Genomic DNA, 72,089 nt, shown 5'->3' with positions numbered 1-72,089 from the left:
TTCAAAAAAGTGGGCAAAGAACTTAACAGTTTTCAAATAAAGAAAAGCATGTGGTTGGTGAACATATACAAATATTTTAACTTTACGTGAATAAAAGAAAGAAGAATTTTTTAAAATGATGTACTAGTTTGTTTATTAAGAATACTAAGACTTTATAATCAGAGAAAGACAATTATATGATCTCACTGATATGTGGAATTTGAGAAACAAGGCAGAGGATCATAGGGGAAGGGAGGGAAAAATGAAACAAGACAAAACCAGAGAGGAAGACAAACCATAAGAGACTCTTAATCTCAGGAAACAAACTGAGGGTTCCTGGAGTGGAGGGGTGTGGGAGGGATGGGGTGGCTGGGTGATGGACATTGGGGAGGGTATGTGCTATGGTGAGCGCTGTGATTTGTGTAAGACTGATGAATCACAGACCTGTACCCCTGAAACAAATAATACATTATATGTTAATTTAAAAAAATAAAAGAATACTAAGACTTTAAAGATGATATAGGTGGGGTAGGATGAAATGGCTACCCTCATAACACATTATCTGGAAAACAATTGCCTTAAAATTGTGGCCCTTGACCAAGGATTTCAGTTTCTGGGATTCTGTCCTAAAGAAATTATCAGGAATATGGTTAGAGTCTCATACCTGAAGAGGTCCTCCACAGTGTTTATTTATGAAAGTGAAATGCTGGAGACAACCTATATGTCCAATAGTAAGGGAGTGGTTATATCAATTATGGTGGGCTAGGAGTGGGGGGGAAGCAGCATAGTCTAGCAGCTAAAAGCATGGATTCTGGAGTCTCACCACCTGGGTCCAAATCCCGACTCTGCTTCGTATTAGCATGTAACTTTGGAAACTTCTCCGTGCCTTACCTTTCTCATCTACACAAGAGTACCTACCACATAGGCTTGTTTTGTGGCTTAAATGAATCAATATCATTTACAATTCCAAAATCCTCAAGGCCCTAAAAACCTTTGGGGCTAAAGGTTTTTTATAACTTTATTACCAACAAAACATAATTGCACTGACATAAACTAACATAACCTAATCCCACTTACTGTACCCATATTCTGTGACTATCATCTATCTTAACCTTTTTCTATAGTTTTACTTTCCATACAGGATCTTTGAAGTTCTTTATAAATTAATAATCTTCATGCACTTGTGAAAAGATTAACTTTGAGGTCAAAGCTAACTGGAATCAGGTGTATCTACTTTGAGCCAATCTCTTGACCAAGAAATTTTTGATTCCTCCAGTCCAGGACTTTCAAACTTTAAGGTTGGGGATACTCTTAACATGTAGATTGCTGAGCTCCACCCCCAGAAATTCTGATTAAGTAGTTCTGGGGTAGAGACAAATGTCTGTAATTCTTACCAGTTCCCAGGGTGATGCTGGGGATGCTGATCCATGGACCACACTCTAGGTAGCCCTGCTCGGATCCATCCCCTCTTTAACTTTTATCACCCCTTACATTGTACCTTTCTTATTTGAACATTTACATTTCTGGAAATCTTCAACTTGTTTTTTATGTTATCATTCTCCTATCCTCTCCTTCTTATGCTGTGCTTTTATCTCCAGAAGTAGTCATATAATAAATTTTTCTATCACTTTCTAAGCACTTATGATGCTCCAGTAACTGTGTTAGTGTTCTATTCATATTATTTTTTTTCATCCTTTCAACAATCCTCATTTTAGAGGTGAGAAAACTAAGGTCATAGGACTCCTAGTAAGTGGGGGGAACAAGTCCTCTTGGCCCCAAAGCCCAAACTCTTTCCATTTTACTGTCCTGTCCATGGTGGTACATGTCAGTAGGTCTCCAGTCAACATGCCTTCTCAGTCCTGCCTCAGCTGCCTAGCTCCTGCCAAGTCCCCAATCTAGAAACCCCTCTCTCCTCATCATCTATCCAGAACCCACCCAGGCCTGCTATGCCAGGAAGCTTTCCCAACTTACACCTGCTCACAGCCAACACCCCACCACATCTTAGGTTCTTACCTGGCCATTTATCATATATGTTTGCATTTTCATATTAAGGTATTTTGTCTTCCTAACTGAATTTGAAACTCCTTGAAGGCAGGGCCCATCTCCTGCATCTCTGGGTTCCCCTTCAAGTAGCCATTGTGGGGACTGATTGCTCCCCTTACCCACACCCCCCTTCCTACTCTTCTCCTTACCTAGCCCCCATCTCTACCTTGTCCCTTCCTAATTTGGTGAACTCAAGCCACATCAACAAGAAGTCAACAGATAAGACAACCTTAACCCTCCTTCCCCCTTCCCTGCATTGCAGCTGTGGGTGACTTGCTAGTGTTTGCCCTGTTGTTCCACAGTATCAGGAGAAGGAATTTTTCTGAGACCCTGTGTTTGGCAGAATAACACTAGCAATGTCCTGTAACCCTTGGTTCTTTTTGAGGGCTTCCAGACACCCCTCCTCTCCTTCCATACTTATTCAAATTCCATTTCCATTATTTTACTTCCCAGTTTCACTCTGCATCCTTCACTGAATGTCTTCATTCAAGTATGTCAGGAGTTCTCAACTGCCCACTCCCAGTTTGTACACCTGTGGAGCTACTTGCCCCCTAATGAAATCTATTAGGGCCTGTATGGTGGCACCCATTCATTTGGTCTGCACACTTTGGTTATTTTCTCCCCTCCCTTCTCCCCTCATTCCCTGCCTCTTTCCATTCCTGCCTTCCTCCTTCTTTTTGAGGTCAATATTCCTGTTACTGCTTGAGTGGTGTTATCAACCCACTATGACAGCTTACACATCTCGGGGCTTAAAATCTTCCTTTTGTAATATTCCCAAGACTTGTCATTATCTCCTTGTAAGGGGTCTGCAGAGCAGCTGGGCCTCATAGCAAAGGGGTGAGATTTCCCATAGCGCTTTCATTTCCTCCCTGTCCATCAGGAGGAAAGTGCTCGTTGTGTTTGTGTTGCAGCCTCATGCAGCTATGCTGCTAAAATGACACCACTAGGACATAATTTTAGAGCCAATTAGTTTTCTAATTGAAGAAGGCTTTTTTCTGGCCCACATTAATGAGCCAGTTTCGTAGTGGCCCTGATGCTTTCCTTTAGTATTCCCTGTAATCTGAATTCCTTCTCCGTGGTGCCACATTCCATGTGCTATTCTTGGTAGCCTTCGATATGAAACCATAAGAAAAAAAATTCTAAGAAATACCATTTACTGTTTCTTTAGTGTTTGCAATGTATTAGACATTGCGCTAAGCATTTTCATACCTTGCTTTGTTTAATCCTATCAAAAACTTTAGTTAGGTATTATCCCGATACAATGAAAAAACTGAGGTTTAATGAGGTTAAGTGATTTGCCTGAGGTCTCATGGCCAGTAGGTGGAACAGCCTAGATTCAAACCTATGTCACATAATTCCAAAGCCCATGGTCAAAATTTAGTTTCTCGGAGCTTTGTTCCATTCTTCAAAAAATATGATGATTTTGCCAAAAGCTCTCTCATGTACTTCCATGACAGTGTAAAAGGAAACACCCTTATTGGGAGGCAGTTTGGCAACACATATCACAAGCTTTTAAAATGTTCTTATCCTTTAATCTAACAATTCCCAGGCCTGAATTTATACTAAGGAAAGATTTAACCCTAAGGAAGGTTAGTGAGGCAATATCCATAATATGAAAAATTTGAAATAGGTTCCATGTCCAACAAAAGGGAATTAAGTATGATACACAGAGGTAATGAAATACCAAGTGGCCATTATAAATTATTTGGAAAAAGAATATTCAGTGGTATAGAAAAGTGTTCATGATATAGTAATACTATAGGATTTCAGATTACATCCATTTTTGTAAAAACAGATATGACAAAATAAATTCAAACAGAAATGATGCAGAGCTAGAGACACAGATATGTAGTACATATAAAAAATGCGAAGAGTTGTGAGATTAATGGGATAGAATTAAGACTAATTTTTATTTTCTTCTCTTATCGTTTTGTGTACTTTTTAAATTGACATTGAGGGGTTTTTTTAAACTTATTTTTCTTCTTTAATTGGAAAAATGCCTGTGTGTTGTTTGAAGACATAGAGTCTTTGGAACTGCATCTTGGTCATTCCCTCTGTTAGTGCTTTTATGCTAAAGACTTCTTGGATTGTTCTGAGCTGGGGAGCTGATCATATGTGCTGGAAATATTTGCAGGAAACTAAGCTCTTGTTGGTGTTTTGTACCTTGTGGTTCAGGGAGCAAATTTATAGCTTGTTTGGTCCAAATCCTTTTCCTGGTCTAAACTAACTAAACCCCCTCTCCTCTTCCCTCTGCTACCTGGTTCTATGCCTGGCAGCCCTTATTTTTCCTTTAGAGCAGGAGACAGCCACCTTTCCTTACCTTCACTCACACTGTGAAGAAAATGTCACACTTCTTTCTATGACAAGATCTTTGACTGCTGTTCATATTTACCAGTGCTCTTTTTATATTTATAATTTCCTCCACAAACAACCTTTTCTACAGATACTCGAGTTCCATCTTCTCAGCTTCTTTAATAACTTTTTTTCCTTCATGCAAGTTTTCATTTGTTCTTTTTCTTTGACTCAGCGCACTTTGGTTTCTTAACCGGGTCACCTCCTAACTGCCTCGTGCTGCTGACTCATGTACATCTCCTATCCTCATCACATTGCCTCCCCTTCTTTCAGGTCTCTGGGTGTCTTTGGAAAGCACCTCCCATTCTTGCTTGCTTTCTGCGCTCATCGCTTTGATCATCTCTCTGCTGACTTCTTTCATTGACCGCTCAGCAGTCCCCATTTCTTCTTCTAGAGAATCCACCTATCTGTCTCTCATCTATTTATATCCTCCATTCAGCTGGTAATCCTTAGTCTAATCATTTCACCCTTTGATTTGGACCTTCTCTGAAGTGTTTTTTCAGATATTTTTAAAACAAGTTCCACCACTCAGGCTCCTGAAGGGTATGTGGAACTTTCTGACTCATGCCTTTTTCTTCAGAGCATAATCAATTGTAGAAGGAATAGTTTAACCTTAGAAAATAAAATACTAAAACAAAACATCAGTTGGCACTCCCTGTATTTTAAAAAATGTATATATTGCTTTAAAAAAAAAAAGCAAGTCATCTTTGAAAAGAGCAAATTATCCTTGACCAAAAAAAAAGCTCATGACACAGTATTTCCACCTCTAAGAATTAATCCTAAGGAGATAATCAGACAAGTGTTAAAGAAGTATTTGAAGACAGGTTAATTGAAATATTGTTTGTAATAGGAAAAAAAGAAGAAATATCTTAAATGCCCAGCGGTAGATGATTGGTTACATAAATTTTAACTCATTTATACCATTAATCACTGTGAAGCTGTTAAATATGATTGTTATGTATTTATGGAAACAAATACATTTGGTGAATGAAAAAAACTGGGTTGCAGTCCAGAATGTATAACATGATCCCTTTCTGTAAAATTATACATGTATGTGTATATATAGTCACCAGAAGGAGGTCTCTTGGTGATGCTCTTTTGGGATGATTTTTAATTTTCTATTTCTTTTGATGTCTTATTTATGCTTTTGTACATTGCTTATATATTTTACAGTTAGTACATATTGTTTTTAAATTAAAAAAATTAGTTTCTTTTCTTAGTAGATTACATAACTAACTTCAATTTTTGATTCTTCCTTTTATATTTTCCTAACATTTTACAATGAAAATATCAAACATTGCTTGACTTATTATGAAATATGTCATTCATACTAGAGATATGTAATACACATGTATGGTTTAAAGAGTAATAATAAAATAATAAAATAATCAGCTTAAGAAAACTAATTCTTTGGAACCCTTCTGTGCTTCTAATCAAGCCCATCGTGTTCCTTCCTCCAAAGAGGTAGCTACTCCCAAATTTGTACTTCACATTCCCTTACCTTATAGTTTTATGAAATATATATATGTTCAGTTGATTATGCTACAACTTGTGTTACGTTAATGCACACTAGTTCATATGTAATGAGTAAATAAGGGAATTATGTCAATATACACAAAAGTCGCATTGTTTATATATTTTTCTCCCCACATAAATGTCCTGTACTACTAAGGAGCAGTAGCTAACTGCAAAGTACATACAAGGCTGAACGCAGCAAGCTGTGGATTTCTGTACACAAAACTTATCCACCCCAAGTTCTTCTCTTGGCTCATTTTAGCCTCACTCTGTCTGGGAAGTGCTTGTGCCTATCTAGGAAGTGTTTATTACACAGGCTTAGAATCTTTGTCCCAAGGCAGCTTCCTTAACCTTCCTTCAGTCTTCTTCTAAGAAGCTATCTTCCTCTTTTATATAAGATCAATTTTTATTATCTACAGACATCTTTATTTATTAAGAATGTAATACGCCTTATAACTATACTAATGTTTTTATTAGGATTTTTATTAGTTTTATTAATATTCTCTTTACAAAGTTATCTAGAATTTTTTTCTATTTTTTCCATAGGAAAATAGTCCATAATCTCTGCTACTGTTAATGCATGGTTTTACAGAATGAGGGTTTTTTAATACATATATTACATTATATCAGAGACACCTGTATCCCTTAACAATATTGTTTAATTTGCATTGTTTTGAATTTTATACAAATGGAATCATGCTATTTGCATACTTCAGTGCGCATTTCTAAAAATAATATATCTGTGAGAGTAATCCATGTTAATGACTATAGCTGTGGTTCATCCATTTTCACTGCTGTATAGAATTTCACTCTATGAGTGTGCCAAAGTTTATCTATTCTCCTGTTGATCAGCAGTCGGTATTTGCAGTTCTCTGGTGTTATTTAAAAAATGTTATTATAAACAGTTTCGTACATGACTCCTTGACACATATGCAAGAGTCTCTAGGGCATTCTACCTAGGGGTAAAAGTGCTAGGTTTAGAGTATGCACATCTTCATGTTTCCTAGACAATGTGAAATAGATTTCCAAAGGGATTTTACCAATTTAAACTTCCACGATTAGTGTATGAGAGTTCTCATTTATCTACATCCTTGCCAACAGTTGAGTTGTTGCCAAATTGTTGTGGTTTTAATTTGATTACCGATGTGTATGTGCTTCTTTCCTTGTCTATTCATATGTTTTTCCCTCTGAAACGCCTGTTCATGTCTTTTGGCCATTGCTTTTCCATTAGGAGGCTTCTATTTTTCTTTCAGTAGGAATGCTGTACATTTGAATACTACTCCTTTTTCAGTTACATTGCTGCAACTATCCCCTTCCTGTTTGCAGTCAGTATTTATGGAAACAAATACATTTGGTGAATGAAAAAAATTGGGTTGCAGTCCAGAATGTATAACATGATCCCTTTCTGTAAAATTATACATGTATGTGTATATATAGTCACCAGAAGAAGGTCTCTTGGTGATGCAAATTCCCTTATGAATTCTAGTTATATGTATGTAGATTCTAAGATTGTTATATTGTCTATAATTGATAATTTTACTTTTCTTTTCTAAATCTTACACTTTTGATACCTTCCTATTGTATTACTAAATTGTCTAAAACCTCTGAGAAAATGTTCAAGAGAAATGATGATGGGACACCCTTGTTTTGTTTCTAATTTTGAAAGGAGGGCTTTTAACATTTCATCATTACATATAGTGTTTGGTACCCATAGCATGGAGAGGCCTTATATATTGGGAGCACAATTTTTTCATACTTGATTAGGAAGAGCTCAACTCAAGTTTAGCCCTGGAGCAAGAGGCAAAATCATATGCCTTAGATCTAGGTTACTTAGGCTAATGTAGTACAGAAAAAGGATTTTCTCTGTGGCCCACTAGAATTTGACATTGGGGTTTGGCACCAAAGCCTCATATTCTCTGTATAGATGTTTTCCTCTGAAACCTTGGGGCAGGATTTGAGTAGTTCTGAGTCCCAGCCAAAACCACATCCTAATGCAGTGGGGTATCAGAATCAAACATTGGTGGGCCCCAACCCAGAGTTTATGATTCAGCAGGCCTGGGGTGGGGCCTGAGAATATGCATTTCTAAGAAGTTCCCAGGTGATGCTGATGCTTCAGGTCCTAGAGCCACACTTAGAAAAACACTGTCCTAGAGGAGCCTTGGTGGCTCAGTTGGTTAAGCATCCAACTCTCAATCTCACCTCATATCTTGGTCTTGGTCTCAGCACATGTCGTGATCTCAGGGTCTGTGAATTCAAGCCTACACTGGGCGTGGAGCCTACTTAAAAACAAAAACAAAACACTGTCCTAATACCACCTCCTTAAAACATCCCAACAGTGACAATCAAGAGACAAGGAAACAAAATTATTAAAGTGCGAAGGAAGGAGGGAGACTGCAACCATGAGTACCAGCCCTGGACTCCATGACTGGAGGATGACAGATGGCCCCTCCAAACATGGGAGAAATGAAAGAAGAGGGAAACACAGGAGGAAATGGGAGATTTGGGACAGAACAATGAAAGGAACTCATAGGAAAGTATGAAGAAGACCACAAATAAGCAAATAAATCAGGTGGGGCTGATTAATCAGTCCCCATTCAACAAAGGACATGGAGGGGAAGGATGGCAGTGAGACCTGCATAGCTTTTGGGAGGGACAGTGACAGGATGGCCATTTAAGTGACAATTCCTTGCTAAGATCTGTTCCACAAAGAGATGGGCCCCTGCCAACTAAGATAGTAAGTGCTGGATAAATCAGAAACCCAAGCCCCAGGAAGTAACAGATTTAATGCAAGTTTCTTATTAAGCAGATAAATTGGGTTTATTCTTAAAGTAGATAAGAAAAGGTAAGGTACTGCAAGCAGACAAGCCTTAAATTCATGTTCATCACTTCAGGAGCTGCAGTCCCTGCCAGAGATGCTTTTACTTGGGCTCAGGGCCAGTGAAGTGGCAGGGTTGGGACAGGGAGAATCACATAAGGAAGAAGTTGGATTCATTGCCCTATTGGAGGGAAAGCAATACCAGAAGTGCCAGGGAGAGCCAAAGACTAACTCTGTACATAAGACTGGAATCATACAATGCTTTTGATACTGGGCTTTTACTCACCTACAGTGTAAATAAGCAACTGATAAAAAATAAGGAGGGTGTAAGTTCTTCATTCCCCTTCCATACCTGCTGCCAGCCAACTTCCTGTCAAGGGCTAGCTGGCTCTCTGGGACATCATGTTTTAAAGCTGTCTCTGGCTTTGATAGTGTACAACATCTCATAGCTAGAAGGAAGGAACCACAAAGGTGGTCCTCACCTGCTGAACCCATACAGCAGGAGTGATTAACCAAAAGTCAACCTGAGTAAATGCATTCATTTACTTTATTTTACATATTTGTTGTCAGGACTGTTTGATTCAATTTATTTACATATTAAAACATATAAATCAGTATCTCCATATTTACCCTATAAAATCTGAAAAGCTTTCCTTGGATATATGTAGCATGTTGCCTCTAGGTAAACTACTTGAGTTTCATGTGTAGAAGTGTATAGAAACCATTAGAAAGAATTATATCCCTTTGAAGGATTTTGATCCCAAATTAGCTCAAACAATTTTTAAGCAAGTTGCTTCATTATTCTGTGATTCACTGCTCTTGTGAGGCTAGAAGTAAAAGCACTTTAATTTCCAAGGAAGAAAGGTGCAGTATAAATTCAAGATAGTTCTTAGCATTGTAGATTCTTCTAGTGGTGTTACAGAACCTGGACTGGATCTCCCGATGGAAGAACCAAGCGACACTCGGAGATCTTGGAGGAAAGGAGGTTTACTTAATGCCGGCAGGCTCAGAGGAGAGTGATCTCCAAAGGTCTGAGCCCTGAGCACAAAGGGGGTAATTTATACACTTCTACTTCCACATACTGGGCACTCTTGGCACGTGCGTGAAGCAGGGCAGGGAGAGGAACCCGGATTGGCGCGAGCGGGAAGCAGAGCAGAGAGAAGAATCCTGAAGAGCCCCGGGGCAGGGGCTGGGACTCCCTTGCTGGCTCAGTTCGCCATCTTAAGACACAGATTTCCCTTATCAGTGGGACATGCAGATCACCTGTCCACACTCACCCACAGCCAGATGTCCCCTCTGTTTCCCTCACATCTACTCCTCCAGCCTCTTCCTGAACAATTTTACACCCTCACTTTGGGAGGCATATATTTCCATTGTTGCATCGTCCTAACTGTTAATAGGAAACTTTTCTCATGCCTTTGGAAACCTACTAGGTTTGTACCTTGTACAGTTTTGATAGTTAGAAAATTCTTTCTTACATCAGACCAAAATCTGTCTCCCTGGAATTTCTGCCTGTCTGTCCAGTTCTGTTCTTGGTACCCACCGAGAAAAAACCTAAGACCTCTTCAGCATCCTGAGGATTCCAATCATGTTCCAACTAAGAGTTCTTTTCTCCCAAAAACTATCAGGGTTAGTTCCCATAATTGTTTCCTCCTTATGGCTTCATTTTCTTTCTTTTTTTTTTTTTTAAGATTTTGTTTATTTATTTGATAGAGAGAGAGCATGATTTGGGGGGCAGGGGTAGCAGAGGGAGAGGGACAAGTGGACTCCCCACTGAGCTCAGAGCCTGGCAATGCAGGGCTCCATCTCATGACCCTGAGATCAGAACCTGAGCAGAAACCAGGAGTGGGACGCTTAACCGACTAAGTCACCCAGGAGCCCCATGGCTTCATTTTCAAGCTTTCATTGTCCTGTTTGCCTTCTCTGGACATAAGCCAGCCTGTCTGGATCCCCTTCTCTAAGATTGAAATATACATATCTGGACACCGTGTAACAGGAAGTATAGGCCAAGGCTAGGTACGATGGGGTTCTTGGTCCTCCTGGTCCTTGTTAACAACCCACTGCTTTAGTAGTCACCTGACCCTGTGACTCATATATTGCCTATAGGCACTATAGACCCCTTCTATCTTTTTTCTTACTATTTGAGTATAGTTGCTAAGCCAGTTTCAAAAACACCTATCTAAATTACTCAAATCAACACTCATTTTTTTTTAAAGATTTTATTTATTTACTTGACAGAGAGGGACACAGCAAGAGAGGGAACACAAGCAGGGGGAGTGGGAGAGAGAGAAGCAGGCTTCCCGCAGGGCAAGGAGCCCGACGCGGGGCTCGATCCCAGGACCCTGGGACCATGACCTGAGCCAAAGGCAGACGCTTAACGACTGAGCCACCCAGGCGCCCATCGACACTCATTTTTTATCTGTCAATTTGACAACCATAGCAAAGAGAGGTCAAACCTAATTTAAGATGACTTGCACAAGCTGGTTCCTGACTATTTCAGCTGTGGTTTCTAAGAGGTGCAAGCCCTCCACTTGAAGATGTCTTTCTCATTTCTTCCATGTGCTTGTTCCTCTTGGCCAAATTCTGCCAACTGCCCTGGACCTATATCGGTGCAGTGTCTGCCCACATTAACTCCTCAACACTTGACCCTGTGTTATCCCCTCTTCTTGAAAACTCCAAGGTGACTTTTGGAAGTACTTGCATTCTTGTTGTTGTCATATACTATTTCTTTATCCCTTTGTCCCTCTGATCTTTCATTTACCAGATTCTTTTATTTGCTCTTTTAGGTTTGTTGATTCTACTTTATGACTCTGCTCTCTTTTTTTCTGCCTACAGTATCCACTTGAAGATCCTTTTAAGAGTCTTTAATGGAGAATATCCATTTTGCTCATTAAAGTCTTTGATTTGTGCTGGCTTCTAAAAAAAAAGCTTTCTTCAGAACTTCTCTAAAAATATGCTACAGTAGCCTTATAGGATCTTAAAAGGGGGTACAGACAAGCAGTTTCAGAGCTGGAAGAGAATCAAGTTCTCCAATCTCTCATTGTATGACTAAGAGAAGAGGATGCAACCTTACTGTTCTCTCTTAGTTCAGAATGTTCAAAAACCCCAGGGAGATAGTGGACGAGGCAGGAGGGGTGAGAATGGACTGGGAACATTAAGATCATTGAATGACACATGCTGAACACATCTGAGCCCCAACTCTGGCCCAACAGAGAAAGATGTACTACTATTCAGGTAATCTCAGTTGTCATTCACTCTGTACTTGGATTGTACAGGCACGCTTTACAGTCTAGACTCTAATGGTGAGAATTTAGCCAAATAAAATCTCTCTTGGCTGCTAAGGAGTCATTGGAATGAAAGTAACAAAGAAAAGACCAATGTCCCCTAACTGGACACTTGGCAACAGAGCAGTAAGGCCAATTCCTTATTTGAAAGCACCCATAGCACAGTATTTTTTCAATGACTGGCCTAGGGGTCACACAAAGTCCATGATAAATGACTTGCTTTTTTTCCCAAGTCATTTATTAACCTCAGGAGTGTGGAATGCATCACCAAGAGACTAATCTTTGCCACTGGAAGGACATAAACCAGAGTTTTCTGGACCACTAAGGGGGAGGGTGGAAAGAAAGGAGGAAGTAGGTTTATTCTACTTGCAAATATGGCCACCTCACTACCCTGAATAATAGATGGATAGAGAGTCTTTGCCCACACATATGAGAAAGCTGAGCCATGCTATGATTAAAGTCCCCTGTCTCCAGGAGTGAGCCAAAGGCACAACTGGACAGTTGGGCTATGAACAAGGCATAAAAGGACTTACTAATTTATTTTAAATCAACACACTGGTGTGCGCACAGCCAAATGAGTAGGGTCTCCTTTTAAGTAAAGCCCCTTGAAAGGCTTTCCACTTATTGCATGATGGTTTGTTGCTCGAAAAATTTGGGGGGAGTTGGGTGTGGGAAAACACACATGTACACAAATGACAATCATCTATATCTACAAGTTAGACTTAGCTGCTAATATTTGCCATATTTCCTTCCAATATTTTTCTTTAAGAAATCTGTTTCTATTGTTTCTCATTAAAGCAAAACATGACTTATTATAGAGATTTCAAGTAATGCAGAAAAGAACAAAAATTGAAAGGTTTTTTAAACACCTCAAAGTCCATCATTAATATTTTGTGGAGATTCCAGGAATTTCTCTATATATCCCATTCTTTTGAATATCATCAGTTTTGACAAAGTTTCTACCTTTGAGGAAGGATTTGATTTTTGGAAATAGGTCAAAGTTGCCAGGAGCCAGCTAAGTCTGATGAATAAGGTAATGAGTAAGTTGAGTGACAAGATTTTGGTGCCAAGTCAGATGTAATTGGTTTTCTTGGACTGCTCAGAAATTGGCTCTAAGAGAGGCATCTGTGTCAGAAGTGCTCTGAAGTCCAACAAGAGCTACCCTCTGAGGGGCTGTCTCTGCAGGATGTGTGCATGGGGCGGCAGAAGCCTTGGGAACCATAAACTCTGAAACTGAGCCAGGACTGTGTCTGTGAGAGCTATGGGCCTCAGTCAGGTCCTTACCTGTGAGGAGCCTCTGTTTGCTCATCTTTAATGGGATGTTCATAATGTCCACTTTTCATGAGCAGTTATGAGAATCTAATTTGATCATGGACATGAAAGCACTTTTGCAAACTGTCAAGCCCTGTACAAATGTAAGGCACTATTATTTAAGTATGTGTGTCAAATCAATCTTGTTTCTTGATGGGCACACCTCCTACACACACAGTCTCCATGGAGAGCCACATCATCAAAGCGTAAGTGGGTAGGACTCTTCTCTCCCCTTCCAGTTTCCTTCGGCTGCAGGTTTATCCCTTCAAGTCTGCCTTGCCCTTGACCTCATGATCATTTTACCAGACTTTCCCAGTACCTGAGCATGGGCAAGGGAAATCAGAGAAGAACTGGAGGGACATAGTTTGAATCACCACCACTGGCATTTCTAGCTTTCAGGGGTCTGGGGGGTGGGGGGTGGGAAGGGTGTGGTAAATGATCTCAGTCTGGGATGTCTGTTTTGGAATTTTCAAAGGATCTGGTCAATTTATCATTTACCTGAAAGGTTTTTTTTAACATTATCTCTCACAGAACAAGGGAATCTGAGAACAGTTAGGAGTTCCCATGAGGCATCAAAAAGGCCAAGAAAGATTAAAAACTATAGTTATCTCATCTACAAAAATGGGAATAATAACTGTACCATCCTAATAGGTGGTTGGGAGGACTAAATTTTAGGCATTATTTATGTAGCCAGTTATCTGGCACATAAAAAGCGCTCGATAAATGTTAGTATTTTTGGTGTTATTATTAATACAAAGATTGGAATTTATAGACTCTAAGTTATAAAGATGTCAGGACACACTATCAGTGACTTTTGGCACATGAAAGAGTACCTCAGCAATAATGAGCTAATGTTACTCATATATATAGATTTAATTTCACCATTTGGAATTGTTTTACAATTTATATTTTATTCATTCAACATGTATTTATTGACTATTTACTATATATAAGGCACTGTGTCATCCACTGGAGATACAACAGTGAACCAAACAGACATCACCCTCATCCCCATGGAGCTTACTATGAAGGCAACAAGCAGTAAACAAAAAATTATGGAAATAAACGTCCTGTTAGAACTTGTTTTAAGTGCAATGATGGGAAAGTATAATTCTATGAGGTCAGGTAGCTCAGTGGACCCAATCTTGTGGGGATGAAGGGGGAGTGGACAAGAAGGATTCAGGGAGTTTTCTTAAGTAAATGACATGTGAGCTAAAATCCAAATAATGAACAGGACTGATGCAGCCAAGAATGGGGAGGAGCAGATTCCCAGCAGAGGAACAGATGCAAAGTCCTTGAGGCTGGAAGGAACAGGGCATAGTCATATCTGGAGTAGTGAGAATAATAGGTTGTAGAGCAGAAAATGAGGTTGGAGACTGGAGGGGACTAAATCAAGCAGGGCTTTGCAGACCACTACAAGGATTGTGGTGTTGACCTCCACAGCAAAGGAAGCCTCTGAAGTCATTTAAGCAAGAACATGAAATGACCAGATTTCTGTATTCAAAGATCACTCCCACTGCAAGGAGAAGAATGGAATGGAGGGGAGCCCAACTGAAGCAGGGATGCAATGTGAGAAGCCATCACAGCAGGTCACATGAGGGTTGATGGTAGCTTGACCTAGGGTGGTAGTGGTGGAGCTGGAAAGAAGTGGAAAGAATTAAGAGTTATTTAAGTGGTACAATCTACAGGATCTCATGATGAACTAGATATAGAAGGTAAGAAAGGAGGGGTATGGATAATCTACTCATTCATTCATCATAAATATTTACTGAGCCCCTACTAAATTTCAGACACTGTGCTAACTACTGAGGATTCAAGTGTGAACAAGACAGACAGGTCTTTACCTTCAAGGGGTTACAATCTAGATTTGGAGCTAGAGAGTTGAGAATAAGCAAACAGACAAACAATCACGTTTGCATTTGCAAATTATAATTACATGTTGCAGAGTGTGTGATTACAGATATAAGTGTTATGAAGAAAAAACACACAGGGATATCAGACAGTGGGGGTGAGGGCAACTTTTGATAGGATAGTCAGGAAAGACCTACCAATAGAAGTGACATTTAAGGTCAGACCCGAAGGATGAGAAGGAAGCAGCCAGGAGAAAAGCATTCCAGGTAGAGGTAACAGTGACGCCAAAGAGCTCGGTGTGTTCCAGGAACAGGTAAGAGACTAGGGTGATTAAAAATATTGAACAAAGGGGGAGTCATACAAAATGGGGCTACAGAAGCAGATCATTGTCAGGGTTTAAAAGATTAACTGATATGTGAAAAATGGGGAAAACTGGATGATTTTAGAGCAAGAGTAAAAAGCAGGGAGATCAGGTAGGATCAGATGATAGAAAATGATGGCTTGGACTAGGGGTGTGAACCAAGGAGAAGTAGACAGATATGAGGTGCACAGATGTATTTTGTAGATAAATCCAACTAGCTTCATTTAAGATCTAAATGGCCCCTAAAGCAGTGGTGACTTGAGTCCGCTGCAGAGGTTGTCAGGATGGTATAACCTACCTATAGAAACAGGATCTACAATTCATCTCCTGAGTCCAGGCAAGGGTGGGGCTGCATTTGTCCAAGATCCAGAAGAGCAGGTTGTTGGCACAAGGGAGACCCAGCCTGGATCAGGGATCAGAGACCAAAACTGGCACCAGGGTAACTGGGATCAGGGTTCACCAAGACTAAGGTCACCAAAGTCACAGCAGCCCAAAGTGAAGGGGGAATCTGTTGAGCTAGGTCTATACAAGAGGTGCCTTCCCGGAGCCAGAAGCAGGAACTGGTTCAAAACCTGGGTCAGGGCTGGGCCAACCATGAAGGTTAGAGTGGCAAACCCACCAGTTCAAGGTTAGAGGGGTGAAGAGGTACTATCTATGATACCAGTTTAGATGAGACATTTAGTGGATGATTCAGACATGTGAGCTCTATTGTAGAATACCAAATACTATGATCTTGGTGCTGTTTAGCTTCTTGTGATTTAGACAAGAGGAGTTCCTGCCTTACAGACTTGGTTTGATCTAGAGTGTGAGGCCTTTGGGCAGCCTCACTAGGAACCTACTTGCCTTCCTGATCCCATTCTCTGTTTCCCTCCATCTCAACAACATTGTGCACATAAGGTAAAATATTCAGAATTCTGTGACAAGTTTCAGCTCAGTGCTGCCATACTGCTGTGTCTGCATGTACATATGTATAGACACATATTATATTAACCATGATGAGCATGTGTGGCAGCTGAGGTTACATCCAGGTGCATTAACTTGCAGGGCAACAAGCATCTCCACGCATGCTATGAGTTAAAGAATAAGCAAAACTAATCTAGAGTGATAGAAATCAGAATAGAATTTTGAGGGTATAATTGGGAAAAGGCATGAGGGAGTCTTCTGGTGTGCTGGGAATGTTCTATGTCTTGATCTGGATGGTGTTTGTATGGCTGTTGTACATTTGTAAAAATTCACCAAGTTGTAGTTTTATAATTTGTGAACTTTATTATATGCAAGTTATGCCTCAATAAAAATGTTTTTATTAAAGAGAGAAATAGAAGAGATACCTGAACCCAAAGCAGACAAGACAAAAGAAGGATGGTCCATTCTGGTATCAATCCCAAGGAGCAGCAATATGTCTCCTCTCAGAGCTTGTTGGCATCTGACCACTGCTTCCTGCCCTGCTTCCAGTCTCAATCCCCAGCCAATGTTAACAGTACCCAGCAACATATAGAAAGGTTGGCAATTTATGACAATAAGCCAGGTCCACTGAAGTGTCAGATAGTACTGATTATTTCCAACTATTGGGAATTCAGCGTGACACAGACTGAAAATTTCTAGAGAAATACAGAGCAGCATCCCTGTTAGTCATCATCAGTATCCCTGATGATCACAGTTAAATACAAATAAATCAATCAATCATAGAACACCAAGGATTTACAGCACTATGAACTTGAGATCCAGGAGAAGTGAAAAAATAAGAATAAGAAAATTGACAGAATGAAATTATATTTGTCTTGCCTTTCAACCTTATTTACTGTGTCCTTTTCTTGGAGATTCTACAATGCACATTAGACTACTAAAGGCACTGATAAGTCCTACAGTCAACAGACATGTTTACTTTTATTTCACACAGTTTTTCCTTATATATCTGATCAAGAACACTTTGGGAAATTATACTCTAAGGCTATCGTTTATTTTTTTTTCCCTTCATTTTCTTCCTTGGAGAATCATCAAAGCTCACCATTCCAGCTGCCATCTTGGTGCTATAAAGTCTCTCTTGTCTTACGTTCAGCCCCATCCTCTCCCTACCCCAGCTTTAGGACATCTCTACCCATAGCAAATTTTCACCTAAATAGTCCACATGGGGCAGAATGGGGATCTAACAGGGGTTCAGAGGGAACTCTGAATTCATTAACGTTTCATTCAATGAATATGAAGAATGAACCTGGTGGTATGGAAAAGGCTCGATTTTTGCGGTTTTTATTAAGCCACTTTGAGAACTGAACCCTGAACTCAATGAATCTTAGTGAACAACTATGGCAAATATAAAATACCTTTTACTCACCTCTTTCTTATCTGTCATTTAACTCCCATCTTCTCCCACTTCCTTTTAGATCCATGAAGCTAGCACATTTTCCACACAAACACCTGAATCCACAGCTATTCAAACCCCTCTTTCCTGCCACAGGCACATTAACTGAGAATTCTACCAGACAGGGAGAACTGGGCTGGCCACCTTCTTCTAGGATTGAAGTGGGGTTGGTCTTTTTCTGAGAAAGCCTCTAAAAGCCAACATCATTATTTCAGAACAGATTCTACAGAGTCTCAGGTAATGAAGGCCCTTGGGAGGATCCATGCCCAGCTGGGGGTCAAGATAATTCCTTTGTCTTGACCCTTGGTTTTCTCATTTGCTAAGTAATTCCCAAAGTCCCCACCAGCTCTGATAGCCCACATACCCAGGGTGTGTGCAGAAAGTGCCTGGCAGCTTGCCTGAATCACTTGCCCATGAGAGGCTCAGGAAGCGGGAAGGATGTCTGTTGAGCACATTACTGTATCAGTTCTTAAAGCAAACAAAAACAAAACTGTTTTTCTATTGGCATCTAAATGACTCTCTAGCCAGGCCAATGTGACTACTTCAAAGTAACAAGTCCTTCCTGAAATGTATATACCTATGAGGGACACCAGCTCTCTGAGGAAGGAGTGGATTAGAATGGTCCAGTGGAAGAATACTGAATCGGGAATCTGAAATCTGGTTCCCACTGAGGCTTTGCCAGTTACCAGCTGTGTGATATTGGGCAAATCACTTAATCTGCCTCAGTCTCAGGTAATCTTGTTGTTGCTCTGGTTGTTTGTTTGTTTGTTTTCAGCATTATGGGCCTAACACTAGGAATCCCTTCCCTGTCTAGCTCATGGAGATGTTAATAATGCTCCATCTTTTCTATGTCTATTCATATTTTTAAGACCAGTTGGTTTCACTGTATATGCTGTTCTGTAAATCTGTTTTTAAATTTATTTAACAGCATGAGTCTTGTCCTAAGTCTTTAGGTGGTTTTATTACCTGTTTTTTAAGGACTGCACAGTCTTCTGAGATTGTACCATCTTGGCATGGCAATCCTCATTTGTTGGACATAGAGTTCCATTTTTGCTATTAGAAATAAATAGTGTTGGGGCACCAGGGCGGCTCCGTTGGTTAAGCATCTGCCTTTGGCTCAGGTCATGATTCCGGGGTCCTGGGATCGAGCCCCACATCAGCCCCCCTTCTCAGCTGGGAGTCTGCTTCTCCCTCTCCCTCTGCCTGCCGCTCCCCCTGCTTGTGCTCTCTCCCTCTCTTTGTCAAATAAAGAAATAAATAAAATCTTAAGGAAGAGGGGGGAGGGAGGGAGGGAGGGAGGGAGGGAGGGAGGAAGGAGAGAAGGAAGGAAGGGAGGGAGGGAGGCAGGGAGAGTGTTGCCAAATGCAGAGAAAAGGAAAGAACTTGGGCTTCTCAAATCGAGATCGCACGTCTTGTATGCTTCTAACACAGACATCTGTCTCTGGCTGGAATTGAGACCCCGAAGACAGGAAGGACTGAAGGACTGGTCACTTAGAAGAGAGGAAGAGGCTCAGGAGAACAGGGCAGGAGCTGTATGCGTCTGTTTATTGGGAATTGCGGTACAGACACTTTTATGTCTGTTAGAACAACCCTGGGAGGTAGGGTTGTCCCCATTATAGCTGCCCTAGCAAGGGTGAACTGAATCGGCTCTCATGGCTACCAGCGTGAGAGGTGAAGCTAAGAGGGGACCAGAACTACCGCTGTGTCCCCTGGTTCCTGTGCCTTCACCCACTCTACTCTCCAGCAGGTATCCTCCCTTCCCTCCCCCGTCTACGTGTTCCATCCCCCAGTGCCCTACTCCTCTCAGGTACATCCCCCAGATACCCACTGACTTATCCTATCTGGAATTCCCAATGACATATTTCACATTTTATTATAAATGATCTAACTCTCAGATTCTTTGGGTTACTACAGTTGATTTACACAGCCTTGCCTATGTGCAATAAAGTGCCTACAAGATAAACTCCTGTTTTTCTGAAAGTATTGTTAAAATTCAATAATCACACAATACTATGAAGATAATCTATGCTGAATGTTTATTTTATTGTAAACAGTCTTAAATTTAAAATAGACACTTTAAGTCTGCTGGACATTTTTTGCCAGCCTCTATATTTGTCTCTCCCAGCTCCACCCCACCCTCAAAATCAGGACACACACTAGAAGCAAAATTTCCTACTTTCCTACTGGAGTGTGCTTATGGGATTCATTTGCATTTCTGTTAAGGTGAGTTTGCTTATTTAATAACAACTGTGGCATCAGAGGGTGTCCACAGGTGTCTACACTAAGCAGTTGATACTAAAATGAGGCAGCGAGCTAAAAGACCTCTACTATCCTTAGAATTTAGAATTTAGATTCTGTATCATTTGGACATAATATTTTAATGTTCCAGCGCGATGGATCTTTCCTTTGTGGTTTACTTTCTTTTGTAAAAAGTTTGCACACTAAAAATTAAAAATAAGAAGCCTTCCATTCCTACCTAAGTAAGCTCTATGAAGTGAGGGAATGAACAGTCACAGTCTACTCCTAGCACTGCTGAAGTCTGGCCATGTGCCCTTGGCAAGTCGCCTCCCCTCTCTGAGCCTCAGTTAACCCGTTTGTAAATGGCAGATTTAGACTAAACATAGACGAGCCGCCTGGGTTTTACTGGCTTCCTATTATGTCTTATTTTGCTCAGAGTGTGTCTCTGGTCTTAAATTACTAATAACTCCTGGAGGAGCCTAAGGCCTTGGCACGCGACCCCCCAAGCCGGTCCGAGGCGCGCAGGGGCGGCCGTTTGCAGGAATCGCCTGCCTGGAGCAGAGGAGTGCAGAGGCAGCGTCCCCTCTCGCCGCGGGGCCCGCGCCCAAGGCCATAGAGGCCCTCTCCCCCAGCTCCACGCATTGCAAGTCAAAACAACCTCTGCTCCCTGCTGACGCCACGGCCGGGCTGGGGCTGGAAATCGATCTGCGATCTTTCTGCTCCAGCACAGCCGGCCCCCTGGCCCATGCGGGCGCGTGGACGCGCGGGCGGAACGACGGTGGGCTGCGCCACAGCGAGCGGCGGGGGTTGCTGACCGCGGAGAAAGGAGCCGGCTTCCGCGAGGGGCATCCTTTTCCCGCGCCTCCCGCCACCACTACCCACCCCCACCCCCCCACGCCCCCGCCGCCGCCACCGCCCCCACAGCATAGTCGCTGAGCCCGCGGGGCCGGATGAAGGGAAGGAGGGAGAGCCCCTCCCGTAGAAGGCAAGGGGAGGGGACAGGCAGAGTGGCCACCTCTGAGCCCAGCCCTCTACTGAGGCTCCGCCTGCAGGACTCCCCAAATCCGTGCTGCCCAACTCAATCCTCTTACAGATAAAGAGGCCAAAGCCCAGAGAAGGACAACAGCTGGTCCCCCAGGGGGAGTGGCAGAGCCCAGACTAGAACCAGGGTCTCCTGACCCCTTCCAGTCCCCTGTCTCCAACAGGGTTTTTCAGCCAAAGGGCTTTTTCTTGGTTTCTCCACAAACATGCTTCCAAGTTGTTGCACTGACCTACCAGACTGATACATAAAGGATCAGAGATTGCACACTTGAAACCTGAAACCCATCTCTCCCCAGGGGATCTACAGCAGACCTTCCTTGCTTGATCTGCTTGCCATCAGCTCAGACCTTTTGCAGCTTTCTCAGTGTCATACTCTGGCTTGTGGTCACCCTGGGAGACATCAGAAAACGTCCTGATCGTGATCCCACTGTAGGAGTGTGTCATACAGCTAATATCCACCCTGTGGACAGGATGCTAACTGCATCTCTAATCCAGCTGTCAGGTGGCATGCCTTTCTGCCCCAGTCCTGTCTCATCATCATACACTTGCTGTTTGAAGGTCACCATGCTGTGGGAGAGCTAACCCAGGTGTGTTCTGGGACCAGAGAGAAACAGCAAAGTGACCTCTCTGCTCAATTCAAGTAAGGCGGGAGAGGTGGGGGCCATTGCTATCATCATGTTAAGAACTAACGTTTATCGGGTGTCTACTGCGTGCTAGGCTCTGTGATAAGTTCTTACAAGATTATTTTAATGTAATCCTTACAGCAACCCCACCATCGTTATTCCTGTGTTACAGATGAGGAAACAAAAGCACAGAAGTTATACAACTTGCCCCAAGTCACCAACTAGTCATTGTCAAAGCCTGGGTTCATTCAGAGCCTGCGCCTTCAACTGTTATGCCCTGTTGTGTCTCATGATGGAATGAACATTTTGATGTTAGGGGCAAGCATAGCAGGTGGGGAATAAGGAAATTTAGCTTCTGTTCTTGCCCTGCCTCTTCACAGAGGTAACAGAGAAGTACCTTTCCACAGGGAGAAAAACCTCAAATCACATAACCTTGCTTTTCAGGTATACGAAACACCTGAAACATACAGAATTGTGTGCAGATGTGCATTTTTCTGGGAAGAGCAGACAGTTTTCATCAGTATTTCACAGAGATCCATATAATAAGCTGCCGGGACTATCTCATCTTTATAGCCTTTTTCTTGCCAAACAGCCTATTCTACACCGTCTTATAACATTTTAAAGAATCACGCACTAGCAGCCTTAGACTCTGGAACTGCCCTCTGGTTCGGGGACGTGACGGGGTCCTGGCTGCATGCTGGCCTTTCCAGCACACCCGCATGCCCAGATAGTGATCACAGGAAGGACGGCTTTGGGATGGGGTCATCAAATTCATCCTCCGCCTAGTTGCAATACCTCAGCATTTTTGCTTTAGCCTGTTGTATTCTTTACTTGCAACTAGACTCTAAGTTTATACAGAGGCACCAAGAAAAGATTTCAGAATCCTTTTTTTTTTTTTTTTGTACTATAAAAAGAATCCTAGTGGTGGAACCTCCACCAGGCTTGGGGTAAAATGTCCATTCATTACTGAGGACCTGCTATGTCCAGAGCCTATGGCAAGGCAGGCAACATCTCTGATCTTCCATTTCCTTAACTTAAACATGCAAGGTTTAAACTAGATGGTTATTCTAAAGTTCTTTCTGGCTCCACTATCTTGTGATTTGGTGACTTTAAGGAAAGTGCCAAAGAGTGAGTCGGTGAGACTAACTGGTCAGTGAGAAAGAGAAAACTGGCTGCTGCTCCCGGGGCGCTGGGTGGTACTGTCAGTGAGGCCCTGACGTGTCCCTGCTGGACGTATGTAACTTCATAGAACATCACCATCAAACAAGACCACTTTGTGACTGTGAAGGACAAAGACAGAAATAAAAGCACTCCACAATCATGTCTCAGCACAGATTAAAAAAAGAAAAAACTGGGGCGCCTGGGTGGCTCAGTCGTTAAGCGTCTGCCTTCGGCTCAGGTCATGATTCCAGGTCCTGGGATCGAGCCCCGCATCGGGCTCCCTGCTCAGCGGGAAGCCTGCTTCTCCCTCTCCCACTCCCCCTGCTTGTGTTCCCTCTCTCGCTGTGTCTCTCTCTGTCAAATAAATAAATAAAATCTTTAAAAAAATAAAAATAAAAAGACCACTAAGATGCCCTCCCCAAATTCCCCTCACACAAGCCTCAGCCCTGTCATTCTTTCTACTACCTTCTCTGAGATGACCCACAGCTCTACTTCTCTGCAGTGAGTAACAAACCACACTTGTCCAACCATAGGGCCGTTCCTCCCAAGGCACCACAAGCGGTGCCTCTCCAATTCTGCACCCTCCGTACCTCCGTGCCCTCTGTCCGGGTGGTGCCTGGCTGAAGGGCATTGACAGAAGTCCCCTCCCCTTCCGATGCTCTCTAATCTCACATCAAGAGCCCCACTCTGAGCCTCAGGATGTTGGGAAGTGGAGAAGGAGAAGAAAATGAGAGAAATGCAAGAGGACAACTTCGCAGGGGAATTTGCATCCATCAATTAGAGCAGAATGAAAGCAATCTCTCCAATCTCTCCAGAGCAAACGTTTCTTCCCTCACCTGAAGTGCTGGGCCTCCTCCTTTCAGGCCTCCACCCCGCCCAGACCATGCCTGGGCTACAGGGGAGGTAGTGGTATTTCTGTTTCCCAACCAAACCACACCAATCATACTCTAAGGTCATCTTCACAGGAAGTCAGCTGGTTCCCAGGGAACTGACTCATTTGGCAGCATCAAAGGGGGTAAAAATTGTTGCTGCTGGTGATTCAGCGTCTCACCTTGGACTTCCCATCTTTAGCTACAGTTTTTTCACTGGGGGGAGTCCCTACCACACAACCCACTCTGTTCTCTTCATGTGAGAAAATGGCAAACAAGACCCTTGATGCCTCCTGAGTCAGATGGCAACCAAGGAGAAGAAGTGACCTGTTCCTCTGGTCACAAAACAGGCTGTTGGATTCATTGCTCTAATTGAAAAGTCTAATGGAATCAGCTCCTTTGAACTTGCAGAAACCATCGTGCACACCAGGCAGAGAACTATTTCCAAAGCCGTCAGCATACAGTCATAGCAAAGATGGAGTTTTCTCTGTGTTCAGTTTACTTCAGGGGTCAACAAACTTTCTGTGTAAAGGACCAAATAGTATTTACTTCAGGCTTTGTGGGCCAATGTCTGTTGTAACTACTCAGATCAAAACCAACCATAGATAATGTGCAAGTGAATAGGTATGCATATATTTCAATAAAATGTTTACAAAAAGAGGTGGGCCAAATCTGGCCATAGTTTGCTCCTGGTCTAATATAGTCAGCACATGGGCATATCTAGATAGGAACATAATAACCTTTACCATTACTTTTAAAAGAGCTTATTTCTCATCAGAGCGATTGGGAGAAGTCTTAAAAAAAAAAAAGTTTGAAAATTTCTGAAAGACAAAAGAAAGCAAAAGAGGGAGAGAAGAGAGAAGAAAATCAAAATAAAATAGGATTTCATCTCAAAAGAGGAATGGAGGCATCAAAGTGGAAAGAGCTCTTAGTAAGTAAGGCCTCTGTGGCCTCCTCTTACCCCAACCAGGTCTTCAGGGGCCTCTCACACCTCTGGCTCAGAAGCAGGCCGAGCGACACGGAGTGTGCACTGGATAGCCACAGATCGCGGAATGTTCAGGACCATTCCAGCTCCTGTAGAAGAGGCCTTTCTGAGCCCCCAGAAGGGCTGGCAGAGAGAGCAGACGAGAACAGCGGGTGCTGGACAGAGGGGATTTGTGAAAGTGACCTTTTTTTTTAAGATTTTATTTCTTTATTTGAGAGAGAGAGTGTGCAAGCCTGAGCAGGGGGGAGGGGCAGAGGGAGAAGCAGGCTCCCCTTTGAGCAGGGAGCCCAATGCAGGGCTTGATCCCAGGACCCTGAGATCATGACCTGAGCCGAAGGCAGACGCTTAACCGACTGAGCCACCCAGGTGCCCCTCTGAAAGTGAATTCTAATGGTCACATGTAAACAGGATCCTGGACCTTCCTATCTGGAGCTAATCCCCTGGTTGTGAGGAATAAATATCCATTTGGCAAATTTGAAAGAGGAATTTGGTAATGAAAGATTTAAGTTTAAAAGTAGAGCTCCCAAGAGTCTGCCAAAGAAGGGTAGAAGAGAGTGATCACTAGATAGGTAAATCCCCTGGCTGGGAGAGAAGGCAAGAGGTGGCCAATCTGTGGTTAATGGCCATTTTCTCTAGTTCACAAATCAGGCATACTTTTTATAGATTCAGAAAGTTATCCTAGCTACAGAGCAATGATTTATGAACTATGATTCCTGGAATACTGGTGTCATAAGATGTCAACAATTATTGTATGAGAAAAATATCAGAGAAACTGAAGAATAAATTGACCTTGACAGGAAACTATTGTGCATTTTTGCCTTGCTAGGTTATGCTTAGAAAAAAAAGTTATAGTGTTGGGAAAAAAAGGTTCATTTTGAAATTATTCTTAGGAACCAGATTTTTCAGAGCCAAGAACAGACTATTAACCTATGCCAATGCAGATTAAAAGAATTGTTCCAATAGTCTAGCAGCGGTTCTCAAATTTGAGTATACATTAGGTACAGAGCTTGTTAAAACCAGATTGCTGGACCCCACCCCCAGAGTTTCTCATTCAGTAGGTCAGGGTGGGATGCAGGAATTTGTATTTCTAACAAGTTCCCAGGGGATGATATGGCTGGTGGTGGTAGTCCAGGGACTTTACTTTGAAACCCACTGCCCTGCACCCAGCCCAGTGCCTAACAGATACGAGAATCTATTCAATAACACTACATACCTGCCTGAGATTTACCACATCGCAGGAAATTGGATGGGTTTCTACCATGTGTGAGTGTATGTTGGATACAGCTTCAACGTCAGGCTTATGGAAACATACATGGCTTTATTTGGGGGAAGTGTTATTATACTTTGAGATAGTCTTCCTCCAGAACAGCTGCAGGCAGGTGTCCAGTGGAGAGTCTTCTCAGGGGGGCAACGGAATGTAGCATGTTCCAGGATTTATGTTTTTAAATGATAATTCATGATTCTCCAACACATACAAAGCTGGAGAGGCCAGTTATCTCCTGACATTTCTTGCCTGGGGGACATAGTCCTTCAAAAATGGGAACAAAATTCAAAATGAATTTAACAGGGGACAATAGTTCTTCAGAAATAAAATTCAGTTGGAACTACTGCAATGGGATATATCTAGAGATTTTTTAGGTTCTGAAAGGACTGTGAAAGCAAATATATATTAGAAAAACAAGGAGAACCTAGATGACCAGAATGTTGATGCGAGTCAGCCAAATTATAGTGTGTGGACAGAAGGCAACAAATATGTCCTGAGATCTGTCACAAAAGGGCTGGGACACAATGCCTCTCAACCTCAAGTCAGTCTCAAGCATGGTCCCATTTTTGTTAGCATACTCTAAATAATGGCATGAAGAAGTTAGAAAAAGTTCACAGGATAGTAACATATATCTCTAGAAAAATATGAAATAGCCCTAAGCAGAAAGGCTTGAAAGAAATTTGGGTTGTTAAGCCTGGAAAAAAAAGGAAGGCAACTCTGTTGCTCCTTTAAATAAATTAGAGTTTTCTGCTTCTGGTCTTTTGCTGCAGTGATAAAGTAAGCAAAAGGAAATGGCCCTAATTTTTAAAATATTTGTGATTTTGGTTAACTTTAAGGCAAAATGTCCTTTAAAATAGGATGACGGGGGTATGTCATTTTTGGCCTTGGATTTTGCAAGAAGCTATTAGCAGTTGGGAATTTCATAGAACTCCTCCATGATTCATGCACAGACAGGAGCAAACCTGAAGGAAAGAACTGCCATTATCATTGAAACAGCCCAAATGCCCATCAATGGGAAAGTGCATGAATAAACTGTGATATATTCCCACAGTGGGCTATTATACAGCAGTCAAAATGATGAACTACAGTCACACATAATAATATAGATGAATCATATTAATATAATAGTAAGTGAAAAAAGTAAGTCTCAGAAGATTACATATAGCGTGATGCCCTTTTATAATGCTTAAAACAACTAAAAAATTTTAATGCTTCTTAGGAATACAGGTAAATACAACATAACCATATAAAAGGAAAACAAGAGATGACTGCAGTGAAAAAGACTGGCAATATTCACAGGTGGGCAAGGATATGGATCAGTGGAAATTCTCATATACAGCTGATGGGAAGATAAACTGGTTACAACCATTTGAAAAACTTTTTGGTATTACCTACTAAGTTAAACATACACAAACTCTATGACCCAGCAACTCCACATCAGGCATGTACTCAACATATTTCACAAAAAGACATATTCAAGAATGTTCACAGCAGCACTATTCATTAAAACCCCAAACTGTGGGGCACCTGGGTGGCTCAGTCGATTAAACGTCCGATTCTTGATTTCGGTTCAGGTCATGGTCTCAGGGTCATGGGATTGAGCCCTGTATCGGGCTCTGTGCTTAGTGTGGAGACAGCTTGATTTTCTCCTTCTCCCTCTGCCCCCCGCCCCCTTGGGTGCTCTCTCTCTCTCTCTCAAAATGAATAAATAAAATCTTTTTAAAAAACCTGTTCATTAACAGGGGAATGGATATATAATGTGCAATATAATCATATAAAAATACTATACAACAGTGAGAAAAATCAAACCGTGGTTACACAAAACAATATAGATGAATCTTGCAAACATACGTTGAAAAAAAGAAACCAGAGACAAAAGAGTATATACTACATAATTCCATGTATATAAAGTTCAAAAACATGAAAAACTGATTTGTGATGGTAAAGGTCAGGCTACTGGTTACTCTGGATGAGGATAATGACTGGGAGGAGGCATGAGCGGGGCCTCTGGGGCTCTGGTTCTATTTCTCAATCTAGTTTCTTGGATGCTGGTTTCATGGATGTGTTTACATTGTGAAAATTCACTTGTGTATATGTCTTGATGTCTTATATTTCAATTCAAAGTTTGAGAGAGAAGAGAGAAAAGGGAGGTAAAATTTTTATTAAAAAAAAATGGAAGATATGAAAAAATAGTACCCATAAGCATATTTTTCAAAATGTATTTCAAAGTATATAGTATGACTAGATAGTAAAATCATTTTTGCAATGTTTTACCTTCATGTTTAATGTTTATGTCTATTTATATAGCCATCCTTTTATTTTTTCTTCCTTAGGCAACCTTATTTTTATTATGAATTTATGTGGGATAAGGAAAATTTAAATAAGCCTATCCCAACCTTTTTTTTTTTTAAGATTTTATTTATTTATTTGACAGAGAGAGACAGCGAGAGAGGGAACACAAGCAGGGGGAGTGGGAGAAGGAGAAGCAGACTTCCCGTTGAGCAGGGAGCCCCATGTGGGGCTCGATCCCAGGACCCTGGGATCATGGCCTGAGCTGAAGGCAGATGCTTAACGACTGAGCCACCCAGGCACCCCATATCCCAACCTTTTAAATAACGTTTTGCAGTAACATCTTTTCTGATTTAAAAAATAATACCTTTTTTTAAGTTTCAAAAGCAAAAATCAAAACAGGGAAGAAATCCATAATTCTACCACTGAGAACAAATCACTCAACATTTTGATGTGTATCCTCTCAGTCTTTATTATGATTTAAAAAATTTTTTTAAAGCAGGGCTTGGAGGGGATGGAGGGGAAAGCAAAGAAGTGATGAACGTGTGGTTCAGGATGATGTTTCTTTGGTGGGAAAGACACAGGAGTTCAGGATGCAGGAGGGGAACCTACAAGTAGGGTACTACTAATGTTCTTTGGGATGCTTATTCACTATTAGAAATAACTTAGAAATAAAGAAATAAAAGTGGGTGAAGGTGGTCAAAAGGTATAAACTTCCAGTTACAGAATAAATAAGTCATCAGATGTAATGTACAACATGGTGACTATATAGTTAATAATACTGTATCGTATATTTGAAAGTTGCTAAGAGAGTAGATCTTAAAAATTCTCATCACAAGAAAAAAAAATTGTAACTATGTGTGGTGATGGATGTTAACTAGACTTATTGTGGTGATCATTTCATAATACACACAAATATCGAATCATTATGTTGTGCACCTGAAACTAATACAATGTTATATGTCAATTCTATCTCAATAAAAAAAGTAAAAATATCTCCAGACAATACCAGAGAATCAATGAACAATGGAGGTAGTTTAAATAATAAAGGAACTCAGTAAGTTATCAACATAGATAATCAACATACAAAAATCAACAGCTTCCATAAACACAAATAATAATCAGCTAGAGGACATAATGGTAAAGAAAGCCCCACTTATAATAGCAACAAAGATAATTAAATACTTAGGAATAAATTTAACAAAAATGTGCAAAACCAATGAGAGGAAACACTCTTGAAAGACACGAAATTAGACTTGAAAGAAAAGGAAAGGCATCCTTGAAGTTCTTGGATAAGATAACTCAACACCATAAAGATGTCAATGTAACACAATCCCCATAAAAATATCTACAAGCTTTTTTTATGGAGCTGGACAAGTTGATGCCAAGGTTTATAAGGAAAAGCAAGCATGCAGGACTAGCCTAGAACACACTAAGAAATAAAAACTATAAATGTAGACTAGTCCTACCAGGTATTTAACTATACTATGCATCCCCATCATTAAAACAGGGTGCTACTGGGACACCTGCATGGCTCGGTAGGTTAAGAGAACGACTCTTCATCTCAGCATAGGTCTTGATCTCAGGGTCGTGAGTTCAAGCCCCATGGTGGGCTTCACGCTGGGCGTGGAGCCTACTTCGAAACAAAAACAGGGTGTTGCTGCCACTGCCCGTAAGAACAGCCATACAGACAAGGATAGAAGAGGTAAAGGTGGCATCTTCAACCACAGAAGCAAAGATGGGCTATTTATTTAAAGATGAGCTTTTTAGTAAATGTTGCTGGCACAACTAGGTAGCCACTTAGAAACAAAGGTAAAAGCAGACCCATATCTCATACCAATACACAAAAATAAACTCCACACTGATCAGGAAACTAAATGTAAAATAAATAAATAAATAAATAAAATAGAAAATAAATTAATAAAGTGGAAAAAAATATGGTGAGCTCCTCTATAAACTCAGTGTAGGGAAAAGCTTTCTAACATTAATTCAAAATCCAGGGGCAATAAGGGAAATAATTCATAACTTTGACCACATAAAAATGTTTTTTAAAGTTGCATGGTAAAATAAAGTCAAATAACTGCCAAATTAGATGAAAATATATGTAGCATATCTCACAGCTTAAGGTGTGATATTAGCTTAAGGGCTAATATCCACAATATATCAAGAACTCTTAAAATTTGAGGGGAGAAAGCCCAAAACTCTGATAGAATAATGGGAAAGATACAGGAACAGAAAAAATTTTTCATAAATAAAAATAACTTAATAAATAAAAATGGAGCAGGCATGGACCAATGGTGAGGATGTCTCACCAACCAAGGAATATGATTAATCCAACTCTATGCATCTAAGGGCCAGTTAAAACTCCAGGAATTCTCATAATAGTTTTTATGCTGAAAATGAAAGTAAGTTTAGTCTCCTAAAAACCTAAAATGCTATTACTAAGACAACACTAGGGTGCACTGACAAATCAGAGGAAACAAGAAAATGACTTCCCTTCCCTTTCATTGCTGAATCTCACACAGTTTTTTCCATGGGTTCTGGATTCCAACTCTTATACTTGATAAGAGTAGCCACCATGATCTAAACACTGAGGTGTCAGAAGGTTTCAGTGTGAACCAGTTATGCTTCCCAGGTCCCTTCTACCTCTAAAATTCCACACTTTATTTTTTATTTTTTAAATTATGTTCAATTAGCCAACATATAGTACACCATTAGTTTTTGATGTAGCATTCAATGATTCATTAGTTGCGTATAACACCCAGTGTAGACTGATGACCTGGTCTCCTAAAACAGCTACTAAAATTTTTTTTTTTTTAAAGATTGTTTATCTATTTGACAGAGAGAGAAAGCACAAGTAGGCAGAGCGGCGGGCAGAGGTAGAGGGAGAAGCAGGCTCCCGGCTGAGCAGGGAGCCCGATGTGGGGCTCAATCCCAGGACTCTGGGACCATGACCCGAGCCGAAGGCAGCTGCTTAACCGACTGAGCCACCCAGGCGCCCCAAAAGCTGCTAAAATCTACCCACTCAGTTCCTGAGGCAAGAATGGCTTTCCCAGACCCGCTCCTCCTAACTGCACAGGGAGTCTTCTCTGGAGACGCTTCTTATTCCCCATAGCAGAACCCCCGATATATGTTTGTTTTTGTGTTTATATCCCTATCATTGCTTATACAAATGAAAGATGTAATAGGGTGAGGAAATGGGGGTGAAATAAGCACAGGAAGAAAAAGTAATATGTTGAGTAATGTTAGAACACAAAAATGCACTCTTTGGTTTCTATGTTATCTAGAGCTGGGCCTCAAATTTGCCTTCAGCTTTCCTAGCAGGCGGAGCAGAGAGGGAAACGGGAGGAAAGAGAAGATTCATAATGCCCATAAAATAATTGGGGCCAGTTTTTCCAAAGACTGTATTTCCATTTGCGTGGAGCTGTGTCCCAGCAGTATGTGGCAACAGGCTTCCTCTACCAGCCCATGGGAGCCAATGGTTACATAGCAAGGAGTTTTACAAGTTGGTTGTTAAATCATTGGTAGCTTGAAATCTGCCATGGTGGGAATATTCAAATACATTACAGATATACAAATCAGGTCATTTTTTCTTTCATTTTTTTTTTCCTTTTCTCTCTCTCTCTCATTTGCTTTTGCCTCCAGAGAGCCAGTTTACCAGCGCACCCATGCATGTTCTAAAAGTCCTTGTAGGGAAACACTATTCTAGGCCAGAGTTGCTGCAAGTGGGAGGGAGAGAGGCTTGGTGTACAAGCTTGCTGAGTGCCGTAGAAACATCCTGCAGGAGAAGAGAGTCTAAACATCTATGCCCGAGATCAGAGAATGACTGGAGTATGCATCAGCATTATCTACCCCCACTCCCTCAGTCCTTCCTTCTTTCCAATCCTACCCTTTGGAATTTCATTCCTGGGATTACAAGAAATGCTATGCCCAGTGAGGGACGGACATACCTCCCCATTCAAAAATGCATCCAGAGAGACCGGGGAAGCTCCAGTGAAGGATTTTATGCTTTCCATGAGGTTAACATTTCCCAAGCCTGTGTTTCACAGCATTGTTAACAAAAGTCCCATGCTGAAATAAATTGGGAATGAGTGGATTAAAGTTATCTTTACTGCAGGACTTTTCAGAGCCTTTGGGAGGCAAATGTGTCCTTGTGGCACAGAGTGTACATCAATTCCCAAACTTACTTTACCCAAGGACACTGTAATAGCACATCTTGGGACACCAGGCTGAAAAACACCTGGCTAATCAGGGTTCCTTGCAGTTTTGAAAGGTAATACCAGGATATTATTCCACAGAAATATTTTTTTCATATAGGACTTGAAGCTCTGGCATTTTTTCTTTATAAAAACATGAGTTGCATGTCTTTGCTTTTCACCTGAATCATTTAATTAAGTCCAGAGGTGTCCACACATCCATCAGCAGAGCTTACTTAAGGCATTCAGGGAATCATTTCAGGACAAGAAATTTCTTAACTCGTGGCCTGTGTCCCCAGGAACTCACTCTGTCCTGTTTTGGAAACCAGGCATTGGCAATGTCAAAGCCCAAAGCCAGCACACATTTCAACTCATAAGACTCTACAGCAGAGAATGAGCATTTCTCATCATTTTTTAACCTTGAATTTTTCACCTTCCCTCAGCTCCCATTCTATTTTTTTTCTTTTTCTATCTTTTTCCTTCTTCTTGAAATAGCTTTATAAACTCCCAAGATGGTTTACTGTGATGTGGGCAGCCCACATACGTATTCATTCACCCAATCATTTATGGAGCCCCTCTGGGTTCTGGGCCACGAACGGGACAGACCAGGCCATGTTGTCATGGAGTTCATAGTACAACATTAATGAGTGTTCCTTTCCTCTCCTACTTATCTCCTTTATTTGCTTTGTCTTGGCCCTTTCTCCCCATTTTGCTTGACACCGCATGCTGCTCCTCCCCACTCTTGTTCATCCTTTCTCCTCCCTTCCTTGATAGCTTTTTCCAGTGACTAACAGGAACCCAGCTCAGCTGGTTTTTATCACGCTCCTGTCCTTGCATTTTTCCGACTCAATTAAGCCATTACCAGGGCTAAATGAGGCATGGACTCTCCAAAAGTCACACCTGTCGTCAGGGAGATGGAGGGTAAGAACCTGTGCAGCTGGAGGGCGAACAGCAAGCCCGGCTGGAGGGAGGCAGCCGAGTGTGACTCGGGAGCTTGTGTTCCCACCAGTGCTGAAAGAGGGCCCTCATTTTAAAACAAGATGTCCCTTGCTTTAATACAGAAGGAATGAAGTCTGACACAGACCTGAGGATGGTCACATTAATGATGACAGATAAGATGTCCCTAATTCTTTAGCAAATGCACACCAGGTGCATATAAAAACCCACATTGTGGATGTGTCCTCAGCAAGAGGTAAAGCTGTAACCAGAGCCAGGTACACGGGTTTTGTGATTATTGGTTGAACTTTCTCAGGTTTTTCCCTATTCACCCTCATTAAAACATACACATTTCACCTTTCTGCAGTGGTGGCTTTGCACCTTACTGTTACTGTTCTTTATGATCAGTATGACAAAGGAGGGCAAAGATTATAGTACAATAAATCACAGACAAATCAATGTACTCACCCTATGTAGATAAATGATTTCTACTGGAAATCAATTTTGGTCTCATAACCACCTTTTTCCTAGGCAACCTAGAATTTTTATGTCTGCAGCCTAGGAATCAACAAATTGTAGTTTTTGAGCTTGCCATGCCTCTGACTTACTGAGTGGTTTTTGCTTGTTTGTTTGTTTATTTCTGAGTGGTTTTATGTTTAGAGGTGTATGCTTAGGTTTTATCTGGTTGAAATGTAGGTAAAATCATTCTTCTCTAGAGTTACACAATTTCTGGAAATGTTAAAGCCAAGGGGCAAGAGCCAAGGTGGTTTTTTACTTTGATGGAAATCGAAATGTTGCAATGTTGCCTTCTAATCTTGCCCTTCTATCCTGTCAATTCACCCTTGACTCTGGAACTTTGGGGACAAATGCAAGTTCAACAGATATTGACACTTTTCAGTACCAGGTTCCCTGTTCAGTGCTGGGAATGCCAGCCCTTCTCTGTTTTGTCCTACAATTGCCCAACCAACCCCTGTTTTTTACTAGTCATGCTTCATTCATTTTCATTCAGCAAATATTTGTGGAGCACATACTAAGTTCTAGGCACTGTGTTGGGTGCCAAGCTACAGAGATGAGAAGAGACAGGCCATACCCTCAGGAAGATTCTGGCCCCCACTTTGAATTAATTCTCCTGGCAGTTATCTCCCGCCTCTGTATTCCTTCAACACCTACTTCATGCCTCTTTCTAGCATTTACATCACTGTACTTATAATACATATCCTTGTCTCCTTTTAAACCATGAGTACCTTGAAGACGACAATCTCAACTTTCTCTCCTGGGTGCCTCGCACTCCCTAATGTCTAACACATAGGGGAGCTCAATAAATGTTTTTGAATGAATAAATAGTTGCATGAATTTACAAATTAATAAACCTATGGAGCCATAGACCAGTCTGCCCTGACCCCCCATCCCACATCTCTTGGATTAGGAACTCAACGATCAGTCATCTGTTAGTACTGCAACACTCCTCGTGATTTCAAGGACCTTCTAAACGTAAAACCAGCTGGTACACGGGTCATTTCTTCTTCCAAATATATTTGCCATTGAGATGAAGAACAAATACTAGCTTCAGCTTGTCTTTACAATACTTTTTTGCAGGAGGGCAAACATGATTATATATGATTTAAATGAAATGAACTTATAGTAAGGAAAACAAGTGAGTTTACTTGCAACTCTTGGATAGATACTGTTAATATAGCTACAGAAAGAAGAAATATAATAACAATGGCTTAAACAAGCTAGAAGCTCTTTTTATCTGTCATGTAAAAGTCCGGAAACAGTCTGATACAGAGGTTCTGCTCCATGAAATCATCAGCTCATGGTACCATCATTCCCTAAGATAGGGTGCCTGGGTCACGATGGGCTCCAGCTGTCATCGAGACCTCCATGCAGCAGAAGGAAGGAAGAGGGATGAAGGGACAAAGGACAAACACTAACTCCTAAGCAGTTTCTTGGAGGCTGCCACAGGCACTTCAGCTTACATCCCACTGGCCACACGTGATTATAAAGGAAGTTGGGGGAAATGGTTTTAATTCTGGATAACTACATGTCCAGCTAAAAACGATTTTAGTGTGGCATAAAAGGAGTACAGACATGAGCGATACAATCAGATGTCTCCACTGCAGATACTGCAGCTGAAGTGTTAGTTGACTCATCAAGGACTATTGTATTCTGATTCCTGCAAGCTGAAGTCACAATGATGAACTCCAATTGTTAATCCACTGTGCTATGATCACAGTTGGTACTGCTCTGTCACTATCAATGACAGCAGGAGTGAGGGAGAAGGAAAAGAAAGCTTTTGCAATAAGGAAATTAGGGGGCAGTGGGAGTCTGGATAAGGCATCGGCAACAGCAGTCGAAAGGGGAAGACGGGGGAGAAAGATGGTAGAATCAGCAGGACAAAGTGGTTGGATATTGGAGGAAAGGGAGAGGGAGGATCTAGAATGATTTAGCTTTAAAGCAAATTAGACCCTAGTAATTGGACTTAAAAAGGGCAGTTTGGAGACTGCATTAGACTGGTGGAGTTAACTGCTGTAAATTGACCTGAAATCTCTCCTTGATCTATTACTTCTTGCCATGAATTTTCTTTTGAATGGACTAATTAAGTTAATAAACTTCTCCAAGTAGTTAATCTTTCACAGGGAAAATTTTACAGGTCTTAGTGACCTACCTTAACCAGTAATAATGTTCCCTCTCCTAATTCAGTACACTACTCGGGACTCCTTAAAATTCTTAATTCTTGAGGCATTCTTAATTCAAGTGCCAGAATTTCTCACTTGAGTAAGCTGAATATATGGAGAATCTATTCCCCCATCTAGAAAATGGAGTTGGTACTACAGTTGTGAAATTTAAAATACATTGGATGTTTAAAGGACATGACACAATGCCTGGTTCAATAAATGCAAGTTTTTGTCTCCTTCCAAAGTGCTTTCTTTCTTTCTTTTTTTTTTTTTGTGCATTCATTCAACATTTATTCAGCAGTTACTAGTGCAGACACTGGACTAAGTGCTAGGGGGCACAGCTGAATTTAGTTCTTGAAACCAAAGTTATAATATCCTTTTTTTTCACTTCTGAATGTTGAGGTAAATTCTGATCCTCTACACCAATGTGCCTTCCTACTGGACTGGGAGTTCCTGAGGGCAGGGAACATGCATATGTTTGTTACCTTTATATTCCCAGTCCTTAACACATGTACTTATTAAATGTATGAATGAATGCATGACCAAGGTCCAAGAAATGAAGCCAAAAATCTAAATGCAGGACTGGAGTCAGAAAACTACTCCATGGTAGTTCTGGATGGATCATGGCTGTTCAGACATTATTGGAGACAATTCCATGAATGCTGAGTGTCTGTGGGGGTACTCCTTCCACGTGGGGCCCAGTAGCTTCTGCTAGAATGGCTATTGGAGGAGGTGGGGTTCCTAAAGGGCAAGAGGCAGCATGTGACAATGATTAAGGGTTCGGGCTCTGGAATCAGACATTTATGCATATAATTACAGTCAAATATGAAAAATCTCCCAAGAGGAGAACTCCAAGATCCAAGATGTAGAAGATTATAACAGGTGGACCTGCCTAGTCTGAGGGTCCAGGGAAGGCCTCCTTGAGGAGTCCTGTAAGTTGCTCACTGCACAACTGAGGGGTTAGTGTGGGTAGAGATCCAGGCTATGCTCCACTCCCAAGATGGATGCCTTAGTGCAGGGCTGTGTCTGGCCCAGAGGAGTTATTTTCTCCATTCACACAAAGGCTCCAGCTTGCCAAGCTACACCTGTGGTTATGAGCACCTAAAAACTGAAAGATAAGTAGATGTTTTCCAGGCAAAGTTTAGGCCAGAGGGACCAAGGAGGGGGAACAGCATGTGTGAGGTCTGGGGATTTTACAAAAGGCCTGGTGCACTTGAGGAACTGAAGGAATTTTGGGATGACTGGAGTGTGGAGTTCAAAGAGAAGATCAACAAGAGTGAAATTGGATCACGGCTAGCATTTTCTGTGAGTTTACTAATTACACTATGTTAATGGCCCTCCATGCTTTATTATATTGAGATCACAGAAAATGACTTTACCGAAGTCATGTTAGAAAACAGTGAAACTATGATTCAAAGCCAGATTTAACTTCAGAGCCTGTGCTCCAAACCATGTGTTCCATGGCATCTGAAGATTTGCAAAGGCAGATTGCAAAGGGATGCAACTGGAGGCAGGAAAGCCTATTAGGAAATAATTGCAGAAATCCAGATACAAAATGTTGGCAGGCTTAAGATGGCTTTGGAAATGGAAAGGAGTAGATGGATTCCAGAGATTTGGGAAGCACAATCTACAGGACTTGGAGGTTGTTTGAGTATGAAAGGCAATGATGAGAAGAGGGAGGAGGCTAGGATGACTCCTTATTTTGTGTCTTTGTGGATGGTGCATCCTTTGCTGAGATTAAAAAACAATGAAGTAACAAGTTTGGGAGGAAGGTGAGTTTAGAGCCTCTCAAGTTGGAAGCACCTGTCATCCAGGTGGAGATGGCCAGCTGACAGTTCAGTGCTGGCTCTGAACCTCAGGAGAAGCTGTATAGTTACCCAACATCAACATATCATTGGTAATTGACCGAGAAAGTGAGTGAAAGAGTGTAGAGAAGAACAAAGATTTCCTGGCAGAAGGACTTTTCCCCCGATCCAGCTGTTGAGCCTTATCAGCATAATCTGACCTTTGATTTATCTGCATCCTTTACAAGAACTATTCCTCAAAGGTTTATGGAGTGTCATATTATAAACTGAAACCAGAGATCTGTGATAAGAAGGTACAAAAAAGGGAGTCTACCATAATAAAGAATAAAGAACAAATGGCCTTTTCTGACTTTTTTTTTTTATTCAAAGCCAGATTTAAATGTAAATAAGACTCACTCTGTATTTTCTATAAGAACATAGGTGCTGAATAAAATATCATTTATATTACAATAATGCAAGGAACTGCTTCTACTAAGAAAATTCTATGCATTATTCACGCAGAAGAATGAATGAATTAAAATCCAGCAACATCAGTGGAGGCCTTAGCTTATCAATGACCTCTTTAAAATGTGGCCTCACAACTGAACACAGTCCTTCTCCAATATGGGAAAGTAAAGTTTTCTGTATCTTACACTAAGTGCTATAAAAATGAGACTCTAAGTCATGCCTTCCCCTCCTGCTACCCCTCAGCCTCTCTAAATGGAAATTCTAAGCCATGTCAGTTGCAGTCATCATAACGAGATGGGATTTAGGCTTAGCTGAATTCATGTTGTCTCTCTTTTCTTTTAGAAAGCATCACAGACACTCTTTACATGATGTGGCTTCTAAAGACTCAAGGACCACCCATCTTACTAGTCTGCAATGGCAAAGGCAGAAATGGATATTCAAACCCCACAGCCTCCGTTCTGTTATTAATCACTCTGTAGACATGTTCCCCCAGTACAGAGAGTGAACCGCACCAAGGGGGAAAGTTCCAGGGGCCCCCAAACCACCAACACTCTTGTCTCTCCCCCTGGAGAAAAAGCAGAACTATGGCGTTTAATAGATGTTGTTTGATCTTCTTGGCAATTACCTGGTGCACTTCTGCCTATGGGCCTGACCAACGAGCCCAGAAGAAAGGGGACATTATCCTCGGGGGGCTCTTTCCTATTCATTTTGGAGTAGCAGCCAAAGATCAAGATCTAAAGTCAAGGCCGGAATCTGTGGAATGTATCAGGTAAGGAAAGGAGCCATGTGAAAGAGTCTCTTCTCTTCTGGTGGTTGTAGAAAAACTGTACCAAACCCAAAGTAATTTTTTCAAACTTGGTTCTCTCTTTTCAAAAATGGTGATTAGTAGTCATGCTGAAATTATTCCACCACCAGCCCTTTTTAAAAGAAATTTTTCAAATAGTAAAATGTCAAAAATGTTGAGTATAAAAAATCCATGGCCTGTTGGGGGTATGTGTCCAGTCACTTGGTAACTGAATTGTCATTGTTCATCTGGCAGCAGTGTTGCTGAATGAAAGACTAAGTACCTAGAAGGAAATTTATTATAGGTCTTGCAAACCTAAGTAGTAAAATCTCCCATTTACCTTAAGTGCCCTAGGTGTTAAGGTCAGTAATACCTGAGTGTTGGCTGCCTCACTCTCACTATTTTTAAAAAAGGATTTTAAAGTTGAAAGAAACCTCAGTGGTTGGCATGATCCAGGCATCTTCAAAATGCAGCCCGCAGGATTATGAAAGTCCTTCTTATAGAAGGCTGAAATCCTGCTGCTTAACACAGATACGCCTAACACCAATGAAGAAAACACAGAATCTAAGTGTCTCACTGAACTCTCTCTTCAGCCATTGGAAGACAGCTAACACGTCCCACTGAATCACTTCTTTTCCAGGCCTGAGTCTCGGTTTTCTGAACAATTACTTCATGACATGATTTCTAGACCCCTCACCATTCTCATCGCCCTCCATCTAATGCTCCCTAATTTATCATGACTATGATACGGCATCTAGAATTAGGCACAATTCCTTCAAACAAGATCTGACTTCTGCAGAGTAGAATGGACTGTATATCACCTCCCATCACCAGGATATTGGAGACCATGACTGCACCCCAAGTTTTTACCCAATTTCTAAGAGAAAATACCACTTTCTCTCTAAGACTTGCAATGTTCAGAAGGGATCCAGCATTTTTTTCCTGCTCTTCCTGATTGCTGTAAAATGAAAATGAAAACTACAATTGCACCAACAAAACTGACTTCTGTTCATGTTTCTAATGAAAGCTGGAAAATTAGATAACATTTTCACATTTTTCTCATGAATACAGAAAAACTAAGTACAGAATTTCAATTATGCTGATTATATCCCTCATATAACCCATGTGGACAAATATCCTTTTGTTGTGCTCTACTGGACAGAGTTGTGCGTGTGCTACGTATATATGTAAGATCAAGCAAGAAGCCCTGAAATACACTATATTTTAAATTATATTAAAGAAAGACAGCAAAAGCAGTATAAGTGTTTTATGTAAAGAAATATTCTATAATCTCTCTTAACTTTGCAGGTTTAAAACAAATAGCTAAACAAACAAACAAAAAAAGATGGAAACATAAAGAAAATGACTAGGAGAAAATGTCACATTAAAGTTAGGAACCTAAACAATGCAGTGGAGTATAGCAAACTGTATTCCTTACCTCCTGTCATTGAGTCACTGTAACCTACCAAGTGGAGAGGTAACCTGCAGAGTTATTCCATTTCTTCCTTTGGGCACTGATGCACTGATTCAGCACACTTATCTAGCCCTCACACTTATCTAGCCTAATTCTGGGAGACTGAAAACTATGTCACTGACCCTACTTCTCTTTGTTAAATTTGCTCAATATTTATTTAAAATAATGTTCTTTGAAAAGCAATACACGCTCATTTTTTAAAACAGAATACATAAATAAAGCAAAAGCTCACAATTTTAAAACGCATTGCTCCCCCACCCAGAAATAACCACTGTTTGTAAACAGCCCTCCTATATATGTTTGTTAGTTTACGAAGATGAGGCCCATCATTTCCCTTTCCCCTCTGACCTCCAGTAATGTCATAATCTAAATTTGTGACTCAGCCAACCTGAAGTTATTTTTAGGCTCCCACCTACTAAAATTCTAATCTTACTTATATTTTCCCTAATCCTTTCTTTTAATCTCTGTATTATTTTTAATACTTCACATCAGCAACTTCAAACTCTTTGCTGGATGAAGCAGATACAAATTATTCATTCTATTACTAATAACAATCTTTGCTATCATCACTCCCTCTGTGTAAGGCACCATTCTGAGAATTTTGCATTATCTCATTTCACAGCCACCATACGAGGTAGGCACTGTCCCCATTTGACAGAGAGAGACACATCATGAAACCAGAGTAACAGAACCATGATTCAAACCCAGCTTTGCCCAGTCCCTACTCTCAAGCGATTGACCAGAAAGCCTCCCATTTTCTTCCATTTCTTCTTTCTTCCAGGTACAATTTCCGTGGGTTTCGTTGGTTACAAGCAATGATATTTGCCATTGAGGAAATCAACAGCAGCCCAGCCCTTCTTCCCAACATGACACTGGGATACAGAATATTTGACACTTGCAACACCGTTTCTAAAGCCTTGGAGGCCACCCTGAGTTTTGTGGCACAGAATAAAATCGATTCTCTGAACCTTGACGAGTTCTGCAACTGCTCAGAGCATATCCCCTCTACCATCGCTGTGGTGGGAGCAACTGGCTCAGGCATCTCCACAGCAGTGGCAAACCTGCTGGGCCTCTTCTACATCCCCCAGGTACATGTGCCTTCTTAGATGGGGCAGCAGTGTAAGCAGGGATCAGGACTCAAAGGGCTGTTGTGCCCACTGTCCATACAGCTTGCTATTTTCCTACCTCTGGCTTTACATTAGCATAGAAGACCTTTCAATTAGTCGGGGCACTGTACCATGACCATTTGGGATTTCTGAGACCCCAACATCAACCATGTCAACTAAACCTTCAAGACTCTTCCAAAATTCTTTTAAACATACCATGTATAAAACTTTGTCTTTTTTATCAGTGTTCAGTTATTTATTTTTCATCCCCTTCCTTTAGTAAATGCCATTCTTCTGCCTTTACTAAAAGAAATGAGACCATGTGATGTAAACCCCACCTTTCAAACTCAAAATATCTGTCCCTAATCCTATTCCCTTAAAAGTCTACCTCTCTACCTTCTGGCTGAGAGTTTAGCTCAGGGGGAAGCAGAGTGTACTTTCTCACAGAACAAGAACTTAATCATTGTCTTGCACATTCTAGAAATGGAAAATACTCTATTTCATTCAACAAATACTTATAGACCATATATGAATAAATAGTGTCCACTTTGCAGGAACTCAACCTCAGTGAGGAGATGTCTGTATTTTCAAATTTTAGAAAACAGTTCACTAAAACAAGTGCTATCATAAACATTTATTCAAGGTTGCATATTTCCCCCCGTGAAGTAAACCTTTTTGCATGTTAATATTCATAGATTTATGACATTTTATAATAGTGAAAAATTGGAAACAACCTAAATGTCCACGGATGGGACAATCAGCTCAATTGTGAACGTCCTTTATAACAATTTTAAAATTCAATTATAAATGATAATTGATTTATCATTTTTGATGTTTAATATTTAAAATTTGTAAGAGTACCTTTCATAAATTCACATTTATATGTTGGGAGTCTCCATTTCTTTGGTGATAGAAATTATCATTTTATATACATATGGCAACTAAAAAAAGTCTTGTCATCATTTCCCGAATCCTTACTTCAGGGAATTAAAGGTGTTTCCCATGGGGAAGCCCTGACTCTATAACTTTTTCGCAAAATGATCTAACAATGCCCTTATCAGTAAATGTGCTGGGCAATATGCAAATACACATCTTATAATTTTGGCATATTGTACAGAATTTTTTTTAAATACACAGTTAAAGTGAGTTGTTGTAGCCAATAGGCATAAGATGTAATTGCCACCAAGTAAATAAAGAACCCAAAGTAAAGGTTTTAATTCTTTGTGGTTTGGATGAAAGATGAGGTTGAGCTAAATTTGAATTATAAAAGTGAAGACTATAATAATTCTCAGTCAAAACAATGTCACGTGTATCTACAGCAGTGGTTCTCTGCTGTGACTGCATGTTGGAATCATACAGGGAGCTTTAAAAATACCGATGCTTGGGTTTCACACCCCAGAGATCTGGGTTTAATTGATATGAGATGCAGCTTGGGTGGCAGGAGTTTTGGAAAGCTCCCGAGGTAATCCTAATTTGCAGCAGAGTTGGGAGTCACTGTTTTCTTGGGTGGGGGCAGAGGCCCAGAGGTATTTCTTATGCCACTCATGCCACCAAGTGGATGGAATAAGCAGACCAGCTAGAACAGTTGTGGTTAGAAGTTCTCTGAATCATTCATGAAATTCTCCGCTCTCACAATAAAAAAAGTTTTGTGTGCTTTTGAGGGTTTTTTGTTTTGTTCTGTTCTGTTTTGTTTTTTGGTGGGGAGAACAGGTAATGAAGTAGTACTTATTCCCATTTTTATGGTTTCTTTTTAAAAACTGGACAAATATTATAAATGCATTTTAAGAGAAACATATCCATAGTAGATATATTTGTTTGTAATGTTAATCCTTTTAAAGTGCTTTTCAGCCCACTTTTCAAAAGAAGAAGTAAGCAATAATTGATGAATTTACAAAATGTCTGAGTAGGTTTTTCATTTGCAAACATCTGATTCAGAAGCCTGCTGTTTGGGTCTGCAAGTAGAGCTCTGTAAAAACAATAACATCTCAACAAATTACTTAATCTAACTACCTACACCTCATGAACTCTCATAACAGCAAGAAGGGGCTTATTCTGATAAAAGAAAAAATTGTCAATTTCATATTATGACTTCCAAAATCAAAGCTCTTATCAGAAAAATCATGCCCCCTTAGCAAAGTTGGCCCTGGTGGGTTTTTTGTTTTGTTTTGTTTTGTTTTTTAGAGGCGGTGGAGAGGGGAGGGTAGAGGGAGAGGGTGAGAGAGAATCTTAAGCAGGTTCCATGGCCAGCATGGAGCCTGATGCAGGGCAAGATCTCACAACCTTGAGATCATGACCTGAGCCAAAATCAAGAGTCACACATTCAACTGAGCCCACCCAGGTGCCCTGGTCCTGAACTTTCATACACCAATGTCTTTCATATTTTTGATGTAGAAACTATTCATTGGTAAGAAGGAATATGTTGGAAAATTCAGGGAGGGCACATGATGTGATGAGCACTGGGTGTTATATGCAACTAATGAATCATTGAACACTACATCAAAAACTAATGGTGCTATATGTTGGCTAATTGAATTTAAATTTTAAAAAAAGATCTAAAAAAGGAAAATTCATTTTAAAACACTGAACACAGAAAACTATTTCAACTGGTGAGAAATATTAAAAGGACATTCCCCCCAATTTTTCAACTTGGTTTCCTTTAAAATCTCTCTAGAAAACTGGAGAACAAGAGATATTAAACACTCTGGCATTACCAAGAGAGGGAACAACTGGAAACTGGGAGAGATAAATTAGGCAGAATAGGAAAGAGGACCCTTGGGGCTCCTCTGAAGAGCCTTGGGTTTATAACCCACAGGGAACCTCATTCCTTCCAGAAGTAAGTCATGGACAAAGTGTTCGTCATAGTGAAGGGGAAGCTAAAAAGTTTAGGTCAGAACCCGGACCTAACAGGAAAAAGATGTGTACATGGATATATTATAACCAATGGGGCAGCACAGAGGAAGTTAGGAGCGACTATGGAACAGTGTATAAAGACTCTCCTTGAAAGTATAAGTAGATTCCACTATTGTTGGGTTGACTTTATGGCCAGACCCATTTCTGAAGGTAGCATTGTGAAGAATCACCCACTGGGAATTATGGTGCTCCCTGAATGACAGATGCTTGAGTGCTCACTCCCACCCTGGAGATAACAGATTCTGGCTGTCTTCACCCTTTCATCCCAACTGCCATGAACAGCATGTTTGATAAATTAAATTCATGAATGCTCAAAAAACCACCTCCGCACAGCCTCCCTCAGTGGTACCTGACTCACTCATTCATCCTGTGTTCTTTCCAGGTCAGCTATGCCTCCTCCAGCAGACTCCTCAGCAACAAGAATCAGTTCAAGTCATTCCTCCGTACCATCCCCAATGATGAACACCAGGCCACCGCCATGGCAGACATTATTGAGTATTTCCGCTGGAACTGGGTGGGCACAATTGCAGCTGATGATGACTACGGACGGCCAGGGATTGAGAAGTTTCGCGAGGAAGCAGAGGAGAGGGACATCTGCATTGACTTCAGTGAACTCATCTCCCAGTATTCTGATGAGGAAGAGATCCAGCAAGTGGTGGAGGTGATCCAGAATTCCACAGCCAAAGTCATTGTTGTTTTCTCCAGTGGCCCAGACCTCGAACCCCTCATCAAGGAGATCGTCCGGCGCAATATCACAGGGAGAATCTGGCTGGCCAGTGAGGCTTGGGCCAGTTCTTCCTTGATCGCTATGCCCGAGTACTTCCATGTGGTTGGAGGCACCATTGGATTCGCTCTGAAGGCTGGGCAGATCCCAGGTTTCCGGGAATTCCTGCAGAAAGTCCATCCCAGGAAGTCTATCCACAATGGTTTTGCCAAGGAGTTTTGGGAAGAAACATTTAACTGCCACCTCCAAGAAGGTGCTAAAGGGCCTTTGTCCATGGACACTTTCCTGAGAGGTCACGAAGAAGGTGGTGGCAGGATAAGCAACAGCTCCACTGCCTTCCGACCTCTTTGTACAGGGGATGAGAACATCAGCAGCGTGGAGACCCCTTATATGGATTATACACACTTACGAATTTCCTACAATGTCTACTTAGCGGTCTATTCCATTGCTCATGCCCTGCAAGATATATACACATGCTTACCTGGAAGAGGGCTCTTCACCAACGGTTCCTGTGCAGATATCAAGAAGGTTGAGGCTTGGCAGGTACATCCTTCACTTAGATAGCAGTTCACTGTGTATTTTGGCAGAGTTGGGCGGATTCAGGCAAGACAGATAAAGTGGTACCTCAAAAAGGCAGTATCTAAATGACATTGCTATACATAGCTTTGGATTCAAATTGCCTTTTCAAACATCTGAGCAACTGACTTCTGCAAAATTAATAGTCATTTAATTTGATTATCTGTTTAAAGACTTGGATCTTTAGCCCAGTGGTTCAGAATACCTAGAGTATGGCCCCTAAAAGCTTTTAAATATCCTAGAACAGATTTAATACTGTGTGGAGTATTTTTACAATGCTTAAATTACAGATATTGTTCCCTTATAACAAGTATTTGTTGAGTACCTATTATATTCCATGCACTAAGGGGCATAAAACTAGTGTTATTGTGTTTAGCCACTATTACCATAATATTATTTACAATATAATGTGCTGGACCACCCAGTAAGCCAACTAAGCTTAAGACACTAGCAAATCAAGGGCATAGGAAAAAAAAAAAAAAACTCTTCTTAAAAAGATTTGATATTGGATATTTCAAAAAGAAATACTGAAGTAGTTATCATAGAAAATGATTAGATGAAGGTGGAACTCCTACCCTCATTTTATGGTTTAGTCTTATTTTGTATTTTTGATTTGCATTACACATAAAAGAGACATCATAATCTTTTTCATTTCATAGAACTTCTGAAGATAAAAGTCTACCTGACTTAAATCCTACATAGCTGTCCATGTCTTGCATACCATGATTTTTCAACCAAACCTTGTTTGACACTCCCTTTGTATTTTCCTCAGTTCTAGACTGACCTATCAGAGAGTGCACGGTCGTTAGGGAGAGGGGAAGGGCACATTCCTGAACATGAGTTGAATGACCCAGCCTCCAGCTTCAGCTCCAGCTTCCCCATATACTAGCTGCATCATCCCTGGCAAGCCACTGCTTTGAGCCAGTCTCTTCATCTGTAAAATGGCCCTAATATCTAGCCTACTTTTTCACCCAAGGTTCTTTTGAAGATGAAATGTGATGACATATGTGAAAGCAATTTATAAATTTTCAAGCTTTAAATAGATGGTGATTATTATAGTAGTATTTCAATATGCCTCTAATTAAGCTATCAGTTAGGTTAAAAAATGGTAACTACAACAACTGTGTATGTAGAAACCAACTACCACAGACCCTTGGGAAAAGATACCAAGAAACAAAGAACGTACAACCTATGTCAGTCATTTTAGAGACTCATGGGATCAGGAGTGTCTGCCTAGGGTGGTACAATGAGCCAGGACCACAAGTACTTCTTAACCCTTCTTGTGTAGAGAAAATCTCATTCAGATGTCATTGTTGGCTAAAGCTTCTCATCTCTATGAGGTACTTAAAGTTTCTTTCCTTGCACCGCACCACCCCCTTCCTGCACCCTAGCAAAAAACAAAGGGCGGGGGAGTTCCAATGATAGTCAAAAACAAAAAAGACTTCAGGAGCCATAATGATAAAGAGTGGTTTTAAGAGGGAGGAATAAAAGGACAATATTTTAGTAAATACTGTTGTCTTTCCTCCCTTTCCTTCCATGTCCCCTGAAAGGAAGACTCCAGCTCTTGAAAAGCCTACAGAATGAGGGTGAGGTTGAAGGGGAAAGAGGCTTCCAGTACATAATTTGACAGTTCTGTTCTTCAGTGGCTCCTCTCCAAACAAGGAAGTAAGATCCAGATGGTCAAGACCAAAGCTTGGGCATATGTGAAAAAAGCTGTAAGAAGGAGGCTTTTTCCATACAGTGGAAAACCCAAACCAAATTGGCATAAGCAGAAGAAACTCATATTATTAGCAGCTCATAATATTGAAAATTGGAGAAGTATTCCAGATACAAGTAGATGCTTTCATCTCCATCTCTGTTCTTTATTCCTCATGGTTAGTAGTTTTCAGCCTCTATAGTAGCTTCAGGCTCATAAAATCTTTACTGTTAGGCTCTTACTTCCCATGATCTCCTGTAAAAGTCCCAGAAACCACATTGATTGACCAGTCCAGGATCACATATCCATCCCTGAAGCTAGGAGTGGAATCCTTTCAAACTATATAGACTGAGAGTAAGAAGGGGAGTGGATCCCCAAAGGGAAATCAGGATGCTGTTACCAAAGGAGGAAAAAAGAGAGGCAAAGCAGGCAAAATTAAGATCCAACACAGACACCTCAGCTGACAGGTTAAGTACAGGTTAAGATGTGCCATCCTGGCTCACACACAGTCTGGCACAAGTCCTCCAGGAGAGGAGACAGATAGGAAAATAGGGTCACAGCTCTAGGGAGGAATAATATGTAGTCATTGGCCAAAACGTCCTGTGTACTTGCTGTAAGTCTCCTTTAAGCCTTGTCTCTATCTATCAGGAGATGGACCGACAATTATTCACTCTCATTATGAAGACCTACGTGGAAACCTATCACCTTACATTATATATAATCTAATCCAAAGATCTCAGCCTGGAATTCCACCCCCATCTCTCTCAATTCTCCTTTAAGCCAACCTGCCTAACACCTCCCCCACAAAAGCATCTATGAGATTTTGGCATAGTATTTTTGCTTAGATCATATCCCACACCTGAAAGGCCATCAATTTTTGTTTCCTGTATCCACTGTCTACCACAAAGTTTTAACTCTTTCTCAAAACTGACTTTCTCCTAGAAGTCTTTGCAAGTCATACTCCCACACACACTTTTTATGGCCACTCTTTCTTCCTCATTTTTGCCATTTACATACTCAACTTAAGCTTCCGTAACTCTTCAGTTGACTGAAATAGGTTCCTATTAATTAAACTTCTGGTTAAATTAGGTCAATCACAAGTTTTTTCTTTTGTTGACCTTTGCTCCCCCTAAAATTTGTCCCTCAATTCATATGCCTTAAAGTATCACTAACAGATAATTTATGAGCACACAACACACAATTCCCTCCTGACCTCCTCAGAGAACCCAAGTCCTTCTCACTGCTCCTTAGCTCTCTCTTCACTCTGACTCCTCCACTGTACTGTTCAGCACTATTCCAGAACATTTGACACCTGAGTATGTGTAGAATAAATGAAAGAAAGAATCGAAATCTAGTTGATTTGGCCTGACAACTAGAGTCCTTGCAGGAAAGTGTTCAACCCAACAACCCATCCTTGAATCAATCACTCTGGTCCAAGTACTCTAGACTCTGATTAGATAAGCCTGTGTCACATGCCCAACAATCAAATTTGTATGGAACCTCATGTAAGGAAGTGTGGAACCACCTTCTTCCTTCTCTCAGGATGATTGTACATAAGGCATGCTTCCTACTTTCCCCTACCTTATACCAACCACTCACTAGTCAAAAAATGGTATGCATAATGACAGAACCATGGTGGTAACAGAAGTCAGATGGAATTGATCTTTCCAGGAATTGCTAGTACTGTTGGGATTTGGAGAGAGGGGTGAATTGGGGTGAAAACCAGAAGAGATGGAGGGTAGATAAGGAAATATGGTTGAGGTTAGAGAAGGGAATTAGTCCTGGATCTTCCCAACACTCTTAGTACAAGAAGTGGGCAAGAAATAATAGTCTCCTTACCTGTGTAAACCATCCCTCATTCACCCCTGTGTGGATGGGGTGCTTTGTACATCCCATCACATTTTCCCTCTGTGCTATGATGCCATGTGTAAGAGTTGGAAATCCTAGACAACAGTGGGGGGTTTCTAGTCTCTTCTAATCTTTGGTTTATTTCAATTAAACATTAGAGTATGTGCCAAGAGTGGTTCCCATTTACGCTTATAATGAGCAACAGTTTGACTTTAAAATCCTTTGGAGGAAATACCCTAAAAGGCCACAAGATGGAAATAGTACCACATAAAACACAGTATGTGACCATCTCAATGTGTGCACGTTGTAAGTACCTGTCCCTCTTTTACTACATCTTTCGCAGTATTTAGTTTTCTTCATGAGCTAGTTTCTGTCTGTATATTATCTTTTATGTTTAAGTCTTTCCATTATCCGTTTTCCTTTCTCTTCCCCTTCATTTATTCTTATTTTTCTCACATTTCTCCCCAAGTAAAATAGTTTAGAGGCATATTATATTGGATTGTAATTTCAAGTAAGATTTTATATTTTCTTTTTTTAACAGAACTATTAGTGCCTTCTTTTAAAATTCCAAAAGAAGAGTGTTCTCTCTGGGGAAAATATTTAAACTATTTTGTAATGTATGTTGTTCTTTTGTGGGTCAATGATTATCAATTTAAAGATTCCCTATCATTGCTTTTAAGGGTGAAACAGTTTCCATCCCAACCTTCCCTGTTATGCAAGGTATTAATGTAGAAAATTAAGTGTTCAAAGGCAAAACTTGAAAGTCAACATGCCAAAAGAAACATTAAAAATATCTAAAAAGATGACTTAAAGATATGACTTAGAAAACAAATAATTGATTATTAATGGACAAGGTATAAATTTTGACTAGAAAAATTCAATACTCATGATTTTATTTATATACCTGCTGTGAGGGTGAAACAGAACAATACTACACAGGTTAGGATTTGAAGTAAGGATGAAAACAAATGATATCATCTGAGATGGGCCTTGAAGGATGGACAGACAAGATTTTTGGAAAAGGTCTATTCCTTGGAGAAAATGTCAAATGCAAAGGCAAATACACAACAATGTAGGTAAACCCCCAAAACATCATGCTGAGCGAAAAAATCCAGACTTAAAAAAAAAAGTCATACTCTTTTATTACTACACTTATATGATATCCTTTCTCTAATGATAGAAAGAAAACAGATCCACTTAGTCTAATGGTGGAAAGAAAACAGATCCACAGTAGCCTAGGGTTCCAAGTCGGGGTGGGGACTACCTTGGAAGGGACATCTGGGAACCTTTTGGGATGATAGTAGTGGTGGTTACACAGGCATATTTTCCAAAACTCAGAACTATCCTCTTAAAATAGGCGTATTTTACCCTATGTAAACTATACTTCAATATAGTTGATTAAAAATATAGAACAATGAAAAGTCCCTGGAGTGGGAAAGTTCCGGCCACGCATGGAGACAGATGTTGTTCAGTATGGACCAGTTTTCCGATTAAGGCCTCTTGTGTTGCCACAAGCATTATACCATGTCTCCATGATCCCATTTTAAAAATAAGCCCATAATCTCAACCTAAATATTACACTAGTTAACCTGTTTTAACTAGCAATAGACAATGTAATAGGTAGACGTCTAGTCTGACTCCTACACCTGAGTAGATAGTATATAGTGTAATGGTTGACAGCTTGGACCCTAGAGCCAAACTAACTAGATCTAAATCCCAACTGCTATTTAACAGCTGTATGACCTTGGGCAGTCACTTAAAGGGCCTGTGCCTCACCTTCCTCACCTGAAAAGTGGAGATAATGAAATGTATAAATTCATTATAAGGATGACATTAGTTAATATGTATAAAGTGCTTAGGATACTGTCTATACATAATAAGTGCTCAATAAATATTAGTCTTGAGTATTATTCTTTTGTAGGTGAGGAAAGAAACTTTTTTAAAAAATCTCTTTTGGCATTTTTGATTGTCTTCTCACCCAAAGAAGCCAAAATGATTTGCCCAAAGTCATATATCTAGCCAGTATGAAAGCCCACATCTGCCCCAGGCAGTCTGTTCCCCTGATAACACCAAGATTACTGTTAAGAGAACCACGTACCCAATTGTTCCTCTGGGCATATGCTTTCTAGCTCCTAAGCGGCTGCTGGGTCAGCCAATGGTTTCACAGTGAAGAAAGTGGTCCCTACCTTCAACCTGGGTGATCACCTGAGGAACCCAACCGTCCTGAAACTGATTCATATATAGACACAAAGACAAAGTACAGTGTGCAAATAAGGGTGGACACAACTGACCAAATTAGAGTATACCAAACATCCCTCCGTCCATCTTGAATATAATTGTATCTCTTGTCACTAAAAGTGCCTGTTTGGCCCATATTAGGCACTTAATAAATACTTGTTGAATGAAAAAAGAAAGAGAGAGAATGGGACAATCATAAATACTGAGAGAAGGCAGGGGTTAAGTAGGCAACAACAAAACAGTACAGAGACATAGGCACAGATAAAAGAGAAGGTGAGTGCTCTGAAAGAAGTCAGCAGAAAACGTTCGTGTAAAAAAGACCCACAGTAATTCTGACTTCAGGGGTGCTCAGTCAGTTAAGCATCTGCCTTCAGCTCAGGTCATGATCCCAGGTCCTGGGATTGAGCGCCATGTCGGGCTCTCTGCTCAGTGGGGAGCCTGCTTCTCCTTCTCCCTCTGCCTACCATTCTGCCTACTTGTGCTCTCTCTGTCAAATAAATAATAAAATCTTTAAAAAAAATTCTGACTTCATAAATTTGGGCTGAAACTTACCTCCTCATTATCAATGAGATAAATGATGGGGAAAATACCACTTCAATAAGTATTTTAAGAGTATAAAAAAAGAGCGTAAATAGGATTATTGAGACATGAAGATACGGAAACCATTAAATTTTATTCTTATTTTTAATTGACACAGGCTTCCTAAGAATCTGATCAGGAACAATTTTTAGCCTAATTTGTACCAATGAATATTCCTAAAAGGAGGAAAGAAACTTTTTAAAAAAATCTCTTTTGGCATTTTTGGTTGTCTCTCTATTAAGGGACTGTCAGCCCTACATTCAGGTGTTGGCTGCTCCCCTCGCCTTCTGGCATACTCTGTCATCAGTCTTACATGGAACAGTTGTTTGAGGGACTGACCCTTGTCTTCAGGACACTCCCAGCTGTTACACCAACATTACTACATTATGGTGATTCCAACTTTTTTTCCTCAAGAAAGTGGTGGAAGTTTTTGAATCCATTTTTCCCATGTTTTGAATGTTTACTTAGAATTAAATATATGCCTGTAACCAAAAACATTACATGCAAAATATAATATCTAGCTGCAGCTTTCTAAAAAGACCACAAAAGACATATTCCCCCATGGGGGAAAAAAAAAGGATCTTTTCCCTCTATGAAGAGGTTGACATTTGATTCTCTGAAAACTATAATTCTTCTAATACGACTTCCCTACCACTCTTAAGTAAAATCTTCTAGCACATTTTAAATTCTAGTATTTCCCTATTCACTTGTGTGCAATTTTTTGTTTGCTTCTTTAAATCTGGAATGTTTTTCTTTTTAATTCAGAATGTAAGAACTTAAGTTACAGTTATATCTCAAAGGGAAAAATGTGTTGGCCCTTTATCCTGTAGTATAATTTTAAGTATTTTGCTTTTAAAAACAGGTTTAAGTTACAACTGATTATACAAAAGCCTTAATTTTTATGGTCTTCAATGAAGTTTTTCAAAAAGTGAATCTTAAGTCTTTTCACCTTATTTGAAAGTTCTTTTGTTTGTTTATTTGTTTTTGTTTGTGTATAGAACTTAGAACTACATCTTTTCAGTCTGAATCAGCTGAATTCAGCCCAATTGTACTGGCTAGAACCTCCATTCTGTAGCAACAGTGTATAGCCACAGTGAGAATGGACATTCTTGTCTTGATCCTGATCTTGGGGGAAAAACATTCAGTCTCTCACCACTAAGCATAATGTTAACTGTAGGGTTTTCATAGATGTCCTTTATAGGATTCAGAAAGTTCCTTTTTACTCCTAGATTATGGAGAGTTTTTATCAGGAATGGAGATTGAATGTTATCAACTACTTTTTCTCTATTTATTGAGATGATCATATGGTTTCCCTTTTGTAGTATGTTAATGTAGCTGAATGTTAAACCAACCTTGCAGGGCGCCTGGGTGGCTCAGTTGATTAAATGACTGCCTTCGGCTCAGGTCATGATCCCGGAGTCCTCGGATCGAGTCCCACATCCAGCTCCCGGCTCAGCGGGGAGCCTGCTTCTCCCTCTGACCCTCTCCCTTCTCATGCTGTTTCTCTCTCTCTCTCTCTCTCAAATAAACAAATAAAATCTTTAAAAAATAAAAAAATAAACCAACCTTGCATTCCTATGATAAACTCTACTTGGTCACAGTGTAACCTTCTTGTAGACAGTTAACATTCGTTTAGGAAATTTTGCTTCTATGTTCTGGTTTTGGTATCTGAGTAATACTGGCTCCAAAGAATGAGTTAGCAAGTACTGCCTCCTTTTCAATGTTCTGAAAGAGTTTGTGTGGAATTGGTATTACTTCATCCTTAAATAAGTGGCAGAATTTGTCAGTAAAGCCAGCTTGGCCCAGTTTTCTTTGTGGGAAAATTCTGAGCTGCAAATTATTTCTTTAATACTTACAGGGCTGGGGTACCTGGGTGGTTCAGTCATTTAAGCATCGACTCTTGATTTTGGCTCAGGTCATGATCTCCGGGTTGTGAGATTAAGCCCTGTGTCAGGCTCCCACTGGGTGTGGAGCCTGCTTAAGTTCTCTCCCTCTCCCTCCCTCTCTGTCCCTCCCCCACAGCTCTCCATAGGCACACACACACTCGCTCTCTCTCAAAAAAAAAAATAATAATACAGGGCTATTCTAGTTACCTTTGAAGACAGCTTTGATAGTTTGTGTCTTTCAAAGACTGTGTCTAAGTTGTCAAATTTGTTGGCATAAATTTGTTTAGGATATTGTTTATTAAATTATTTATAACATTCTCAGACTATCCTTATAATGTCTGAAAGATCTTTAGTGATGTCACTTCTCTCATTCCTTTTTTGGAAATACGCATCTTTTCCTTTTTTTCTGATCAATCTGGGGAGAGATCCACTGATTTTATTGATCTTCCCAAAGAACCAGCTTTTGTTTTAGTGACTTTCTGTTTTTCTGTTTTCTATTTCACTGATTTTTGCTCTGATCTTTATTATTTCCTTTCTCCTGCTTTATTTGAATTTACTTTGCTCTTCTTTTTCTAGTTTCTTAACTTAGAAAGTGGGTCATTGATTTGAGAACTTTAGTAATTTTAGTGTTCAAATTTCCCTCTAAATGTTGCATTAGCTGTATCCCCTAAATTTTTATATGTTATGTTTTCATTTTCACTTAATTCAAAATACATTCTAACTTTCCTTTTCATTCCTTCTTTAACCTATAGGTTATTTAGAAGTGTGTTACTGGTTTCCAAGTACCTGGAGATTTTCCAAATACCTTTCTGTTATTCATTTCTAATTTAAATCCTCTGGAGTCAAAAAACATACTTTGTATGAATATTTTTAAATTTATGGAAACTTGTTTTATGATCCAGAATATGGTTTATCTTGGTAAATATTCTATGTGCCCTTGAACAGAATGTGTATTCTATTGAGTTGAGTGTTCTATAAATAGCAATTAAGTCAATTCTATTGATCAAGTATCATTCAGGTCTTTTATATCTTTATTGATTTTCTACTTACTTGCTCTTTTAACTAATACAGAAACCATGTTGACCTTATTTTTCTTATTTATCCTCAGACTGGTGAAAACCTCATCAGGGTTTGACATTACCTCACAAATGCAACAGTATTAGTTTAATGCCCACACTATTAACCAAACATTCAACATAGTTTGAGTATCCATTAAAATTCAGGCCCTCTACAAATCATTGGGGATACAGAAAGGAATAAATCTTCTTTAGAGGAAATTTGTCTAATCTTAGGTATAAAATTTCTAGCCACAAAGATTCTGGGTGCTTCCTCTTCTGGATAAGATATTTGTACTGCTCTTACTTTCTGCCTATCCTTATCTCCCTGTCCCATTTGAGGCTAGAATTGCTGTCTCATTAGTAAATTCTCAACACCAAGTATGTTCAAGGTTACCTTGTTGTCAAGGTCTCTACAACTGCTAAATATCAGCTCCACCAATGAAGTCATATTTGGATATTTGAAATCCCTTTCCATACCTCCTTTTTTAAACAGCTTTATTGAGATATAATTCACATACCATACAGTTCACCTATTAAAGTGGTTTTTGATATTATTTGCAGAGCTGTGCAACCATAACCACAATCAATTTAGAACATTTTTACCACATCAAAAAGAAACTTCATACCCTTTAGGTATCACTCCTTCCCCCCCCTTACCCCCCCATTACTAAATAACAACAAATCTACTTTCTGTCTTATATATTTGGATATTTCTGGACATTTCATATAAATGGAATCATAAAATATGTGGTCTGTGTGACTGACTTCTTCCACTTAGCGTGTTTTCAAGGTTCATCCATGTTGAGCATGTATCAGTACTTCATTCCTTTTTATGGCTGAATAGTATACCATTATATGGATATAACACTTTGTTTATCCATTAATCCAATTGATGGACATTTAGCTTGTTCCCACTTTTTGATTATTATGAATAATGCTACTATAAATATTTGTGTTCAAGTTTTTTTAATTCAATTATCCAACATATAGCACATCACTAGTTTCAGATGTAGTGTTAAATGATTCATCAGTTGCATATAACACCCAGTACTCATCACATCACACACCCTCCTTAATGCCCATCACCCAGTTACCCCATTTCCCACCCACCTCCCCTTCTGCAACCATCAGTTTGTTTCTCAGAGTCAAGGGTCTCTCATGGTTTGTCTCTGTCTCTCTGATTTCTTCCCAGTTTTCCCTCCCTTCCCCTATGATCCTCTGCACTATTTCTTGTATTCCACATATGAGTGAAACCGTATGATGATTATCTTTCTCTGCTTGACTTATTTCACTTAGCATAATACCCTCCAGTTCCATCCAGGTCAGTGTAAATGGTAGGTATTCATCCTTTCTGATGTCTGAGTAATATTCCATTGTATATATAAACCACATCTGTTCATCTGTTGAAGGACATCTTGGCTCTTGCCACAGTTTGGCTATTGTGGACATTGCTGCTATGAACACTGGGGTGCAAGTGCCCCTTCGGATCACTACATCTGTATCTTTGTGGTAAATACCCAGTAGTGCAATTGATGGGTCGTAGGGTAGCTCTATTTTTAACTTCTTGAGGAACGTCCATAATGTTTTCCAGAGTGACTGTACCAGTTTGCATTCCCACCAACAGTGTAAGAGGGTTCCCCTTTTTCCACATCCTTGCCAATACTTGTTGTTTCCTGCCTTGTTACTTTTAGCCATTCTAACTGGTGTTGGGTGGTATCTCATTGTGGTTTTAATTTCTATTTCCCTGATGACAAGAGATGTGGAGCATTTTTTCATGTGTCTGTTGGCCATTTGTATGTCTTCTTTGGAAAAATGCTGTCCATCTCTTCTGCCCATTTCTTGACTGGATTATTTATTTTGGGGTGTTGAGTTTGGTAAGTTCTTTATAGATCTTGGATACCAGCCCTTTATCTGATATGTCATTTGCAAATATCTTCTCCCATTTCATAAGTTGCCTTTTAGTTTTGTTGACTGTTTCTTTTGCTGTGCAGAAGCTTTTTATCTTGATGAAGTCCCAATAGTTCATTTTTGGTTTTGTTTCCCTTGCCTTTAGAGACGTGTCTTGCAAGAAATTGTTGCAGCCGAGTGCAAGTTTTTGTGTGGATATATGTTTTCATTTTTCTTGGGATGACACATAAGAGTAGAATTGCTGGGTTGAGTGGTAACTCTATTTTTAACTTTTTGAAGAAGTGTCTGAATGTTTTCCGAAGTGTCTGCACCATTTTACATCCCCACCAGCAGTGTATGAAAGATTCTGATTTCTCTACATTCTCATCAACCCATTATTATCTAGTCCTGTGCCTTTTATTATGAAATCTAGCTTCTTTGCCTTGGCTCCTCTTTACCTATCTACTTTATTTCCCCTTGTTCTCTAGCACATACACGAATTTTAAGAAGCTGGTTTCTTTACTGCCCCCATAACACTTCATGTTTATTCCTAACTTGATCTTTGTCCATACTATTCCCACTGTTCTTAACACCATCCTTCCTTCTGTCCTTTGCCAATCCAAATTTCTACCATGCCTCAAGCCTGTATTGACCTTTCCAGTCCTTTTTAATTTCCATCTCTCCTAACTTTAGCTGTATTTAGAGCTGATACCCCATAAGTTAGCACTTAACTATATTTTATCTCACATGGTTTGTTACTTCATCCAATATTTATATCTTATTCCTTATATCCCTAACCCATTTGTAAACTCCATGAGGACTATATTACTATGCCTTATACTACTGCAGCCTAGTTCAGAACATAGTGGATAGTCTATATTTACTTGTTGATTGATTCTAACAGCATACAAATCTCACCTTGTATTTACAATGAGTTTTTTAATGGAAACTTTAAGAAAATGGTTTTTGATTAACTCCTTCTTCATTCAAATCAAGATTATGGTAGAAATCTCCATTCCCATGTCAATAGCAATGGGATGCAAAAGGATTATAGCCATTGGTGATCTTTGAGTCACTATTCTGCCCAATCTGATCAATGCAGAAGAAAACGATTTAATTATAAAATGACTGTCCCTGTTCCCTTCTCTATTCACCCATGGATGCCTACAGAGTTTCACTGCAGAGAACCTATAGACAGAAAAAAGGAGAGAGGAAGCTTGATGCCTGGCATATTGAGAACCAAGGAATCAAAGCTGAATAAAAAGTAAATTTATACTAGATACTCTAGTTTTACTGCTATATGTGCTTTTAAAATTGTTCTTCAAATAAGAGTGATGCTTTTTAAAAATATATTTAATGAGGAAATATTACTGACAAATACTTGCCATGGACACTCTAAACAATTTATATTGGATGCAGGATGGTGCAGTAGGAAAAGCTCATGTTTCAATCAAAGCTCAAGAACTTCCTAGCTTATGACTGGCAAGTTTCTTGACCTCTCTATTCCTCCATTTCCTCATCTATAAAATAAAGATAATAATAGAGTTGTTGTGAGGATTAAATGAGATACTGTGTAAAGCATTAGTACAATGCCTGGCACATAGAAGTATAACTAAGAGGTAGTTCCCTGCCTCTCCACTCTTTTCATCTCCTTTTACACACATCAGAGCAAAGACAGAGTTAGCACAATTGTGGAAAGGACCATGGAAACTGTACGATTAGGATAAAACCCTTGCACTGAAAAGTAATGGTGGGTATGTGGGACCAAAGTATGGAAGGTTTTGGAAGCTACCTACAGAAGTTTGAAGCATATTTCATCTGAGCCATGATAGGTCTCCAGCAGGATGTGGGAAGAGTATGATTATGGAATGGAGAAGGGTAGATTGACGATGTCAGAAAGGTTCCAGAGTGGACGGGAGGAATGAGGTTCTAAGTGCTGCAAGAGAGGGTCAGCCTTACAGAGTAGAAGGGACTGTATGTTCCTCTTAGGGAAAGAAAGCTGTGTCAGGACAGGGATGCATTGGGGTAGAGGCAAAAGTGACACCACAGACATCACTCTGTATAGGAAGAGGCCAGATCATTCCAAGAGCAAGGAGGAAAAGGAAGGAGAGCTGGAGGTATAAAGAAGGAGCATATATGGGGCACCCTTCTGCAGACAGGTTTAAGAGCTCAGTAAAAATAAAGGAAAAAATAGAAGACTGATGACCACTGAGGAAGGCTCTGGAGAGCACAGGTGGCATTAATCCTTAGTAGGATTCATTCTCAATCTTTTTTGAGGATAGCCAGGCAGTTCTGGTTGCAGAACAGAAGAACAGATAGCAAGGAGTGAGGCACTCCCTCTTCCACCATAGGTCTGGGCAAAAGTCAGGGCAGCCAGAGTCTACCAGGGTAGCAAAGAGGACACTAAGGGAGTAAATCACACACAGAAGGTTAGGTGAGGCACCCAGGGTGGTGTGTTTGTGTGCATATGTGGTCTCCCATAGACTCTGTCCCTAAACTTGTCCCAGAGTTGTTTATGAGCAAATTCAGTTAACTCCTTTTCCCCATTTAATTTTCCTTATAATAAATGTTTATTTGAAAATAAACTCAAGACCGATATATATTGTTAAAAAGCAGTGTCAGTTCTGGAATGGAGTGGAACATTAAAGGTGCCCTCAAGGAGTGGAACATTAAAGGTCTAGCTCAGTCAGCTCAGTTTGTCATGCATATTAATATGGATAATGGGTGCTAGGCCTCAGTAAGGCCATCCATTAGAGAGACTCAACCCAAACTTGTTCCCAGTGTCAGATTAGATATTGGTTTTTTAGGTACCTTAAAAATAATGATAAAAGGGAGAGGTGCCTCTAGATGTACTTCTGGGACGACCAAACCACAGAACAGAAGTCCATGCTAGAATTTGCAGAGACCCTGCTGCCTCTCTGGCCCAACACTCTCCTTACAAAAGTGAGGAAACATGCTCAGAGCTGGAAAGTGATAAAGCCCAGGGACTTGGGAGGTGCAGCAGAAGCAAGCATCCCTACATTCACAGGCTGGACCGTGTCTTAATCTCTCTTGGTGGCTTGGTGACCCCTGGCACGTCCCACATGAAAGGAGCTGAGTGTCCCCTGCCTCCTCCTGATCCATGTCAGGGGCACACAGGAAGCAAAGCCAGGAACCTAATGATGCTACAACAAAGCACAGCCATTAAGAGCGCAGGCTTTGCACCACTTGCTAACTGTGTGACCCTAAACAAGATACGTCCATTTCTATCCCTCACTTTCCCCATCAATAAAATGGGGGTGATAGTACTATTTGTTGTAAAGATTAGATAATGAATATAAAGTATTTAGCATTTGTGCCTAAAATGTAGTAAAATGACTACTAAGATAGAATAATTATTATCATTATTTTTTTGCACAAGAGCTATGTGACATATATAGCAAGGGCTCCACCCACAGCCTCATTTCTTTCTTCCTTCCACCCACCACCTCTGTGATCTTTGGCAGCAAGACACTTCCACAGAGGCAGTAGCATAAAGATGGTGCAAATCATAAGAGTACTTCATGCCTCCACTCCTTTCCCAAAACCCATCTTAGAATACACCACAGATGGCTCTGGCTTACAAACCCTGCCCCTCCTGGGGCACCACCAGTTGATGATGTTCCTGCAGAAGACTTGATTTGGCCAGGGGCCATAGTGAGATGTACCCATTTTACTTTCCTGACTTCAAGAAAGTGTTTCTTACCCCAGTTACCATCTGAATACCAAGTAAAGCCCAAGACTTACCAGGGCTGCCGCTAACACATGCAAGTACCTTAGTGTAAATTAGAAAAAGGTGCCTCGGGGCGCCTGGGTGGCTCAATTGGTTAAGCGACTGCCTTCGGCTCAGGTCATGATCCTGGAGTCCCGGGATCGAGTCCCACGTCGGGCTCCCTGCTCAGCAGGGAGTCTGCCTCTCTCTCTGACCCTCCCCCCTCTCATGCTATCTCATTCTCTCTCTCAAATAAATAAATAAAATCTTTCAAAAAAAAAAAGAAAAGAAAAAGGTGCCTCTTCCTAAAAGTTATGTTCCTTCCACTTTGTTAGAACAAGATAGTTTACTGTCCTTGTGCAGTACCCAACATATTCAACCATACATGGAAGCCCTGTGGCTTATTCTCAGAATCTCTGTTCTTCTTTAGGTCCTGAAGCACCTACGGCACCTAAACTTTACCAACAATATGGGGGAGCAGGTGACTTTCGATGAATGTGGTGACCTGATGGGGAACTACTCCATCATCAACTGGCACCTCTCCCCAGAGGATGGCTCCATAGTGTTTAAGGAAGTCGGATATTACAACGTCTATGCCAAGAAAGGAGAAAGGCTCTTCATCAATGAGGAGAAAATCCTGTGGAGTGGGTTCTCCCGGGAGGTATGTGCCGTCCCTCAGAACAACAGATGCCTCCACCATGGGGAAGAAATTGTGCTGGGCTTTGGGAGGGCCTTGGGCTTCACCACTGAACTTGAAAAATGGTAAGTTCACTTCCCTCAACTCACTAACTCTGCACTGCCAAGTTTCTCTGTGAAATCCATCAGTGTTTAGTGTACAGAGGAGAATCCTCAGAACCTGAGCCCCATACTTACTATATTGGAAAATTTGTTATTCTTTATAAATCTGATTCCTTGACTAAATGACTAACAATTTCCTCACTTAGAACTTTCCCCAACTAGAGCAAAATATTTAAGCAAACATAAACATCATTCAAGGCAGGGCCTGGACAATTCACACGGAGTTAGTTCCCTGTCATCCAAATAGCTCAAGGACTTATGAATCAAAAACAATTGACTTATAAATCAAAAGGACAATTTCTTAGATCAAATGGGTTGATAACCTGGGAAAGATAAAATCTCTGAGAGCACTGTGTTACTATGGTTCAGAGCGCTAATGTGTACTGTCCTTCACTATTTCTTTTCCTTCCTTTCCCTGGGCCCCAGGGCCCCAAGAAACTTAGAGATCATCAGGTTCAATACTGCCCTTTCTATCCCTTTTTCATTAGAAGATAATGCCAATCATCTTCAAGTTTTTTTAAAAACTTCTTGTCACACCAGTTATTTCTTTTCTGTTAGAGCAAAGAAATTTTATTGTTTTCCATGCACTTAACTCTGTAAGATGTCTCCAAACCAAGCAGGTAGATGGGAAGAGAAGGGAAGAGTCTCATTAAAGAGACATTTTGGAAATAGTATGAGCCCTTCCTTGTTATCCGACATGATCATATGGAATGAGACAGAAGTAGAGCTTCTGAAATGGTGAAGCAATAAATTGGACAAAACTGTCAAAAACAACCATTTAAGGATCTGGCAATCAACCAAAAGCAAACAAAAGGTGAAGTGTCTTTTTAAGAAAAACTAATGAAATTTGGGTAGGAAAAGTCCGTGGCATTTTAGCTTGGGGCAGCTCCCCAATTATTTCTAATAATTTGGTTGCTGTTTCTTGTAAGTTTTCTATGTGGACAATCATATATCATCTACAAATAAAAATAGTTTTATTGAGTTCTTTCCAATATTTATGCCCTTATTTTTCTTGTCTTATTCCACTAGCTATGAACTCAATGTTTAATAACAGTGGCGATAGTGGGCATTCTTGTTTTAAAAGAAATACTTTTATATTTTCTCATATAGAATGATGTTTAAGAATTTTTTATATTACCCTTTGCAACTTAAAGATATTTCTTCCTAACTCCTTTTTCAGTTCAGTTTTTAATCATAAGTTTGTGTTGAATTTCATCAAGTGCTTTTTCTTCATCTACTGATGATCATATATGGCTTTTCTGCATTAATTTATTAATGCAGGGGATGACATTTATAGATTTCCTAATGATAAACTTGTTTGCATTCCTGGCATAAACCCAACATGATCATGGTATATATTGTTTCTTATGTCCTTTGAGTTTGTTAATTGTTTTAGTATTTTTCATCTTTTTTCAAGTGGTAAAAAATAGTTGTACTCTTTCCAGGTCCTTTCAGATTCCTATACTTTATATATACCTCCAGGACTTCTATATATTTTTGCTTCCAATAACCAAAACTCACCACTCTTTTTCAGGAGACTACCAGCAGGCTAATGGAACCCACTTTGCTCACAGGCTCAGAGAGGCAAAAGAGCCTAGGAATTTACATTTCCCTAAGATGACCCTTAACAATGAGTGGGGGTGTGGAAGTATGAAATCTCTGGCTCCCTTTTCCTCAGGTCAGGACAGCTCTGAGGCACAACTTACAGTCCAGAGTTCTCCTGTGGGATCAGGCAGAAGCTACTCTCTGAGGGTCTTTGCTCAAGATTACACCCTTGCTGTCCTGTTCCCTTCTGTGTCTGACTTGCTCCAGTCTCTTCCTGGTTCCCTTGAGAGAACTTTCTTTATAAACTACTTGTACACAGATCCTCAACTCAGGTATGCCTCTGAAGACAAAGTAGTGGAGATGAGCCTGTAATTTTTTTTTGTTTTTCATACTGTTCTTGTCTGGTTTTGGAATCAGGGTTACATTGGCCTTATAAGAATGAGTTAGAGGGTGTTCCTTCTTTTTCTTTAAACCTTTGGTAGAGGTCACATAAGATTAAATTCATCTGTTCCTTGAAAGTTTAGTGTTATTTGCTGTGGTAAACACAGAATAGTGGTCATCTCGGGTATGAATATGTGGTGGGGGGTGGGGAGCAAGGGATGGAGGAAAGCATACAGTTACATGTAGGTTATTCTGGTCCTAGCTTTTGTTTTGGATGGTAATCATTAAAAATGACTGACTAAAAGTGATTGAAACATGAATAAATAATGATGGGAAAAAACCAAGGATTATGATCAATCAAATTCCATGCACCTGAAGTCCACTAAGGAAATAAACAAACAAACAAACAAACAAATAAAATCTCTGTTGTCTGAATTAATGTAGCTATTGCAGATTTCTTTTGGATAGTAATTGCCTGACATATCTTTCTGATCCATTTACTTTTGACCCTTCTATGCCTGTCCTGCCTGCCTTGCTGAATGGTGGCAAGTATCTCAGAAGTCTCCCTATAAAGCCTAAAATAAAATTGCAGGAATTGCAATTCACTGCAAAGTTCAAAGTCTTATTTCAAACAAACTTCTCCTCATCTCAGCATCTCCCCTTGTAATGTCCTGTGTGTAGGTCCATGTCCCCGTATCTTTTAGTTTGTCTTAAACTTCTGTTTCCATGGAAAGTAAACAGGTGTGCCATTCTGGGACTTGGAGGGAATGGAACGGGGGATTATTTAAGGAGGATTTTGGTCACTGTGCAGAGTCACAACAACTCATCTTCCCAGAATCCCATGAATGTGTGTGTGTGTGTGTGTGTGCATCCGCATGTGCAGCCACTTGCCCATGGACATCTCTCCCTTCATAGATAACAGGAACACGGATCTCTGGAGCTTCCTCTGTCTGGAATGGGCCTGAAGTCTGTTGTACTGGTCCTTGTGTACAAACTCCTCCCCTGTACTTACGTCAAAGGAGCTGTGAAACTGATCCCACAGCTGCAGCCCTTCACTTTCGTGCTCTCGGTTCTCCAGGTGCCATTTTCCAACTGCAGCCGAGACTGCCTGGCAGGGACCAGGAAAGGAATCATTGAGGGGGAGCCCACCTGCTGCTTTGAGTGTGTGGAGTGTCCTGATGGGGAGTACAGTGATGAAACAGGTAAAGAAACACGCTCTCATGGACACAATGCAAGGCTTGGTCCACTTGGGGGCCCTGGGGTCAGCGAAGTCCCTGAAAGGGCTAGGCTGAGAAGGTACTTAGCACAGTTTCTCATTTAACAAGGTATGTATGAGAGTCACACTGGGCCGGGCACTGAGGGGGACGGAAAAGAAATATTAGATGTCTTGTAATACTATAAAAGCTTAGACATCTTTCTTTTACTTTGATACCACTCTCCAATATTGTAATCCTTTTCTTACAGCTCAGTAACCCTGAATAGACAAAGTCCTATCTGTTCCAGACTACAGAGTTAATAGGCCATGATATATTGCCTGCTGGGTGCCTGGCATTGTATTTGCTGTCTTACTTATGCTTTTCCTGTGCCTCAGTTTCTTCAACTATAACATGGGAATAAAAAATCTATTTTATAGAGTTTGGGGAATTAAATGAGTTAATATTGGTATAGCACGTGGTAAGTTCTAGATAAATGTTAAATAAAAACCTTACCTGACATATTGGAGGCACCCTATAAATATTAACTATAATTGTTATTATTGTTATTCTCTATCATCCTCACCACAATAAAAGGATTATGGCTTCCATTACAGAGATGATTGAAACTGAGGCTCAGAGAGGTTAAGAAGCCTGACCAAAGTCACACAGCTAGTAAATGGCAGAGCCAGGATTCCCATTCAAATCTCTGACTGAAAGCCCATGCTCCTTTCACTCCCCAAAACTGCATGCTGTTTGGGACATAGCAGAGACTTAATAAATATCTATTGACTGAATGAGTCTGCAGCCTCCCTCATTGGAAAGCCACGATGTGGAGTAAGGAAGGCACAGGTCATTTGTGCGGGGTACTCTGCCTTGATCTAAGAGGAAGTCTGCTCTGGCATATCCACAAAGCCCATCCATATATCCAAAATGAGTCAGGCTGAGTGTGAATCACTATGGAAAGTTGATGAACGATGCTAGACCCCTAGTGTGTAGGAAGCAACCTGTCCAGCAAGATTGATCATTCTCTGCTTATAAGCCATCAGCAAGCAGTGCTAAAGGAAACATGCAGCACCACCCCTCACCGTGTACGAAGGAAAGAAATAAGAGAACTATTATAATTATGTAAAATTAAATAAGTATACTATTAAACATAAGTCAAAGTTCAATGTGTTTGTAATGTAAAAATCACAATTATTTCATCAACAAAGAAAATTTAAAGTGACCACATCCAATAATCTGTATACCCTTACCACCACATTCACACTCACAAATTATAGTCTATGCCACACAGTAACACTCTTCCCTGGAATAATTTACAGATGCAAGTGCCTGTGACAAGTGCCCCGATGACTTCTGGTCCAATGAAAACCACACTTCCTGCATTGCCAAAGAGATTGAGTTTCTGTCCTGGACAGAGCCCTTTGGGATTGCACTCACCCTCTTTGCCGTGCTGGGCATTTTCCTGACAGCCTTCGTGCTTGGTGTCTTCATCAAATTCCGTAACACACCCATCGTCAAGGCCACCAACCGAGAGCTCTCCTACCTCCTCCTCTTCTCCTTGCTCTGCTGCTTCTCCAGCTCCCTGTTCTTCATTGGTGAGCCCCAGGACTGGACATGCCGCCTGCGCCAGCCAGCCTTTGGTATCAGCTTCGTGCTCTGCATATCATGCATCCTGGTGAAAACCAACCGTGTCCTCCTGGTGTTTGAGGCCAAGATCCCCACAAGCTTCCACCGCAAGTGGTGGGGGCTCAACCTGCAGTTCCTGCTGGTCTTCCTCTGCACCTTCATGCAGATTGTCATCTGCGTGATCTGGCTCTACATCGCCCCGCCCTCAAGCTACCGCAACCATGAGCTGGAGGATGAGATCATCTTTATCACATGCCATGAGGGCTCCCTTATGGCACTGGGCTTCTTGATTGGCTACACCTGTCTGCTGGCTGCCATCTGCTTCTTCTTTGCCTTCAAGTCCCGGAAGCTGCCAGAGAACTTCAATGAAGCCAAGTTCATCACCTTCAGCATGCTCATCTTCTTCATCGTCTGGATCTCCTTCATTCCAGCCTACGCCAGCACCTACGGCAAGTTTGTCTCTGCCGTGGAAGTGATCGCCATCCTGGCAGCCAGCTTTGGCTTGCTGGCCTGCATCTTCTTCAACAAGGTCTACATCATCCTCTTCAAGCCATCCCGTAACACCATTGAGGAGGTGCGCTGCAGCACTGCTGCTCATGCTTTCAAGGTGGCAGCCCGGGCCACGCTGCGCCGCAGCAACGTCTCCCGCAAGCGGTCCAGCAGCCTCGGGGGCTCCACGGGCTCCACGCCCTCCTCCTCCATCAGCAGCAAGAGCAACAGCGAGGACCCCTTCCCACAGCCCGAGAGGCAGAAGCTGCAGCAGCCACCACTGGCCCTGCCCCAGCAAGAGCCGCCGCCACGGCAACCCCTGACCCTACGGCCGCAGCCCAGATGCAAGCAGAAGGTCATCTTCGGCAGTGGCACCGTCACCTTCTCACTGAGCTTTGACGAGCCTCGGAAGAGTGCCATGGCTCCCAGGAATTCCACGCACCAGCACTCCCTGGAGGCCCAGAGAGGCAACGAGACCCTGACCAGACACCAGGCACTGCTCCCGCTGCAGTGCGGGGAGGCAGACTCAGAACTGACTGTGCAGGACACGGGCCTGCAAGGGCCTGTGGGGGGGGGCTGCCGACCAGAGACGGAAGAGCCTGAAGACATGGCCCCGGCGCTCGTCGTGTCCAGTTCCCAAAGCTTTGTCATCAGCAGCGCAGGCAGCACCGTCACAGAAAACATGCTGCGTTCGTAAAATGGAAGAAGGTGGCCAGTCAGGGAGGATCCACACAGGTTTCCTGGGAATGCGTCCTCTGACAGGGATGAGGAATTGCCCCCGACTCCTTTCTTCTGTGGAAGGAGGCATAAGACACACCAAACACCTCAAACTCAGTTGCACTGTTGGAAAGAACAGTGAATTGACTAATGTTGCCTTTAAAATTAAAAAAAAAAAAAAAGAGCCACGTGATGCTGTGGTTGGATGTGTCAGAGTACTGAGAACACCATAATAAGATTTGCCATTCGTGTCCCTTCTCTGTTCTCTTCCTCTGTTCTATCCCACCCAACAGCCCAGAGGTGAAACCAAGGCTGTAAGCAACCCACCTGTTCCCTCCTTTTGTTCTTAGCACTGAAATGCCTGCTCTGAACATTGCAGACACCCTGGCCCAGAGACAGAAGTGTGCAGAGTGACAAAACATCAGACTGGCCACCACCAGATTTAAGAGTCTGAAAGACAGAATGTCACCAGTGCTGCCCAGCACCCTGACAATGGGAAGAACTTCAAATGTTCAAAACCGTAAGGTGAACATGTCTCCTCCTATTTATGAAAACCATAAGATATTTGGTCTCCTACTTGCTGCTGCTATCATGTGACATCTAGAAGGTTAGCATCCCTCCTATACCAACTGCATTTGGTCAAGAGTGTGATAACGATGCCATGTTTAGATTCCAGGAGCACAAGAATCACCTCAAATTGTTGGCAAGGGACTGCATGAATCCAATGAGCTGTATCTGTAATTAATATTGCTAATATGTAGTTTTATCTTTAAGAAAATGCTTCTGTTATAATAGTTCGTGGATAATATAAACTGAAAAAAAATGTCACAGTCTGATTAATATAAGGCAGTATTATTTAGCGCCTTCCCCAACTTTGCCCACCCCACCACCCTCACCTCCATGAGCTAAGCCCAAGTGAGTCCCAGGAATCCAGAAGTTGCCCCCATCCTGCCCCCAAGGCTTTCTGAAGCCAGATCCACACCTGACCCTGTGGAGAATAAGCTTCCAATCGTTAGCCTCTACCAGCTGCTGGGGTCAGAAAATGTGATTCCAAGAGAGCTCTCGCAGGACCTTAGCCTGGCACTCCCCCCGCCACACACACACACACACCCCAAATGCCAGACACATATTCCCTCCAGCAGTGGGAATCTGCCCATGGGTGGTTAAAGTGGTTGAATGGCATACTTCTGAGCGTTCAGGCTGTGAGGCCAGAGAGACCTGAGTTCAAGCCAGTCACTTACAAGTTGGGTGACCATAGGCAGGGAACCTTAACTTCGCTAAGCCCCAGTTTCTTTGTCTCTAACATAGAGGTAATAATCATTCTTTTCCCTCAGAGCGCTTACGTGAATTAAATGAGATAATGTATGTAAAGTACTTTAGCATGGTGCCTAGCACATAGTAAACACTCAATAAATATTAGTTAATATTATTACTGATATTGCAATTATTTTTTTCACTTGCTTAGAATATAAAACAAGCCTTATTTGTTTACCCAGATTTTAATGACAAGCCCACTGATGACAAAAACTTTCTTCATAATAACCCCAAGAACTCTGGGACCCGGTTCAAGGGGTCAGTCCTAGCAACACTGGCTCCTGGTGACAAAGCCAAACAGTCAATCAGACTCCCAGAGGTCCCCATGCTCTGCTTCTCTGGTTCCAGCACCAAGGGAAGACTGTCACCAGTTTGGCAGCAGTTTCCCAGATCGCTCTAAATGCTGCTCTTAAGCAAAGCCAAAATATAGCAAGTAAGTCTGTGTGAGGCCTCAACTTCACAGCTCTTGATGACTCCTTCCTCTGACCACTTTCTCCCAAAGGGCTGCCTTTCCATGATTTTTAAAGTAACTTGTTGATGTGAGGGTTGTTCATTTGGATGAAAAGGCATTCAAGGGCACCATGTGGGTGCGTGACTGTAAGACACCAAGGAGGGCTCACCCAGGAAGATGTTGGTGAGGTACCTGCTCCCCGAGCCAGGAAGGGCACCGGCCACGGGCCCCACCTGCTCCTCCTGCCCTCGTCATGCCTCTGAGCAAGGCACAGAGCTGAGTGAAGACTTAAATTTGACATTTTACTTCACCTTAAAACAAAAACAAACAAAAAAAAGGAAGTTGAAAAGTTTGAGGGCTTGGTTTTTATGTTGTCAAAACAGCCACGTAGAAACACAGTTACTTCGCTGTGCACAATGTCACACGCTCATCCTTCAACATGCAGCTCACCCATGTTGCTGATCTGGAGGAGGCTCATCAAGGAAAAAGTGCAACATTTACATTAAGCTCCATTTCACCACGTGCTTACAAATAAGGTAGTATTTCCCAATATTCTTGTCAGAATGGGAGACTCGACATCACTGTCCTCATTTACATGCTGCAGGCACAGCTCTCAGACAAAATCAGGGGTGTAAAACATGAACTTTATTTTTCTGTAACAACTTAGTCTCTATCTCAAATTCCCATTCAGCCTAGTGACAGGAAATTCATCTTAATTAGATTGGGGTTTTCTCAGTAACTTCAGAGTTTTCTGAATCAACTCACATTTCCGGGGGTCAGTTCAGAGGTTTCTTCCCTCCCTCTTCCATGAGGGCTTTTAGTGAAAAGGGAGGTGGTGTTCCTCAAACATCAGCAACTCCAACTGACATCTCTGAGAACATTCTTATCGGGCCCTCAGTAATTGTTACGCCTCTCCACTGGCATCCTCTGAGGCCTGGCATCCCCATATGGTCCCCAGTCATGGGATCCACGGTGATTTTCACAGCTGCATTACTTTGTGCCAACCGCTAGGCTCCTCCCAGGCCTGCCAGCTTTCTCCTGAATAGAGAACACTGGGGGCCTGGGGACTGCCAGGCAGCTCCCAGGCCCTTCCCTCCTGACCTCTACTTCACTGCTGCCTCCCTATGCTGGTGTGGAGAATTCATGGTGACTGGCTTTCAAGGCGCCAGAGGGAAAACAGAGCACGTGTCTCCAAATCTGTACAGGAATCTGTTGAGGGCTGACTAACAGTCCCCCAAAGATGTCCACATCCTCATCTCCAGAACCTGTGATGATAAATTATGTGGCAAGAGTGAATTAAGGTTCCAGATGGGATTAAAGTTGCTTACCTTACTGACTTTGATGGGGAGATTATTTTGAATTATGCAGGGGGGCCCAATATCATCACCAGCTCCTCCAAAGTGGAAGAGGAAAGCAGAGAATCAGTGTCAGAATAATGTGATGTGAGAAAGACTCCACAGGTGCTTTTGAATATGGAAGCGAACCATGAGCCAAGAGACGCAGGCAGCTTCTAGAAGCTGGGAAAGGCAAGAAAACAAATTCTCCCCAGAGTTTCCAGAAAGAACCAGCCCTGTCAAAATGTTGATTTTAGCCCAATGGGAACCTTTTTGGACTGCTGGTCTTCAGAACTGTAAGATAATAAATGTATGTTGTTTTAAGCCATTAAGTCTGTGGTACTGTTATAGAAGCAACGCAAAACTAATCCATTTTTACTGTCCTCCCTTTCCTGAGCTTTTTCAGCTCAGGGAACAGGCCAAGGCCTTTCTCAGAGATCCACCTGCTCTCAGTCTAGTGCTCTCCCCACCAACTAGCTCTGTCTCTCTCCTCCCCAAAGAAAGTTCTGTCCTATATTCTATTCCTTCAAATCTATTTGGGGAAGTATAAACCTTGTGTTCTTAGTCTTTCTGGGTTTCAGTTTTAGATAATTAACAGCCATTTGCTCTCAATCTATTATCTGTTAGTAGCAGAAACTGGAAAAACAGTAGCTTCAACAAAAAAGGGTTTGTTTTCTCTCTTGTATAAAGTCAGTCAAGAGTTTTTTATAAGAGGGGCACCTGGGTGGTTCAGTCGTTAAGCCTCTGCCTTCAGCTCAGGTCATGGTCCCAGGGTCCTGGGATTGAGCCCCACATCCGGCTCCCTGCTTGGCGGGAAGCTTGCTTCTCCCTCTCCCACTCCCTCTGCTTGTGTTCCCTCTCTCGCTGTGTCTCCCTCTGTCAAATAAACAAATAAAATCTTTAGAAAAAAAGAGAAGAGTTTTTTAAAAGATTCTTTAGAGTCCACTAGCAATGGGAAACTGTTTATCTTTCTTTTGAAAATAAAAATGAATCATATAGTTATGAAGGATTTTCCACTCAAATGAAAGTGTTACCTAGAAGATTTTAAGAATTTACATGAGAACTTCACAGGTAACAATCAGCAAGTAACATTATCACTCTGAAAGTCCCTATGATCACCAGAAGTTGTCTAACTGCCTTAGTTTCAATTCTGGGAAAATCAGACTTCCCTCCATCTTTCTCCCGAAGTTGCATTTCCGGGCAATGTTATTTACCCTCTGGGCCTGGCTAAAGTCCTAGAAGCTGTGGGCTAGCGCTGCACAGAGCCAGTTTTCCTCTGTTATCTGCTGCATTTGTACACATCTGAGCTAGCAGAGCAATAGAACATTAATAGGGCGTGC

At 41.1% G+C, this 72,089-nt stretch overlaps 1 protein-coding gene across 1 annotated transcript; it reads left to right on the top strand.

Moving 5' to 3' along the window:
• The first annotated feature begins 38,542 nt into the window (after positions 1–38,542).
• Positions 38,543–69,054, top strand: CASR (calcium sensing receptor). The gene is made up of 6 exons (XM_006743215.3): positions 38,543–39,168; positions 41,439–41,745; positions 45,056–45,940; positions 61,326–61,556; positions 64,698–64,821; positions 66,138–69,054. The coding sequence occupies exons 1-6, from the start codon at positions 38,984–38,986 to the stop codon at positions 67,628–67,630; spliced, it is 3,225 nt and encodes a 1,074-aa protein (XP_006743278.1). The 5' UTR covers positions 38,543–38,983; the 3' UTR covers positions 67,631–69,054.
• Positions 69,055–72,089: the final 3,035 nt, after the last annotated feature.

The sequence above is a fragment of the Leptonychotes weddellii genome, chromosome 1 (genome assembly GCF_054177405.1).
Source record: "Leptonychotes weddellii isolate Sample4059 chromosome 1, ASM5417740v2, whole genome shotgun sequence".
In the NCBI taxonomy this organism is placed as follows: Eukaryota; Metazoa; Chordata; class Mammalia; order Carnivora; family Phocidae; genus Leptonychotes; species Leptonychotes weddellii.
This window is presented reverse-complemented; position numbering and strand designations above follow the sequence as displayed.

Bases quoted from the DNA above. Each gene is read 5' to 3' on its own strand.
- CASR (XM_006743215.3), top strand. From the start codon at position 38,984: ATGGCGTTTAATAGATGTTGTTTGATCTTCTTGGCAATTACCTGGTGC. The intron at 41,746-45,055 runs GTACATGTGCCT...TGTTCTTTCCAG, and splicing joins GCCTCTTCTACATCCCCCAG to GTCAGCTATGCCTCCTCCAG. The intron at 61,557-64,697 runs GTATGTGCCGTC...TCGGTTCTCCAG, and splicing joins GGAGTGGGTTCTCCCGGGAG to GTGCCATTTTCCAACTGCAG.